The sequence below is a fragment of the Cryptomeria japonica genome, unplaced genomic scaffold (genome assembly GCF_030272615.1).
Source record: "Cryptomeria japonica unplaced genomic scaffold, Sugi_1.0 HiC_scaffold_29, whole genome shotgun sequence".
NCBI lineage: Eukaryota > Viridiplantae > Streptophyta > Pinopsida > Cupressales > Cupressaceae > Cryptomeria > Cryptomeria japonica.
In genome coordinates this window covers 150,330-222,418 of record NW_026728851.1, presented here as the reverse complement: position 1 = coordinate 222,418, position 72,089 = coordinate 150,330, and positions in this window count along the sequence as shown.

Here is a 72,089-nt window from a genome sequence, read left to right as displayed (position 1 = left end):
CATCAAAAATGCCAACAATCTCTCCCTTTGGCATTGATGGCAACACTTAGGAAAATAAAATTTTGACATCTAAGTGTTTTACAACAAAAAAATTTGCCATTAACAAAATTGCCCCCACTAAACATATACACTATCCCTTAATCAACACAGTGTATAGCAATTTTGCATATAGAGCATAATTGTCAGAGCATCTAACATATATCATAGCATATATCAAAATTTCAAAACAGATACGTCTCCCCCTGATATACTTCTCCCCCATATGACAGAAGATCAAAATTTTAAAACCAAAAACCAAAAACTAGATATACTTCTCCCCCTTTGCCAACAATGACAAAGTACCACTGAAAAACCCTGTTTCCATATATATAAAAGAGTTTATGACAATAATGAATAATACTTGTCAAAAACCACTTTATAGTCCTGCAAAAATTGTTTCATGGATAGGGACCAAGACTCAAGTAGGGAGGTTGCCACTTCCTTCTCTATCTACATCTGGGATACCTATTCCTCCATGGCATTTATTGTGCTCAGTTCCTATGTGACTGTCAAGGCATCCTGGTTCAGATAACACTTCTAAAGAATTTGCAGTCATGGAAGTAATACCAGTTGAAGCTCCTGCAAATCCCTAGACCATGTACTAATCTCTTGCTCCATCTTGGCTGACTGGACCTGGAACCAATGAACGGTTTGCCCATATGCTGCAAAGGAATCATAAGGAGTCTTGAATGTGCCCAAGTAGGACTGCAAGTCTATTTGAAGCTGTTGCTTCTTGGCTAGTGCATCATCATAGAATAGATGAGGTTAACAGATTTTGCTGAGTAGCAAGTTTCCCTCATCCAAGGCATTCCTTATGTCCTTTTGATCCTTTAGCAATTTAGTCCTAAGCTCATTTAAATTCTTCACTAGAGAAACATTAAGAGCCTTTTGGTGCTCTTTCTTTACATTGGCCTTTGCTAATTCTTCTAAACTCTGCACCTAATCATCCACTATAGTACACAGAAGTTTGAGTTGTGCTAGTGATGATTCAGTGTCAGGAAGATTAGTACCGAGGATTAAACCGGTAAGCGTGTCTACAACCACCTGAATAATATCTTGTTCTCTTTTCCTGCAAATGCCTTCAAGGTGCTCTTGGGCAACCTTGATGCTCTGCATAAGCTTAGAATCACTTGCAGATTGGAGATCAATGGGGCTCGAGATATCAGCCGGTTTGGCTTGGCTACCGGTTACCTTAGGAGTTTCCATCCGTGTGGTCTTCATTGCTTCAATTGTCTTGTCTGCTTCTTCCTTATTTTTCTTATCCTTCTCTTCCTTCTCTTTCTCTTCTCTCTTTTTCTTCTCTTCCTCTTCCATCTTCTTCTTGTCTTCTTCTTCTTTTTGCTTCTGCTCTACTTCTACCTTCTTCTTTTGTTCTTCCTCTTCCTTCTTCTTCTTCTCTTCCGCTTCCTTCTTCTTCTTCTCTTCCTCTTCCTTCTTCTTTTGTTCTTCCTCTTCCTTGTTCTTCTTCTCTTCCTCTTCCTTCTTCTTCTTTTCCTCTTCTTCCTTCTTTCTCTTTTCTTCCTTATCCTCTTCTTCTTTCTTTTTCCTGTCATCTTCTTGCTTCTTCTTTTCTTCATCTTTCCGTTTCTCCTCTTCCTCTTTCTTCTGTTTCTCATCTTCATCCTTCTTCCTTTTCTCTTCCTCTTCCTTCCGAAGACTTTTGTCTATGTTACCTCTGATTTCTTCTTTGCCGGTGACTGCTTGGTTACTCTTGGAGTTGTAGTGGTAGCCGGTGCCGATGCTGTTGGCACTGCCTTAGCTTTCTTAGCTGTCAGTTCTTTTCCTTTCTTTACCGATGGTTCTTCAACTGGTGCAATCCTCTCCAAGTAGGTTTCGGTCCTCTTAGCCTTTGGATCAAGAGGTGAGGCAATAAGGGTTGAAGCATACCCTTCCAGCATGTCAAACATGACTTCATAGCCCATAGGCTCCACTTCCTCCATTCTAGGCTCAACAGCCTCCATTAGACATTTGTCCACCTAAATAGTGAAACAAATGTCATCATCATATTTATTCACTATGTCACTTGAGATTCTTACCCTTTGACTCATCTTTCTTCTAAACTCATCAAAGTATTTGTTCAGTACCTCAGGGTAGCCGGTTCCAATGGCTTGCATGCTTTCCTTTATCTTCTTGGTTACCAGTTGGTCAGGTGACCATTGGACATCTCCTACACCTAGAAAGTAGCCTTGGAAATAAAAGAACAACCCTACCAATAGTTGTCCAAACTTAAACCTCAGTGAGTTGTCCTGCTTGATTGCCTTAAGATTTAGTAGGAGTTGCCTCTGCATGTTGGTGCATAAGTCAAAAGATGCATCCTCTTTTATCATTCAGTAAGTGGCATTTACCACTGCACCAGATACAAAATTAATCCTGTTGGCTAAGAATGTTCTGTATCCAATCACCATGCATGTGTATTTCACTAGATCATCCTTGATAGGATTGACTGTCATGCCCCGTGAATCACTTGTTGAACCAGTGAGCTTGGTCATTTCCATTTTGCTCACTTTTCTCAGGGCTGGCACTTCCCCTGTGTTGTAGAAACCAATGACTGCATGAATTTCCTGAGGCATGATATCATGCATCCTCTCCAGGTACATCTTGTCACCATGGACTCTACTCAAGATGATCCTGATGTGATCCTCTGTGAAGTCTTCTAGGAAATATACTACATTGTGAAATTTCTTCTTCTCTATGACACTAAATTCCAGTTTGATCCTTTTGTCCTTTTCGTAAAATAGACCTAACTGAGTATGAATGGCTAAAGACCCTAGGTCTTCTATTTTGCAATCAATATAATCGAAAATTTCTTCTTTGACTATGACTCTAGCTGGAACTTGTGATAAAGCATTATACTTGGACTTCCTCTAAATGAAACTTTCTAACTCAATGGATGTACTTGAACTGGTATGAGATGCGGAAGCCATTGAAGAATATTTCAAGAACACGAAAAATACCTTTCAAACGCGAATTTAGGGCTTCCTGATTCTGCATCACTTCACTCTCTGTCGGATGCCAAATCACCACTTTGTGTTGTCCACTACCACTTGCAAACTAGATTTGAATCTCTTTCAAGGTTATCCAATTTCTTGAAATCTAAGCTCAAATTGCCTTTTCTTTGCTCTGCACTTGAAAACTTTTCTTCACTCGAAAACAAATAGTGAGAAATGATTTGAAAAATGCATTTATACATGTCTCTCACCTATCGTCATTAATGCTCCTCTATTAGGGCGTAAACCCTAATTTGCCTTTTTACCATTTTTGGTCTTCTGCCAAGCAACAGGTATCGCATACCGGTTAAGGACTTTTACTGGTGTCAACCAGGGGTTCGAAAGCATTTTGCTATTTGCTCCCCCTAAGCCTTTGAGGCTTAATTTGCCGGTTCCAATATTTCCACACTAGGTGCAGAAACCAGTTCCTTTTCTGACAATATTGGTTTCTTCTTCCATATTTTCTTCATGTCTCCTTGAACTTTTTCAACATCTATTTCTCCTTCCTGAGTGACCAGTATATCATCAGATATACTTTTTTTGCTTCTGCAGAATCTTGCAATGTGACCTAGTTTGTTGCAGTGATAGCAAACAAGTCTAGGTGCTCTCCAAGGTCCATTGTACATGTTTCCATTCTTCCTTCTGCATGTTGCAGCAGTGTGACCATGACCATGATAGATCATACAACTTTCTCTCCATCCAGTTGCTGCTTGATGGCCACCGCTTCTTGACTGATGATTGAAGACATTAAACCGATTGTGGTTCTGGTTCATAAAAGGTTCAGTACTAGTTCCTTGGGTCCTCTGAGGATATCTTCCAATGTTATCCATTACAGACCTATATTCAAATTCTCTATGCCCAAACTTGTTGCATGCATAACAATGACCATTGAAATTGTTGGATCTAGGTACATTGTTGATAAAATAAGGAAAATTATTGTAGGCTTTTCTCCTACATATATTGGCAGTGTGTCCTTCTTTAAGACAGTTAAAGCAAACAGGTTTGAATTTTTGCTTACCTTTTCCTTTGAGTGCTGGTTGCTTCTTTGATGCTTCAGCATTTGTTCCTGAGGATTCTCCTTCCTCATGTCCAGAAAAACCAAGACCATTGGTATTCTTTGCCGGTCTAGATGACTCAAGATTTTGCTCTAGCTTGACAGTACTTTTGCCAAACTTAGCAAGTATTTCCTTTGACTCAAAGAGTGCTTTGGAAATAGCAGTGTTTGTCTCCATTAGACTTGCATTTTTAGAGATGGCAATGTTCAGTTCTCCTTGCATGTCTTCTTTTTCCATTCTACTCTCATGAAGGTGAGCAGTCAGTGCACTAATCTCATGTTTCAACTTGGAGATTTCATGATCTCTGTCCTTTACCAGATCTTCAGCTTTTCTTTGGTTCTCAAGCTCTTGACTAAACCAAATAATCAGTCCTTCCAACTCCTTTCTCAGATTGGAGTTTGAATCATTCAGCTTATTCACTTCAGCAATCATGGCTTCCATGTTAGCTTCATCTTCAGAACTACTTTTAGATAGTTCCATTAGCCTCTTTGCATGTTCTCTCCTTTTTGCTTGAGATGCCTTGTATTTGACCATAAGATCATCATAGGCTTGCTCAGACTTAGTGAGTCGTTGAGTAAGTTCCCTCAAGGTGTATTCCCCCATATCTCTTTCCATGTGGTTAAACTTATAGAAAGGTAGGCTCTGATACCAATTGATGAATACTAAGACGGGGGGTGAATTAGTATGCCAAAAATTACTGCACTAAAACACTTACATAGTCTAAAGATAAACCGGTAAAGTAGTCTGACAGTCAAACCGGTTACCACACATGCAATTAAAGCATTCACCCACAAAAGCAATGCAACCATAACACAAGATATTTGACATGGAAACCAAACTGGGAAAAACCACGGTGAGATGGAACTCACAAGTCACTATCTGCAGAATAGAAACCAGACCAGTTAAGGTCTTACGATGTTCTTCACCAGAATAGATCCTGTTAGGAATCTCAATCTTTGTTAGGAGATAAGTTCGATTAAAGACTACCTTGTTAGACGATTTTACAAAGGCTTTGAGGCCTACCCGGTTAAGGGCTACAGAATTGTCAAAGATGTGAGTAATCAACAAGTGTTTGATCTATCTAATAGCACAAACTACTTGGTTAGATCTAGTATTGCTCACAGCTAATGCATTCCAGCATTACTTTAGTCTTCTCTCTCTCTCTCATAGTTACAACTTGATCTTCTCAGATAAGATCATTCTGACAACAACTCAACTTCCACCTCAAACCCTAGCTCAACATTAACCCTTTCAGCAACAACTTAAAACCCTAGACATGATGTCCTTTTTAAAGGAATATGATTTCATGTCGGTCCAATAGGATTACATTATAATTTCCTAGGTTCAATGAATCTAGACATACTCAGTAACATGACACAAGAATCATTGTCAATGTGTCAGCATCATCAAACAATCGGTGTATTGGTAACTCATCACAGAGTATTACCGGTTCCTACAAAATACCTGTTGCTAGTTTGTCAAAAATGAAGACTGGTAAGAATGTGTTGTGCCTCTTTGCTCCCTTGTACCGCTTGGGATCTACAAACCGCTTGGGGTCAACATGCTGCTTTAGACTGGGAAACACATTCTGCAAAATCACTAGTCTAGAGACTAGTATACAACATATCGGTTGCAACAAATACCGGTTGAGCACAAGCTCATACATATAAAGGGGATCTCAATACAAGTGTGTGTCCATCAATGACAATCACAACATAAACATAAAAAATGCCAACATTATTTACTATAATGCATTTTTTATCTGAGATGAAGAAATTTAAGGTGAAAGCCCTTGTCCATCTCTGAGACAAAGATGTGTTTCTTTCCACCCTCTGGGAGTAGCCATTGTGGATGTCATGTTGAGAGACTCCATGACAACATCATGTTGGGAGACTTTGTGATGAACTCTTTGAGCTTGTTCTTTTTCCACTCATGGGGGTAGTATGGTTGACATCATGTTGAGTGACTTCGTGATGGGCACTTGTGTGAATTTTTCTTTCCATACATGGGTTTAGCCATGATGGACATCTTGTTGAGTGACTATGTGATAAGCTATTTTCGCAAATGGGTGTAGCCATTGTGGGTGTCATGTTGAGAGACTCCATGATATTGGATATATAGAATCACTCCTCCCTAGCTGATGATATAGCTTCAAGCATCATCCTTAATTAATGAATATTAAATTTATATGAATCAATGATGTGCTAAGTAGCTAGTATTCTATTAATTTTTTTAATTTAAATATTATCAAATAAATAATAGTTAATAATTATTGAATTTAATTGATTAACTCCAACAACTGCTGCACTGGGTATGGACTCCTTCGGGTAGACACGACCGAAGGAGAATAATGTGAGTGATAAAATAAGTCAAATCTCTTCTAAAGAGACATGATCATCAACTGATCACCCATAACACATATATCTAGCGCCGGGTCTTCTCATAGGAGGTGATATGAAGAAAAGGTGAAGTACCTTAGGGAACACCAATACGTTGGAATTAATACAAGAAGAAGTCCACGATTCTAGATAAAATCCAATAGTGAACTGATACTTAGTAAGGGACATCAAAAGTTCATACTATCATAAGGAGATCAATATTGAGCAGTAGATCGACATCACTTTATAAGGCAGATTGTGATTAAGGGAATACATCATTCATTATTTCTGTATTTTTGCTTAACTGAATTCTGATCATAAAAACAACACCATGCCCTTAGTTATGTAGGTTGATTATTTTTTGTTGGTAAGACAATTTTATTCTTGTACAACCACATGTGGATATGTAGAAGGTTGCATTCATTTTGTTCATACCCTAAGTGTAAGTTGATGTAGACAAGGGGAGAAATTTTGTAGAGATAGATAAGTGTTGTAGGTTGAGGTTGTACAGTAATGAGGAGATTCCCTTTGTCTTTTATTTCAAAGGGAGAGAGATATGTTAATGTTTTGGAGATTGCACAACTGTTGCCATCAATGAAAAGGGGGAAGATTGGTGTCAACAAAGGTCTTGAAGTATTTGACCAATTATTTTGTAGCAAAATTTTGCTTACATAATTACATTAATGCATGGATATTATTGAGGGTGAATGCAAATGATACATCTTGTTAACTCATGTCTATTTTGGAGCCTTGAAGAAGTTTTCAAGTATCCATAATTGAGTCTAGCTAAGTTTGACTATTTTGGCGAATAGTCTCCCAGACAAAGTTTACTATTGCGGTTAGCATTGTCTAGCATTGATTTATATTTTCTTGTGGTTGTAATATTGGTATATTCAAATTCATGTTACATCCAAGGTTTCATGTTCTCATTCGATTTGCAGTTTATTTGGTATTGGCCAAAGTGTTGATTGTGCAGTAATAGTGTACTTGATTGCAAGAATGTTTTGTATTCTTTTGGATTCTGATGTTTTTAGCATTTTAGTTCTCTTATATAGTTTTTTTAGTGTTAGGAGATGCTATTTTTTCTATCTGTAGGTGTTGTCGAGGTCCACATCATGTTTTGAGCATTTTTTTTTGGGTTGCTTTAACAATTCTATCTTCTGGAGCTGACTTGAGTATTTCTTGTCTATGTGGCAACGTGCTGAGTTGAAGGAAAAGATTTGGGATTAATAGGAAGGTGTACCAATATGGTGTGTTTCTTCACATGTCTTGTTTTACTTCCACATTACTTTAGAGAATGCATTTGGGGTTGACTATTTATGCTACATGTTACATCAAATTAGGTCAACCTAATTGCTACATCTTTTTGAGCAAATGATACTTCAGGAATGAGATACTTTGGAGGATTGTATGAGTTAAATGAGAAGAATGATATGTTATGTCAATTAAGTGTGAAGGTGAATAATTGTGGATGAGCAATAATGTAGTCAATCTTAGATGTTTAGAACAATGAATTGTAATCAACATTTCAAAGAATGTGTTTCTCTTTACCTTAACAATAATTATTCTTTGTAATCACACATTTGTATAATTTCCTAAAGAAGTGATCTTCAATGTTCCCCAAATCCATTGTATCTTGCCCTAAGATTGTGTGTCTTAGCCTGCGAGTTGAAATCAAGAGTAGTGAGCTTCCTTGGCATAGAGCCTAAAACCTTGTAATTAGTTGTGATATAATGAGATAGTTCTCACTATGGTTTTTCCAACATTGGGTTTTCCACATAAAATATTGGTGTCCTTGTGTGATTGATCTTTTATTTTCATTTGTTTACTTCCACACATGTGATAATTAGAATGAATGATAAAATAATGGTTAAGTTTTAATATTCTATGATTCACACCCCCTCTCAAAATCTAGAAGTGTTCAACACTTTTTTCTTTTATTGATGAAGTTAAGCTCTAGTAACTTTAAAAAATGGAATACAAAACATGTGTTTCTCTACTATTTGCTTGGATTGAGGTCTTTTTTGTAATATAGACTCTTTTTAAAATTTTCTTTGAATTTTTCTACATAACACCTGAAGGGTTGAATCAATAGAAATAGATCTCATGTTATAGAGTTTTTCAGGTTCAATTCCATAATATTATTGTCTCCCAATACATTTGTTTCTCTAGATGTCAAAAGTTACCAAAATTTCTTTACACTTGTGACATCGTAACTAGGTAAATATTTTTAATGGTTGTCGATACAAAGCATTGTCAATATGTAAAAAATTATTTTTTTTGTTTAATATATAGTGTATTTTAAGCTCTAACATCCACTTTAAAAGTTTCTCACATCATGTTTGGTGGTAGTCGACTCTTGTAAAATCAAGGATTGGAGATCTACTTTGGGATCTTTCTCTAGAAGTTGAATGAGTGTAACTTAAGAATGTTTCTAGCCCCATAATGTTTTTTGCAAAGAGGAAAAAATTGCATCATCTAATGTGGTATTGCTAGACCGACCATTACCATATGTAACCATAACCATTTTTGCACTATCACCCTCTTAGTTGAGCCATTGAACATATTCCTTAATTTTATTTTTTGTTCCAACTAATAGCTAAAGAAACATTGAAACATTTCAATATGTCAATGTGGCAGCTATAATGATCAATAACATAGTATCCCATCAATAACTAGGAAGTGATGTTTTACCAACATCATTCTTTATGGTAGGAATAAGGAGAGGAGGATCGACTATGCTTTGCATACCTTTCAAAGTAGAAGTACTTATTTGTAAATGAAGCATCTTGCACATGTAATCCATATCTCTATGAAGTCATTGATTCTATGATATATCCCTTTAAGCTTTCAACATCTTTTAATTATCCAATCAAATGGAAATAAATTGCAATTTAGTGCAAAGAAACATTGTTGACCAAAAAAAGGATAAACATAATGCCTTCCTACAAAAAATGTAACACTAAATTTATTGATTTCTTTAAAAACTAATCTTCACATTAGAAAACCAATAGATAACTGTAAATATACATTAATACTTAATAATAAATTATTCAAAGGTAAAGTAGTTATGTACCTTTTATATCCTTTTCTCTTCTTCTCAAAACAACATGAGATGTCTCATGTCACTATTAATTATTTAGATTCATTCAATTTAGCATGCAACTCCTTTCGTAAACTAGGAAACTCTTGAAGTTGGAGGATTATTTCAAACAAATTAGTATAGACTTAAAAATTATTAAACTCTCGTTGTTGTTTTCAATGGTGTCTATAACTTTTGAATACATGCCCACCACTAAGAAACCCACTACATCCTAGTGGATATTTTGGATAGTATTCAACACTTCTATGCATATTTTAGGTATTTTTAAGGCATTATTTTATTTGTACAATAATAACAAATTGAAAACAAATAAATTATCAACAATTAGAATTAGTATTTCCTCTTCAATTTCCATGTAAATCTCTAAACCTAATAATCAATGAAACAACTTTCATGAAAAATCCTTTTTAATTGGATCTTTAATAATATCAATCTATTCGATAGAATAATTACTCAAAACAAAGTTAAAGTTGAAATGAAAATTATTATTAACATTTCTTGTATTGATTATAAAATATAATTTAATAAGTTATGTTTAAGTAAAATAAAAGATTAAAAAATTATAAAAAATTAAATTTTAAATTATTTTAAAATCATATTGTATGTAAGTAATTCATCGGATCACTACATCTATATATCTTAATTTTGATGCCTTATGTTTTATGTTTTTGAGTGCATAAGTAGGTTACAAGGGCCTCAACTCTTTACAAAAATTGTTAAAATGGAAGAAAAAATAGGCTCAAACTAGCCATAAAGAACAAACAAGAAAGGTATTTTTGAAAGGGCCCCAACCCTTTTGTAAAACTATTGAGAAACAACAACTAACTGAAAGGAACTACACAATACTATAAAAATATCAAGAAGGAAACACCCCCTTGACCCAAGCATGTTAAATAGAATTTTGTTTCCTCAATTGTGATGCATTTTTTGAACAATCACCTCGTTACATCCGACACATTGTTTTTAGTGTAAAACAGGCTTTAGTGCAATTTTTCAAAATTAATAGTGATACTATGAGAATATGATGTATTATATACACTTTATATTCATTCCTTCATTGTTGTTTAACAAAGTACAAGATGGAAGAGAAATTCTACATACCAAACCAAACCCAATAGCCTAACATTCAAACCCTTTTCCATCTCAATCACATGAATATATTGTTGTATACACCTAAAAATGGTCTGAAGATAATTAATTAAATAAGCAATTATTTAATTAATCTCCCTCCCCAATTTAATTAAATTCACTAAGCAATTTGATTAAATTTCCCTTTTCATCTACTTATTAATAAATCTAAGGATTTATTTAATAGGTTCATTTCACCCCTTTAATTAATTAATTCCCCCCATCAAATTCATGAGAACTATACTTTGGTGGTTCATATACACAACATTGATCAAGAGAAAGAATTCTATTCATCACACCACAAGGGCATACAATCCCGAAAGCATATAAATTAAGCTTTCTGTGTACAAACAATATAGTAGAGTATGAAGCATTAGTTACAAGTATCAAAATGGTTGTAGAATGGAATATAAAACAACTTCAAGTCTTTGGAGACTCTCAGCTTGTCATTAATCAAATCAATAATTACTATCAAACCAAAGATGACAAAATCATGCCTTACAAAAAGATGGTGGATGATATCAAGAAGTACTTTGTAGAAATAACTTTTGAACAGATTCCAAGAAATGATAATAAAGCAGCAAACACCATGGCTACACTTGCTTCTCTATTGCAGACACAGGAAAATTAACAACATTACGAATTCCTGGTTGAAAAGTTGTTTCATTCCGCCTATAATTGTCTTGATTCCCAAACCATCTGTTAACTTATTGGACACGATTCCTCTCGCTATGACCAAACTTACACATACCTGAAAGACAATATCTTACCTCCTGACTTATCGAAAAACCAAAAGAGAAACTTTATTCACCAATCCTCACATTTTACTCTCATCACAAATACCCTGTTTAAACGAGGTCTAGATGATACTCTCTTAAGATGTCTAAAACAAGAAGAATCTGAGAAGGCCTTACATGAAGTCCATAATGACATTTGTGACAATCATTCAAGTGGTCTTACCCTTTCGAAAAAACTCATATGCTTGGGCTACTATTGGCCGACTATGGAATGAGATTCTTTTAAGATATCAAGAACATGCAAACAATGTCAAATCCATGGGAACTTGATCAATGCACCAACACAAGAACTAAATGCTTTAGCAACATCTTGGCCTTTTTGTCAATGGGGACTTGATCTGGTAGGAAAGATAAATCCTTCCTCATCTAATGGACATAAATTCATCCTGGTAGCTACAAAATATTTCATGAAATGAATTGAAGCGGTACCTCTCATAAATATCACATGAAAACAAATTGCTGCATTTATCTTGAATTACATCATCTATCGCTATGGACTACCAATGACCATTATCACTGATAATGGGCGACCATTCAAGAATCAAGATGTACAAGAGCTATGTGAGAAGTTCAAAATCCAGCACAGATTCTCCACACCATACTATCCACAGGGAAATGGGCAAGCAGAAGCATCTAACAAAACTATTCTGAAAATCCTTAAAAAGATAGTGAACGATGCTCAGAAAGATTGGCATATCCAACTAAACCTTTCTCTATGAGCCTACCACACTAGTATCTGCACATTGACAGGTGCCACACCTTTCTCTCTTGTATATGGATCAGAAGCCATATTGTCAATCGAAGTAGAGATACCCTCTCTACGTGTATCATTAAAAGGTCTCATCCCAGATGAAGAACAAAGAGTATCTAGACTACAAGAGTTAGAACTGATCCATGAATGAAGACAAAATGTCTTTGATCATCTAAAGGTATATCAGCAAAGAATGTGACAAAGCTATAATCACAAGGTTAAACCATGAATATTTCAAGTGGGAGAACTAGTGCTAAAGGAAAATCCACGCAACCAGGTAGATCGAGAAAAGGAAGGAAAATTTGAACTAGACTGGTTAGGTCCATTTGTGGTCACAATAGTATTTGGATCAAGAGCATATCAGTTATCAACACAGGATGGAGATCAACTCAAGGAACCTATCAATAGCATGCACTTGTAGAAATTCTTTGTCTGAAAAATGAAAAAAAATCAAAAACAGTGAAAAATCAGAAAAAATCAAAAACAATGAAAAAGCAAAAAAATCAAAAAAAGTGAAAAAGAATAATAAAAGAAAAAAAAATCAAATATCAGAAAAAATGCAATAAAAACAGATGGCGAAAACTTGACAAACAACCGCTGTCTGTCAGCTAGCTCTTCCATCTATTAGTTCATGCATTTTTCCACTTGCATTCATTCATCAGTGTTGACCATCCTAAGCCTTTCTACATACACAGACATCCCAGGTGGCTTCTTACGATGGTTTGGATCATTGGATATATCATAACAACTTTGTTTCTAGGCTTGGGACAAAATCCTACACCAAGTTGGGGGCAAACTCTGGATCATTTTGAGCTTAATCAAACAAGTAGAACAAATAGTTAGACAACTCTTATGAAGCGAAAACTGAGACACATCCAACATTGAACACGAGATCAAACTATCAACTATCAAGCTATCACGAAATCAATCAAAGCACATCACACACTTTTCAGTGGAATAATATCTTTTGGATAATGATTTTAACATAATTGTTCAACATTTCTATATTGATTTTCGCTATCATGATTTCTGAGTGACTCCAGGATGTCTTTGACTAGAGGAACAAGGAAGAAACATGAAATTTTTCTTATCTCTTGTCTAAAAATTAATCATTAATATGTGCAAATTTGTCTTGGGACATGATCATTGAAGTATCATTGAAGACATTCCGATTTATGTATTGAAATGATTAATACGGCCTATTTTATGCAAATAACACTCAGGTCATCTCGGTTCAATTATACCTCGATGCTTGTGCTAACTTGCTATATCAAAATCTAGGAAAGAAGTGCTTAGGTCATCATGGTTTAATTATACCATCGATGTTTGCACTCACTTCCCACATTTCAAAAGCTCAATGATGACAAAATGCAAAATAATCTAGTGACTAGTCCGGTCATAGTTTGCATTTCATTTGCATTTTAGCTTGCATTTCATTCTTGCATGGGATCCTACAAGATCCTTTTATCCAAGGTTAAATATATCACAAGAACCATCAAAGTATCATCACAAGTGTATACGCAATCAGAATGATGACTCACATCTCTCGAGATATTATCGACCCAACGAAAAATCTTATGCTATCTCCCTCAACAGAATCAACATCAGCATATCCAAATATTTCTGCAACTCGATATCAACAAACTGTCAGTTCTTTCTCTAATCAACATTATCAAATCAAATCAATTAATAAAACCTAATAGATCCTATCACGTCTTATATAGGATGAATCCTTCCTGAAAATAGACAATCTAATTCTGATTCATGTCTTATACAGGATGTATCCTTCCTAAAACCAGACATTCTGATAATGTCTTATACATGATGAATCCATCCCGAAACCAAATGCTTTGATCATCATTGTCTTATACAGGATGAATCCTTCCTGAAACCAAACTGAATTTAATCAATCAAGATTTTTCAATCTTCTCAATCTAAGCAATCAAGCTAATCAAAGAACTCACATTTTCATCAAACACAGTTGCAGAAATCAAATCAAATCTATCAGGATATCAATCTCACAAAAACTCCAAAGATCAATTATCTCAATTGATCTCTCAAGGGGGCATCATCATACCGGAATTTAGCAATCAAGAGCTAGGGCATCCTATCAAACCAATATCATCATCAAAATGAGATTATTCTTTGAATCAACATGTCATCACACCTCGCTTCAAAGAGGGGCAAAATGTATACACCTAAAAATGGTCTAAAGATAATTAATTAAATAATAAATTATTTAATTAATCTCCCTCCCCAATTTAATTAAATTCACTAAGCAATTTGATTAAATTTCCCTTTTTATCTACTTATTAATAAATCTAAGGATTTATTTAATAGGTTCATTTCACCCCTTTAATAAATTAATTCAAATTAATTAATTCCCCCCATCAAATTCATTTCTTCTAAATCCTTTAATTAATTAAAACAAATCAATCATGAGTTGTTGAGATTAATTATCCTTTTCATATTATTTGAATTTTTAAATTCAAATTCTCCTAACTTCTACCACTCCTAAACCTAACCATTCCTAAACCTAACCCATTCTACCTACCACCATGTCCCCTTTCATCCAACATCTTCTAGAACCTTGTGACACTTGTCACTAAGTGTTCCCTTTCATCCAAACTCTTCTAGAATCCTTTTGACACTTGTCACCATAGAGATGACAGATGTTCCCTTTAATCTGACCCCCTTTGCCATCCTTCTCCAATTTAACCATTGATATCTTCAGATCAAATCTTGACTGTTGATTCCTGCCACCTCACCCCTAGCCTTGGAAATCCTATAAATAGACCTCATTTTGGATCTCAAAGGGTCCCAATTTCATATGATTTTTGTATATCATTTGATCCCATCTCATTCTCATCTTATGCATTATTACTATAGGCATCTATCTTATAGCTTATCATTCTTAGCAATGTTATCATGCTCAATCTTAGCTTAATTGCATCTTAATATTAGTTCATTTTCTAGATCAATCATGAAATCATGTAGCTTAATCATGCTATTCTTGCTAGATCATGCATTTTATTCATTCAAATCCTCCATCTAAGTGTAGTCAAGTAACTGGAGTATGCATAATCAGATCTGAGAGCATTTTTCATACTCACATTTACTAGGAGGCAATAAGTTGATTAACTAAATGGTTTTACATTTCATTGTTTCAATTTACCAACCATTGCTTGTAATGATTTATTGAGTGCATTGTGTTTGCAGGTACAAGTACACTTCATAGAGCATGACAATTGCATTTACATTTGAAAACTGGATGAAATTTTTATTTGGGTCATCTTATCGAATCTAAACACACACAATTTGAAACAAATAGTGAGAGTGTGACACCGTTAATGTTACTCACCAAAACATTCATTACAAAAAAAAAAAAACCATAAAAAATATTTGAAAATAACTTGCAAATGGTTGTCCATAAGGTAGCTAAACATTTCAAATCCTATCCGCATAATGGCTGCCCATAAGATAGCAGACAAACCGCAATCATTGGAAGGAAAAATCAAATATTCCATATGTACTGAGAAACTTGGTCAAAAAGTGAAAGAAAAGTTAACATCAATGTCCCAAAGTCTGGTATTTTGTGGAAAATTGAAAGAAGAAAATTATTAACACTGGTACTTCATTAATTAATGTAATTTAGAAATAAAATAACCATTGACTTGTTGACCGACACACAGGTTAAGAGAACAAGCCGCCCATGGAAGAAGTGTTCAAAATCCCAAGCTCTCCTCCGCTTCAAAGTGGCCTTGATTGACTCCGAGGGCTATTTAAGTTTGTGGGAAATAATAGTTTGGAGGGAAGCTTACCCCATGAGTCTAGTAAGTTGAGTGAATTATATTCATTAGTTGTTCACAGTAATAATCTGAATGGATCATTCCCTCCTTCAATAAAAAATTGTTCAAAGCGACAGGTTCTTGATATTGGAAACAATTTGTTTGAAGGTGAAATACCATCATTAATTGGAAATATCTCAAAGCTAATAGTATTGATAATGAAGGAGAACAAATTTATAGACAATATTCCTTTAGAGATAGGTCAATTAAAACACCTCTAGATCTTGCTCCTTTCTCCCAATCATATCTCAGGTTCAATTGTGTATTCCTCTAAGCGATGGCAAATGAAAGTCAAAATGGTTTTGTATTATCCACTCATACTTTTGGGCCACTATATCAAGATGGATTGGATATGACTTTAAAACGTACAGATCAACACTACTGATATATTATTTCCACACTCACATCCATAGATCTCTCAAATAATGAATTAGAGGGAAAAGTTCCTTCTAATTTTAGGAATTTGAAGGGGCTAAGGCTTCTAAACCTTTCAATGAACAACTTGAATGGGACCATTCCAAAAATTCTTTGGAGAAATGCATCAATTGGATTCATTAGACCTTTCAAGAAATGATTTTTCAAGCCAAATCCATGTAGAGCTTGAATCTCTAAGCTATATAGGTTCAATGGATTTATCAAACAATAATATTTCAGGAAGCATACCACAAGGAACACATATGCTTGGCTTTGGAGAATCCTCTTATTCAGGGAATCCTAATTTATGGGGGTGTCCCCTACCCAAAAATTATTCTTGGCCACAATTTGTTCCTTCTCCTCCTCTAGTTTACATTAATAAAATAAAGAAAAACACTAAATATCCATGGTATGGCATATCATTGGGATTGTCCTATGGAATGGATTTTGGGGGGATAATATCATTGATTGTGATAATTATCAGATGGAGAATCAAATACTTCAATAAAAATGGTGCAATCTTAAATTTTTTTTTCTATGGATGAAGAATTTGACACTGTGAAGATATACATCTACAAGTCATTCAAAGGTGAGTTTTTTTTTTTCTTTGAATTATACATGACAATTCTAAATATTAAACTACATAAATTCAAAAGGAAATTAGTACATTTTTTAGATAAAAAATTTATTGGCTATTGTATAAATTTTAGATTGTTTGTAGTTCTTTTAAATTGAATAATATAATCTTTTAGCTATTACTAATATATAACTTTATGTATAGGATGATGGTTTCTTGGTGTATCTAAAGACAATGTTCTTGTTCACAAAAAGTTCATTACACATGCTTTTGGGAAAGACCTACATGCAATAGAATGCTCATATACTTCTATGGAAGATAGATTCAAAAAAATGAACAATTTATACGTTGTGTACCAATGGAAACTTTTATTTAAGATAATGGTATATGCATGGTAGTCTTTAATATTTTTTTTGTTGCAAGAATTTGGTTGTATAGTGCATTTGTATCTCCTCTATCCATGAAAAGGAGAACAATATGGGTGGATATATGTAGAGTGGTCATACTTGCAAAACTTTCTTTAAAATGATAACAACACTTTTGTGTCTTTCAATGCAGAGAATGTGTCGTAGACTTGAGGATTTTTTATATATTTTGATGGATATAGGTAGAGTGACTATGCTCACATTATATGCTTGAACTTGGTTGCATAGTATTGTAGTAACTAGAATAAAAAATGGTCAAAATTTTCATTTCCAGATGAAAATATGCAGAATGTTGATGCTTAAAAATTATTTTAATTTTTTTTCAATATTGCATCTACGGCTTCGAAACTCATTTTCTCTAGATTGGCATTATTATCTCAAGGATTGGTGTTGTAAGGTTCCCTTTTTTTGTGTGAATGCCTATAATAATCAGGTTAAATTTGGTACTTTTCTCCATCCATTTTGGAGGTGCTGATGCTACTAAGCCAAGTGTTTTCATCAGAGTATATATTTTATATGCACACTTTGACACCTTAATTTGCTTTTGTGTCATTAGAGGTTTCTGCAAACACTGGACCTACAGTAGTTGCCATACTATGCATTTTTTCACTCCCATTTGTGTAGATTGGTAATATGAAATATCAAGCCAAGAGTTAACATATTGAGCATTTTTCTTTAATCAATTCATATTTTGAAGTTTTTCTACCTTTTTTGGTGGCCAATGGAAAATAGTGTGAGCTTTTGAATTGTTCTTGATATGTTATTATATTTTTTCTTCAATTTGGCTGTGTAGTACACACTAGTACATTCAGAGCTGATTTCCGATGGCCGTTTGTCAAATTTGCGATGAATTTTCATCGAAGTGCCGACAAAATCAACCATCGAAAACTCAACATTGGATTGGTCGATGATGCCATGCCCGTCGAAAATATGAAAATCCAATGGACTCTATCGATGTTATATGTCCACCGATTACATCATCATTCGAAAGCTTGGTAGTCATTGTAATTCCGACGATGATAATTTTTATCAAAAAAAAAAATTATTATCGATGTCGGCATTTACTTTCTTCGATGGCTCTTTTATATCGATGAGACATCACTGAGTCTCATCAATTTGGTCTGCTCCTTTATTTTTCAATCGAAATACTTCTTTCATCGATATCCCTATGCCCCGTTGATGAATGAGTCAATTATCTCACCAATAAAGTTAGATCAGCAAAACTATGCCTATCGAGAACATGCCTTTTAACCTCCTCAAAACCTATATCCTCATAGATATCTTTTATCGTTATAGCTTCCTTTTGTCGGATCGATATTATTCTTTCGATGAAAATGCTCCTTTTGGTGGGTCCTTTTTATGTTGCACCAATAGTATAATTTCCTCAAGAACTTTTCCCGTCGATGAAGACCCTCTTTGCTTTCTTTGATATCTTTTGTCGATGAAGTTATTATCTTTGATGAGTCCTTTCTGGAATTCATCAGTGTTTCCTTCCTTCGATGGCTCTTTTATATCGATGAGACATCACTAGGTCTCATCGATCCCTTTTGAATTCAGATCGATATTATTCTTTTGATGAAAACGCTCCTTTCGATGGGTCCTTTTTATGTTGCACCGATAGTATTATTTCCTTGACTCATTCATTGACGGGCATAGTGATATCGATGGAAAAATAAAGGAGCACTCTGAAGCCCAAGGTTCCTTTGACATAAGACTCGATGGATATCAGATATGTGTTGATGAGGAGACAACCATACTGACCGAATATAGTATTTTGATGAAGGGAAAAAATACTTGATCGAAGTAATATTCGAAACAAAAGTATTGTTGATAGAAACAAAGAGATCAATGGACTAAATAAACAAATGATCAAAAGACATATCCTCATCAAAATGATTATTGATTGCTGCCAAAATCAGAAACAAATCCCATGGAAGGTCACATCGCCATTAAATTCAAACGTGTGCCCGAGTGACCATTGTCCAAATTGCCATTACTAACTAATTAAATATGCCATAAGTAGTGGATCAACATCAAAGGACACAACATTAAGGAATTCATAGGCAACAAACTGAAAGCAGGAATTGGGTGAATTCATAGATAAAGCTTAGTAATTCAAAGTAAGTTGTTTGCACATAGACCTCTTTTTTTAAATTCAAATGGAATCATCATCTAAAACTAATAAGACCAGAAAGGGAAAAGAACCAATCACTGTAGAAGAAAAACCTAAAAGACAGAAAAGGGAAGGGCGTTCTTTGGCCCAGGACCTGATTGACCAATGACCATCATCCAGTTTGAGGTCCAAGAAGATTAGAGTTGATGAGGAAGGCCTGGAGGACCGGTTTGAGGATCTTGGAGACATATGGACAGAATTGAGAGGGTATGAATTATTCATATATGGGTACAACAGAAGAGTTGCCCCTTAACCTATCAACAATTTATGGTGATTGAACTTAGGAAGGTTAGTTGTGGCTAATGTATTTGTGAATGTGGAGCTCATGAAGGCATTGGCACACAATTATGACCCTAAAACCAGGACCACATATAACTACATGGGTGAGCCAATTCTTGCAATCAGAAAGGAGGTTATTGACACCATGTTTGAGTTGGATTGGGGATTTGAAGAATTGATTGACCTCAAGAAGTTAACAAGTGAATATTTTAACCTAGAGCACATTTACAAAACATGGAGACTCCCTATACATAGACCTAGGAATGCATGGTCCTTAGCGCCACTAGGTCAGGATGACAAAGCTCCCTATGACGTCAACTCTTTCCATCCATATTTCAAGAATAGATATTACTATGTTGCCCAAGTGCTAGGGATAAAGGCCCATCCTTTGATGGATGTTGCAGCCATGGTCATTTGTGTCGATTTTTAGTCTAAGGACCCCCACTTCTTTGATTTTTTTGCTTATTTGGTTGAGGTTTTGAATCATGGGTTAGAAAAGTTAAAGGGGGATGTCATCAATGTTCATTTCAAGCATTATTCCTTACTTATGCATATGCTATTGTATGTGGGCCAAGATGAAGGGTTATGCCCAGAAGAGTTATGTGTCAGGACATATGACAATGTTGGGATGAGAAAACTAGTGCAACTATGGGTTTCTTCATGGGACCAGAGGTATGTGAATAATCAATATTGGCATTTTGAGGAGTTCTTTGTCCAGCCATTATATAGACTGTTGGGATGCCCATGCGATCATGCCCTTGCACGAGAGGTTCAAAGATTCCTAAGACCAAAAGATTTCACTGAAGATCCCTCAATTGAACACAATTGGGGAGATTGGTATTGTTTTTCACACTGCACACAAGTCAGGGTATACGGGTTTGAAGGGAGACCATACTTACTACCACTTACAATCCCTAATAGAGTGGCTTGTCTGGAAATTGTGAGGCAATTGTCAATAGTGAGTATAGAACATCTGACAAGCCATGGGAAACAATCAATTGTACCTAGGTTGTTAGTATTTTCAGATTTTATTGTGAAAAGTTCAAAGATTTATGGCTTGCTGCAGACAAAATTGGATTATTATGGCATGGCTATGGGGGATCCAAGGCCCAATTTTGATCCTGAAGGATACATAAGGATAGCTCGGTCATCACAAAAGCTGAAGGCTGGAGAGCATAAATCTTACCTACCGGATGACCTCATTAAGAACATTGGCAGAGAAGAGGCTAGAGTGAAGTGAACAAAGTTTGAGAAAGCAATGTAGGCTTATAAATGGAAGCTTTTTAGAAGGAAAATGGATGAGAACATGCTACAAAATATTGAAGACCCCTTGGAGTTGGCCAACAAACTTGTGGAGCATGTATTGGAAACACTTGGGGGAGTCCCACCTCATGTTTTTAGGGATTACATTGATACTATTAGGAATACAAAGACTTTGCCTCATATGTCTCTTGCTTCCACATCTGGCATTATTCCATTCACTCCTCGAGAGGATTACCCCTTGGTTATGAAGAGGATACACCGATAGACTTGGCAACAAGACAACTAAATGTTCGAGAAGTGGCAGAGTTGGATCAGGACAAAGAATTGTCACTTTGTGTTAACCATATTCTATCCAATCATTTCCAAACAGAAAGCGACATGAGGACACTAAACAATGATGTTCTAATGTATAAAGATGATAAGTACATTGAACACATAGGAATGCTGAACTTGTTTATCTTCCAGTTTGTTAACAAAAGTGCTAATTAATAGTTATGTGCTGAAAAACGATGATGCTTGGTGACAATGTATACCCTCATATAAATGAGGGAAATTTTGTAACAATAAGGATCATTAGAGAAGAAGTAGAATATAGCCTCAGGCTTACTATTGTACCATTTTGCGAACATACATAATATAATCAGTTGTCTTTCCTTTGTGTATATGTTGTGGATTACTGCATCTTTCTGTAGGCAGTTGCTTGTGATATTATCTAAAGGAGATAAGGTTACTTGTGTTCTTCTAGTAAAACTCTATGTTTCATATTGTGGATTTGAATAAAAGATTTACTTGCAAATATAGTTTTCTATATAGTGCACCTGCATGTTATCTCAACCATGGTGCGCCTGCATATGTATATAGTTTTGTTTATAGGTGGAAAGCCTGAGGTTCAATGTCGAACCTGGTTGCTCTGATACCACATGTAATATTCCACATCTGGCATACACTTGAGCCAACTAACTCACTGGTTTACTAACCAACTATCTAGCAAACTGCTTAATGTCTACTAAGAATAACGGTCATAAATGAGCATCATAAGATAATTAACATACACTTGAGTCAGTTGATTCATTGGTTACAAAACTTCTAGGTTTAGTTGATCCAATTCGTTACATAGGAGTCTCATGTCTATTGACATTAACAGTTTACAAGGACCTTCATAGGATTGTGACATAACCTAACAAGCCAACTACTACAAATCCCCTATCTCTAACAAGCTTCAATTGTCATCATGGAATTAAACCTAATACAACATTAGTTCCCTTATTTAGCTAAATTAACACATCATATTATGACTCGACAAAAAATATGGTTCTAATATATTTTTTTGTCTTTCTATATTCCCAAAATTATGCATCTAATTGATGATAAGAATCCTTCTTCAGGTCTTGCAACCATGGAGACTGGTTATAATCTGATTATAACCAATGTGCATTGATTCCAAGATGAACCATATTCGGTTGAACTATGAGTTAAGAGTGGAAAACAAATAAACATAGAAAATAAATAAACATACAATAGCTACAAATTATAGCAAGGTGTTGTGACTTAAGATAGAAACCATCCTAGGAGCCTCCAATATATCAAAAGTTGAGAAAGTAGAAAGGTTATTGTACAAGGACAGTGATCACTATAAAGTTGCAGTCAAGTTCAAAACATTGATTTGTGGGAACAAAGGGTTTCATATGGGGATAGAGAAGTCTCATGAAATATCATCACAGTCATAATCATAATCTAAAGAGTAGTCAAATCTTCAACATAGATTGGTGATAGTGCAATCATTCTGTTGAGCATCAAATCTTAATTAAGTAAAATATCTTGATTTGAGAAATTAAATCATAGAAGCCATCTCTCTTTGGAAGAAATAATCATTTTCATTGATACCGTAATAACCCATAAGTTATCGAATAAGTCTAAAAGCATTCTATCGAAGTATCTAAGATTCAAACAGTATCGATGAGACCCAATGATGTCTCATCGATATAAAAGGGGCATCGAAGAAAGCAAACACCGATCAACTTTAGAAAGGATTCATTGAAGACAATAACTCCATCGATAAAATATTTAGAGGAAAGTGGAGATGGTTCTTATCAAAAAGAAAAGGTCTTAGAGGATATAACACTATCGGTGCAAAAAGATTCATCGAAAGAGATGGTCCCGTTATCACTGTTTTAAAAAATGGATGTTCTCGGTCCATAATTGGCTAAATTTGTTGAAATTTTGAGTCTGGTATTGGCCTTGTTACCTCTATTTTGTTGTAAGCCAATGGGAAGGTTTAAGGGTTTTAAGTTTTAACCTTCAAACTGTTTGAGTAAAAACTTGGTTCTAATTCTGCATTACTTTTTACCACTTAAGTGATAGGTCCGTTTGTCATGAGAAGTGTCCCCCCATTGTTATTTACCTAGGCGGTCCCTTAAATATTTAAAATTTTATATGCCTATTACTTTGCCTTTTTTCTAATGTTTATCAGGTCCTATAAGTGTCATGCAACTCTTTGTTGATCGAACGGCTTGAATTGATTCGTAGTCGAGAGATGCTCGTGGTTTACCTATTGCAAAGCAGCGAAAAGATGGTAGGCCCAGGCGAGGTGATCAATAGAAGGAATAAAAGAAGGGCAAGTCCCTGAGATCTAATGGCCCACATTATTTCGTGGGATGAACATGATCACGAGTTACCTATCACAAAATGGCGAAAAGGAAAGTGGGTCCATGTGGTAGTAAAGCTAAAGTTAAAGACCGATCATTTCTGTTTTGATCAGACGAATCGCATGGTTTTGTGGGATGAAGATGATCGAGTTTTACCCTCCACAAAATAGTAAAAAGTGGTGGGTCCCAGAAGCAGGTAGGTTTTCCAAAGACTAAAGGGTGGTTGGTTCAGAGAATGATCAATGCCCTGCGTTGATTTGCGGCCAAAAGGTGCTCGAGATTTAGCCTTCGCGAAGTAGCGAAATGACATGGCACTCCAGTTAGCGGTCCAGGTGGTTTAGGTGGCAAATCAGAAAGTCACACATGGCCTCGAGGTTAAGTAAATCAAAGAATAAACTTGGCGACCAAGTGGTGGGCCCAACAGACAGATCCCATGGAAGTTTTTCGAAAGTGGAAAAGTCTTCGAGGATATAACACTATCGGTGCAAAAAGACTCACTGAAAGAGATGGTCCCACCAACAAAAGCTATCGAAGAAAGTAGAGGTGGCCCCCATCAATGAGAAAAGGCTTTCAAAGAAACAATATCATCGATGCAAGATAAAGAAGATTCACCGAAAGAAGCATTCTCATCGAAAAGGTGATATCGATAAAACAGAAGAAAACTACATCGATGAATGATATCAATAAGGATATGAGTTTCGATGGGAGGAAAAAAGAAGTCATAGAAGTCCAAAGTCTCTTCAACATGAAACCCGATGGACAACAAAAAGATTTCAATGAGAATATGAGTTTTGAGGAGACTAAAAAGTTTTTTGACAAGTAAGAAGTTGCCACATCGGTTTCTTAAGAGATCGAATGCCAGGGTGGATAGTGCTGAATTACATGGCCCACATCTACTAGATTAAAGTTGTTAAAGAGTGGGTATCTCGAGGAGGATCCAATGGTGGGCGCTATTTCGTAGCCCAAAGGAGCAGGACAGTTACTGTTCGCAAAACACCGAAGACTGTTAGGCTTAACCGCTTGGTGCACAGTTAGTGAGGCAAACTATCAGGTCAGGAGATGATAAAGATCAATCAAGTTCTATCTGATCAGATGGCTAGCACAGTTTCACTGGGTTAAAGTGCACAATGGTTACCATTTGTGAAATAGTGAAAGGAATTTTAGCCCGTTGTCAGATGAGGAAAAGTCAAAAGGTAAAAGCAGTGCAAGTTCTATTTGATCAGACGGTTGGCATGACTTCACTAGATGAACATGCAAGGATTTTATGCTCTACGAAATAGCAAAAGAGCGAAAAGAAAAAATACTCAGGATAGTTTTGACCTATTGGAGCCAAATTTTTGAATTCTTTCATGAATTCAATTCTGAAGGGACGACTGAAGCATGCGGTGTTAATGTCGCAGTTAAGAAGCCCAATTGCCATATATACTCTCGCATCAATTGAATGAAGGTATCATTTCAAAGAAGTTGTTGTAGAGAAAGTTGGTGTAGAGCAAAATTCTTCAAGCTGAAATCAGGTTTTCTTGTTCTTTGCTTACCCATTGCTTGAAAATTGTTGAATTGTGGTTTTGTTCTGTTAAAGAACTACTTTGATTGATAATTGGCATAGTTGCATACTTTCAAAATGGCACTCAGATGGGAATTGACAGGAAAGGTGAACTATCAGGACAAAAACATTTGTGATGATTTTCTAGAGCAGTTAACCATGTCAACTAATGTCGAGGCTAGGGCCAAAGATTTAGTACCAAAAAACCCTTGTTTGAAAATTGGGGATGGCCTGTATGACAAAGGAAATTGGTTAAGGGACCCCGAAATAGGGATATCAGGTCTAAGTCTTTTTAAAGTTGGTTTTGGTCAAAGAAATGCCCCCGCCCCTTTGAATAGCATCTGGGAACTGGATGTGGGGAAGCTTGTGGTCCCTGGTGTGTTCATGGATGTAGATTTGTTGACCCTAATCGCACAGAATTATGACCCTACTACCAGATGTATCAGAAATATAAAGGGATCAGCCCTAGTTGAAATCAAAGATGATGAGTTTAGAAATGTTTTCAAGCTTAGTGAAGCTTCAAATTATCTTGAGCCTATTGACTTTGAAGCATTAGCTCAAGTCTACAATGCACAAAGAGATCATCTTAGGAGTGGCCATTTGAGAGAATTCTTTGTTAAAATAGGAGGGTTAACAATTGTAGGCCCTAATACAATGGAACCATTTTCCCTTAATTTGTTTACTTTAAGAGCTAAGGGTATGTATTGGACACTGTCTCAAATCTTTGGAGAAGATGTCGAGAAACATATGCCAACCCATTATATGTTGATGATTGCCCAAATTCTAAACCCTTCCTTGGCAATAACATTTGATTTTTCCGCATACCTCATTGATGCTATTCATGTAGGGCTTGTAGGGATTAAAAATGGTAAGGTGGATAGGCCATTTGGATGGTACTCCCTATTAATGCACATGTTTTTGTTCAAAGGTGCTGATTATTTTGCAAAAGATATGGATTTGGTCAAGGTTAAAGATAAAGAGGAGATGCCTATGCAACTTTGGAGCATTGTTCTATCTTGGGATAGAGAGGATGCTAGTTTTCTAAAGTTTGATAGATGCTTTGCATCTAAGATTAGAGTTCTTTTATGTGCAGAAAACCCTAGGATTCCTAAGGCTCTTTTGGAATTCCTTAGGCCTAAAGAGTTTGCAGAAGATATCAAGATTGTTCACAATTGGGGAGACATGTATTTGTACCATGTTTCTACTGTTTTCAGAGTATATGGCTTCAGAGGAACCCCCTATCTACTGCCCTATCAGGTCCCATTGAAGATAGGGATTGCAGAAGTGTTGAGATAGTTTGGAGGAGTACAAGAGGCCGAGCTGACCAATAGGGGTAAAGGGACCATTTTCCCAACTGTTACCATGGTCCATCATTTTGTAATTACCAAAGGTGGCTAGAAATACTTTGAAGAATTATTTAAGCCATATATGTTGTCAACTACAGTTTCAAGGTGTGCAGACCCTAAGGATTTCTTCAATGGAATGTTCAGAAAGAGGGCTGTATGTAAAAGTAGGCCTCACAAATTTCAATTTCTTGAAGATTTAATTAGAAATGAATTCATCTTAGATGAGTAGGAATTAAGAAAGGAGAAGTGGGTTGCATACAAAAAAGGACTTGATTTTATTCATCATTTTGATTCTAGCTGTGACCCTCTTTCTAGTTTTACCCCTTTTGAAGAGAAGGTTAAATTCTTAATTCTTTATTTTGAAGACCTAATGCAAACCCTGAAAGAAAAAAGGGAGGCTATAATGCAAAATGATCCTAATAGGGCTAAATTGTGCTAGGGATCCCACAGATACTGAGAGGGGGGGGGGGGGTGAATCAGTATCTAACCGGTAATTAGTATTTCTTAATTTAAAACATGCAGAACATAATTTAACAGTGTATCGGTATGCAAGAAATAATGCAATAAATAGAATCAAGAACATCCACATGAAAAGCACACCATAACACAAGATTTTAACGAGGAAACCCAGTGTGGGAAAAACCTCTATGGGATTTGTGACCCACAATATTCACTCACTGGCCAATAAGAGAATATTACTTACAATAGGGGCCTGCACATGCAGGAAGGCCAACTACCTAGAGCTCACTGCTCAATGGGAAGTCTCACTGACCTACAATAAGGATTATACAAATCCAATATCTTGTACTGCTTTACAATAGCATCTTCAATGCCTGATTTAGTACCAGTTCCTGCTCTATTCTTTACATATACCCCTTGACCTATATTTCGCATAATAGGTCTGCCTAATATTTTCCTATATGCTTCTACTCTCTCATCACAAATGTCTATAATGATCTCTTTTATATATAAGAGCCATTTGACAATTTTCCAAGTCGGCTTACACATTTTTACAATAATAAACAAAATATAATATAACAAAATCTTGTCGGCCTCTGTGCCAGTATACTTCCATTCTTCTCTGTCGGTGTCAGTGTCCTAAGTGCTGGTGTAGAGTGTGACCTACTGATGCCAGTATAATTCCTTTGCTGGTGCCATGAGATTGCAAGGTTACCATCAATGAAAAAACCTTCAATCACATACAATGTCTCATTGGAGTGTGCATATTCCAACAAATTGGTCTTAGCTAAGCCTGCCTTTGCTAAGGCTATCCCACATGGTAATTATATGATGCATAAAAAATCTAAATATACTATGATGATGCTAGTGACAAGTGAGCCTTCCACTTCAAGAGGAAAAAGGGCCATTGAAGATGTCATTAATACTCAAGATTCCCCTAAAAGGCAAAGAGTAGGGAAGGAAGTTGAAACTGATGAGCCTCAATTCTCTCCATCTTAATCCCGTATTCACATAGGAGATGAGCAAGTAGTGGCCAAACAATTGCTACAGTTAGGAAGTCTTGGTGAAATTGCATACACCTATGATGAGACCCAATAGGGAATGCCGGAAGAGCCACCTAGTGCTGAAATGAATATAACTGATGGTGAGCTAAAGGGAAAGGAATTAGACCTCACTATCAAACAAGCTAGTGAAGAGTTTCTAGCTGACAGCAATTTTGTCACAATAGGGGCTTTCATGCAATTTGTATGGAAACAAAACATTGAACAACTCAAGGATAGATGTGAAAAGAGAATGAGTGAGCAGCCTCACAAAGATACAAATTCAGTGGAAGAAGAGGTTAAATAAGAAATGATGGCTGAATTCAAAGCTATCACTCTTGAATTTGGAAGATAGATGGTGTCAAAGGCTGGTGTTCTAATTCTCCCTAAATGGGATATAGCAGATGCATCGGTTCTTGAAGAAGTTAGAAAAGAAACCAAGCCAATGAAGGGAGTGACATTTAGCAAAGATAATGCTTCTCTGGTTATGTGGTCCCTCAAGAGGGATGAAAGTAGAAGAAGGAAAGATACCTCGGGATCTAATCTTCTAGGAGGTATGATAGTAAAAAGAGTCCAGGATACAGGGGTGGTCGAAGCTACCAGTACAGTCTTAGAAATTGTAAAGTTTAATGTGGTAGTACCAGAGAAAGAAGCGAAGGAAAAAGATGGTCTCCAAGTCAAGTTGGAGACAATTTTAAAGGCTTATAATGAAGCCAAAAAGGAGGTAGCCAACAGGGATACTATTATTGCTAGACTTCAGAGTTAGTTGGTAGGACAACACCAAGGAGGTGAGTCCTCTACCCTAATGATCTCTTCTTCTCTAGCAAGACCTCCACCTACCAGTCCTATTATAGAACTCCCCCCTTCTCCTATGCCTTCTGGTTTTCAACCAACTGAGAATTTTCAACATGAGTTGGAAAAAATGAAACAGGCTCAAGCCTTGTTTGCAAGTAAGTATGAAGAGAAGGTAAAGGCCACCATTTTGAGTTTTGCTAATACAGTAGAGGCCCCCACTGTGCACACTAATATGAAAAGAATTTTAGACACTCTGTGTGAGTTAAATGAGGACAAGGCTATTTTAGAGCCTATTTTGAATAAGTGGATGCCAAGAGAAGTGGATTTAGAACTTACATGTGCATCCTACGATGAAGCAAGATTTGATGTTACTATCAAATCCACATGTGAGTTGGCAAAAGGTTTGAACAAGTTAGCAAAAGGAAGAGCCAATGTAGAGAGGAAAGCTAACTTGTATAGGAAAGAATATACTGAGCATAAATTTGAATTATTTCCTGGGGGTTTTGTCAGCCAAAATCAGTTGAAGGACAAATAGGTATGGCTTGATGAGCTGGGAGCTAATTTGTCTTTGAGGGTAAATGAAATTGTTAACAAAGATGACACCTCACTATTTGTTAAAACAATTAAGGAGATAGAAAAGATAAAATCTCATTACGATTTTTTGGAATCAGAGGTGAGGAAAATAAGAAACTCTTGGAAAAGGTTACTTAAGTTAGAGAAAAATATTGTTGGCTACTCATGGCCTACTGATGATGTGTTCCAAAAGTGGACCAAAAGGTATGTGGTGCAAGAGGAATATGCTCCAGAACAGTTGGAAGTTTCTCTGGGATAGTTAGAAGATGTTGCAGAAGAGCTACCAACCGAAAAGGCCGTTGAGACAGAAAAAGACTTGTAACTACTTCTTGAAAGAAGCTATGGTTGTAACTAATTTTCTTTAGGGATGTCCAAAGCTTGTATGCATCCATAATGTTATAAATGGATACCAGGATAGAGGAAAAATGATCACAAGAATTTGTAAAGAAACTCTACAGAAATTTATCTGCGTTTTTTCTAGTGTTTCACAGAAAAATATCTAAGTTTTGTAAGATTTTCCAAATTGAATATAAATATACAGACCATTAACTTTGAGCCTAAAATTTGTGCTATCTTCTGGTATGCTTTCAAATATTTTACTGGTTTCATTTGGGTAATTTAGGGTTATTTCAATTGAACAACGAAGAAAGGCATTGGTCATCTATAGAATACAATTCATCAGTTCACATTTCATTTTAAAGCAATAGGAGTAGCTGAGTAGGAAATATAGAGTAGACTACAAATAGTGTATATACATAAATTTCAAGTACAGAAATCGAATAATTTCTACAACAACAATCTTGAACTCATCTGCTATATCTCCATCCGAGCAATTTATGCCATTTTGAGATGCATTAGGTTAGTCTTAGTCACTAGAACACAATTTTCAACATGCATTAGGAGTTGTCCTCCTTACAAATAGTGCAACATTAAAAAGGTATTATCAAAGATACAACCACAATTCAAAGAGGAATCTTACAAAGATAGGACAAAGCTAGGTACAATCATAAGTCAAGGCAAATTCATAGTTGAAACTCAATCCAAAATAGTGAAGAAGTGCAACAAATGACATGAGAAGTCTAAAGAAGTATTATATCAATCATGAGTCAATGAAGAGATTTTTTGCATCCATGATACAATCCTAAAAAGCATCCATGATACAATCTCAAACACACTTTTTACCGTTCTTTTGGTGATTTTGCCCAATTGTGTATGTCTAGCTTATGTATGAACATGCCATTTTGTAGCTTTCCACTGACCATGTATTTGAGATGTCTTTGATTTAGATATGGCATGAGCTTAGTCGTAGAGTGAGACTAGGGAGTTGGACCATCTCAACCATGGTGCGCTTGCATATGTATATAGTTTTATGTATTCATTAAAGATTTTCATTTAATTTTAATCAACTAAAGAGCAATATTCATGACTTACAAGTAATAGAAAAACTTACAAGGATGAGGCATATTCATTACTTACAAGTAATAAAAAAACTTACAAGGATGAGGCATATTCATAACTTTTGTAGTCCTACCTTGGATATCAACACTAGAAGCAACTCATATTGTTCGTGTACAGACAAGACAATATGGGAGTTCATTATACCTAGCAAATTGTGGTGTTGTTGTTTGTGTTGGCTCCACTTGCACCCTGCAATTAAGATTCAATATACATTATTCAATAAGATTAACTGTGCAACATAATGAAATATTGAAAAGTGTGTTACCTTGTTGAGCTTCGGTTGGTTTCGAGAATAGTTTAATATTCTCTACTTAACAGGGCCAACCATGTGAAGGTGGAAGCTCATTTGGCCCCTCTCCCCCCTTAACATCACTCTAAATTCCCCGTTAACATCTTATAACATTCTAACATTCATTCATTAATTCTTTCTACCATTAATAAAATATAGCATTCATTCATTAATATCACATAACGTTCATTAACACATAACATTGATTAACATTAATTAGCATGCAACATTCATCAATATTAATTAACATATATCATCCATAACCATTAATTAGCACATATTTACATTCACTAACACATAAAAATCAGTCATTATCAAATTAGTTAGATTAAAATCATTTCTTTATTTGGTTTTTCTTTGAAGCTATGAAAAGACTAAGTGGAACATTGGTTTCTTCATCATTTCCCCCCTCTGCAGATGTTCTGCTAACTACTCGTGATCTCAATGTATGCCTAGTCCTATACTGAGGACGAGGACACTGAAGCGAAGGGGGGTCCTTTGCAATAAAAAAGAAATGGGTTAAATTAAAAAAAAAAAATATTATTGTTACAAGTATTTCATTAATTTAGAGAACATAATTGTTGTGCTCTTTACCTGATGGGGCCACATCATTTTGTGTAGCCTCAACCTCAACATGTTGAACACCCTCTAGATCATCTGGAGTTGAAATACTAAAGGTTACATTAACGCTGAACACCAATTGCAATTATATGTATTTAAAGCAATAACAGTGGTCCTCTTTACCTGAGTGGGGAACATCACATTCTTGAGGTTGTGTACCCAAATCATGCTCCACTTTCTCACCACCGACTACATGCTCTAAAATATTAACAAAAAAGGTTACATTAATTACTACTCTAATTACAAATTAAGATATATATACTTGTATTAATAGCTAAATAAATAAATTTGAATAGAAAATGAATACCTCCACTACTGGGATGCACATCTAGACCTTCATGTGCAGGTGGTGTTTGACAATTAGCAGGCTGCATTCCAATGACATGCACATTGTTATCATTGCTTGCTTATTTAAAATAAATTTAGTCACTTTATGTTGGAACTCAACATCAATTAGATTATTGGTAAAGTATTCAATTTGACACAACTTCCATTTACCATATTTACCTATGTGACGGATGCACTCAAATGTTGTGTATGCCCACTCAATTCTCGTAGTTGATCAACCATGGCTAAATATCCTTGCTGGTAGGCAATTCTCTTGTCATCTTCTATGGGCGCTCTATTGAATTCAGAGCCCTGCATTTTTTCTTGGTACCATGAATTTTGCTTGCATTGTTTGATAAAAAAAAATGTTTGCAATTTATAAATATTTTGATACAATATTTTGTTTACATGAGCTACTTACAATTCGTGCAGCAAGTTTCATGTAACCACCAGAGTCGAGTTTGTGTTGCCTGTGCTTTTCTTGCCTTGCCTTGGTTGCCTTTGACGTGTCCTCAGTCTATAAAAAGTTTGAAATATGTTAGATTATATAAATATAAAGAGTAATTAATTAGTACATAATTACATTCTTAATAGTATCTCGTACCTTCTTCTGGCATCTAGTGGTGTATTTCCTTTTTTCCTTTCAATTCTCTCCTTGGCATCCAATATCAGGTCCTTCCACTCCCTCTCTGGAATCATGGGGGGATGCTCATACTTTAGGTTCCTCTCCAAATGGGTCCTATATTGGTCCCTCACATACTTTAGATATGTGCCAACTTTTTCAAGGAGTTTGGTTTTGTCAAAGGTGTCATTTCCAAACCACTCAACCATTTGGTTTGTCAATTCATCTTTTAACCTGTTTTCTTGGTCATTCCACCTTTTAAAGCAAAAACAAACCTGTTAGATTCAGAAATGAACTGAATCTACATTTATTACACTTCAAGAAATGGATCAAAGGAAAACTATTCTAGCAATGATATGAAATCAAAAGTGGATAAGGGTTAGTTCACATATGATGTACCACCTTTTACATATGGTGGGCCCAAATATCTGCAATGCAATGTCACTAAGATGTTTATAGAAAATATCATTGCCTGCAAAAAAATCATGGGATCATTAGTCCAAAACAAGTGATCATAAAGTAAATTACAATTAGAGTATATATAATAATAATAATTTTAAAGTACCTGAAACCTTTTATATATTTAAGGGAAGCATTTCTTCATCGCTCACCACCAATGTGGCCTGCAACGTTCCCGTACTAGCAATATGAGAAGATCTAGGAAATGATGGTATGTTATCAGCAGTAGTCACCTCTGGTACATCCTTATGTGCATCTCCTCCTGCAAAAAATGAATCCACTATGAAATGGCATTAGAATTCAAGGAGGAATGCTTGAAGGGAAATAAACACATGACAAAAGATAGAGCAAAAGAGGGATCTACCAATAGTGGGCGGGCCAATATGACGTGCACTAGAGGATGTCTACATGCTACGTGTTACCGACATTGCAATTGGAAATACAGGTGAGGGTGACATCTGATGAGGTGGTGGTGACATTTGCACAGTAACATTGACAACACCTAAAGAATAATACATTAAATATATCAAACATTAAATATATGAAAAGTGCAAGAATTGTAAGCAAGGATGAACCTTTATTTTGAAAATTGACAGTATCAAGTATGATGTGTTTTGGGTACTCAGAGTGATAAGCCAAGCAAGTGACAATACAAGAAAATCATCATCACCTGAAGATCCTGCAACACCCTAATCGTGGAAATGACTTTCATGAGAGCGGATAAATTGTTGTAAAAACAATACGTACATATTTTAGTTAATGACATAAAAGAGAATAAAATATAAACCATTATTGAACTTTTGTTATAATTAAAGCTTTCATTACTACTTACTTGCAAGTTTTTTGCTATCTTAAACAATAATTCCACCCTCTGTCATATCTCATCAGTGGTAGGATGCATGGTTGCGAAAGCAACAATCTCTTTTCTAATTTTTATAAGAGGCATTTTAAATAATTTCACAAGGTCTGTGGGATCTTCAGGTCATCATTGCTTAACCCTAATGATTCCACATCCATAGAAAGGTGCTCAGGTACTGCAACTCCCTTTCCCTTTCCCCGAACATCCGTCTGTGTCAAGAATATCATTAATTACAAAATTAGTATAAATCACTAAAAAAAGAACATAATAATGTAACAGTTTGCTTCTATCTAATTTGTACAATTACAATGAGGTTTACCTGCTCGGTACAAGTGTCGCAAGCTACATCTCTGTTTGCGATATGTGATGGATCCATGTCGGCCTATGACAAAGAAAAAGTATAAAAAACGTTAGCGAAATTACATAGTACACAACATGAACACCATGAACTTTGTAGACAAAAAAAGTATTAAATAATAAAAAGATGTTGTCATCAAAATCATTGTAAATTTTTTATTTCCTTACCTTTACTTTATGTAGACTATGTAGGATCCTCAACTAAATGGTTGACGATGTATGTAGTCAATGACCTATTCCCACCAAGGGTGACAACATCACACAAGGACTATACCTGAAATCAACACCATCAATTGAGTATCATAAGCATTACTACATTTGTAAGTTGATAAACAATAAATACATACGTATCATAAGCATCAGAAGCATCACATGATGTGTCATCATATATGTAATTGAGCATCACGATTAGCATCACATATCATGTGTCATCATAAACATGTAATCCATCACATATGTATCATAAATCACAATCCATCACATAGGTAATAAGCAATCACCAACATAATAATAATAATAATAATAATAATAATAATCATCATCATCATCATCATCATCATCGTCGTCGTCGTCGTCGTCATCGTCATCATTGTCATCGTCATCATCATCATCGCCTTTGCCATCATCATCACCATCGTCATCATCATCATCATCTTTGCCATCATCATCACCATCACCATCACCATCACCATCACCATCATCATCATCATCATCCTCTTCTTCTTCTTCTTGTTATTCTTCATCGTCATTGAGAAACTGTCGATTGTGATTATCATCCACTTCATCTTCTACTTTTTTGGTATCTTCTTCTTCAGTATCTTCTTCTTCCATCACAATATACTTTATCGGCCTTCCCCTTGGATCATGTCTAACAACAAATGACCAACCCGATTTATGTGGAACCTCCAAGTAAAATACTTGCTCACATTGGCTTGGAAGAACATAGGGCTCATCCCCAACTGGTTCAAATGACCTTGTATTTAGCATTATAAAACCATTATCATGTTCAATAACAGTTCTATCAGGATCATTTTTATTCAATCAGAGCCCATACCATTTGACGATGAATAAAACTAATTTGAAGGAATTAAAGTCACACTCAAGTATATCATCCAAAATGCCATAGTATTGATTTTGAGAATGTTGAGGATGAATGCCATTTCTCAATGAAATATTTGTCACCTCAAAGGCTGCAGTGATGCTAGAATCACAAGTTTTCTTTGTGTCATCCAACTTTTTAATGCGGAATTTATGACCATTGTAGCACACAGCATTGTGGTGTTTGACCTGCGATATGTCAAACATGTAAAATTTATTGCATTGTGAGTTGATAAACATATGGGTGATTAATAAATTTATACGTACCTATTTATCTCTTAAACCATATGCTAAATCAATTTCCCTTTGTGTAACATTGGAATCTCCATTACGATGTGCTTCTTTAACTAATGAAGCCACACCTTCCCATGTTAACGTGCGTCCAGAATGTTGACAACATTCAATCCATACTATCATCCAATCAAGATTGCTTGCAATATACAAATGTAGTGCATCCCATTCTCGACCAACTTACAGAAAATAAATAGACGTCTTACAATCGATTTATTTTGAAGATTAAGAATTAATTAAATACAATAACATCTTATAATTACCTCTCACTTTCCTCAATCTACCTTTCCCCGTCAAGTACTCCCCTTCAAATTTGTTAATGGTGTTGGGATCCCAAATGCGATCCACGTGGATCTTTGCTGCAAACTTAGGAAGATATTCAGAAATGTACACCATAGTCTGCTATACCATATATCCCTCCACCATAGAACCCTTGGGATGTGCTCTTTGTCGAACCAAAGCCTTCAAAAATTTCAAGTGCCTCTCAACCATCCACATTGACCTAGTGTGTACAGGTCCACACAATTCAATCTCCTCAACTTGGTGTATGAGATAGTGTTCTTGTGCATTGAAAAAAACTAGAGGTAGACACTTTTACATTTCACACATTAAATGAGGAATTTTTCTCTTCCAATATTTTATATCGTCTTTATGGATTTCTTTGCATGACAACCACCTACAAGGTATTCAAGACACAAAAATATATATTACATAACAAGTAAAACAAATTGTAAATATAATATCTATACAAAAAACTAAACAAATATCACTACTTACCTCATGTATTTTCCAAGATCATATATGACTTGCTTGACATTATTGTCGAAGTCGTCTAGGAGAGATAGAGGTAGAACGTACTGCAACAATTATAAAATTATCTTTTCATTTTTTTGTAACATAATGAAAAGTACACGTATGCGAGGTACTTAAATACATACTAAAAACATAAGAACATGAATTACCTTAATGAAGGTATGCCAATCATGTGTTTTCATCCCTGGCCCAAATTCACTTTTCTTTGATATGAGATTGTTTATGTTTGCAGCAAATCCTATGGGAAATCAAATTTTTTGTATGACTTCTTTTATAGCATTGCTTTGCTGTTCCGTTAATAACCAAGGAAGCTCACTTATATTAATCTGGTCTCCATGGCTATTTGATTGAATAACATTTATCATTGCATGATTGGAATCCTGAATGTCACTACATATTTAGATAATTTTTTCTTTGTCACGCCTTCCATCCAATAGTTTCCATACTGTCTCTATCATATTCTTTCCAATATGCATACTATCAAACAAATGAACAATTTGTAACTGCTCGTAGTAGGGCAACCTACTAAATTGTCAGGGATAACTTTTTATTCCCTTAGGAAGGTGGTCATTTATGCCTTCACGACCTTCATGATCGTCAATCACATCATCAGTAAACAAAACAAAATAGAAAAGATGTTTTATGACAAACCAATAGATGGAATGGCATTACCTTGATGATTAATTCTGTTATATTCCAACTTCCACAAGTGAGGTGTCATTCTTCATGGCTTTGATGTATTCTCTTCTTTCCCATTGAAAAGATGATTTTCAGTATTTCGATACTTATGATTTTTGTGGAGAAAGTGCCTATACTCATCAAACACCTGCTTTTGTAAACTTTTTGAATGATGAGATTTCATCTTTGAACCACAAACAGGACATGCAAATTTTCCCTTTGTTTGAAGACCTACAAGATAATGTATAATTGGATTAAATATGATAATTTTTTGAATTATAATGTTCATGCACAACTTAAACACTATAACATACCACAAAAATGTGTTAGCCCTGAGGCATCGTGTATTGTCCATAGAAGCATCGCATGGAATTGAAATTGTCTTTGTCCTATTGGTCTAGAGACGTCATACATAGTGACACCATTCCATAACTCCATCAACTCATTGATAATAGGCTCGATATATACATTCATATCTTTAACTTGGTACTTACCTAATCGAATGAACAAAAACATTTCATAATTATTATGACCATTTTACTGCAATATTTATAATAAAAATTTAGACGACTATATTTAAATGATAAAATACCTAGAACAATCATTGCCAACATTATGTGCTCCCTCTTTATTGACATCCATGGAGGAATGTTATTGTTTATAACAAAAACAGGCCACACTGAGTAAACAGATCTCATCTCTCCAAATGGATTGACACCATCTACTACCAATGAAAGCCTGAGATTACGAGGTTCTTCTTTAAAGTGTGGCCACTTTTCCTCTATGTCCATAAATGTTGAACCATCCGTAGGCATTCAAATAATGTCATCTCGACTTCTATTGCGTGCATGATAATTTATAAATTGTGCCAAGTTAGTGCACTTGAATAATCGTTTCATACGTGGAATAATGGGAATATACCAAAGAACCTTGCGAGGAACCTTTTTTGTTATTTGATCTATTCGATATCTACTTATATGACATTCAGGGCATTCAGTTCGAAATTCATGTTGTTTGTGATATATAATATGATCATTGGGACAAGCATCTATTGCTTGATACTCCATTCCAATATCTTTCATAACGGCAGATAATTCTCAGTAGGAGCGAGGTAGAATATTTGATGGTGGTAACAAAAACTCACCTATCAATCTACAACAAAAAAATATAATTTGTTATAATAAAGAATATTAATGGTACAACATGATTTATAGTTTATTATGACATACATAACATGCCTTAACATACGTGACATTGTTGTGTTGGATAAACCATTCATAACCTTCAAGTTGACCAACAACAATACAATGGAGAGAAGGGTTGCCTGTGAGCCTTCGTAAAGGGCCTTAGATGCCTTCTCAAGTAGAGGGACATCATGAAAAACATCAAGGTCATCTTCATCATCATGATCATTTGCACGAGTACTAAATGAGTCATGGATCAATGTATTTGTACCATCATCTTCAATTGTGTTTTTTGGCTCATGATCATCATCTTCCATGGGATCATTATCTTCAGCTTTGATATTCACACCTCCATGTTCATCCACTTCAAAAACCATATTCTCAGGGTTGTGTTGATCCATACCATGTGCTTCGGGGTGCTTGACCTATATAAAATTGATAAACCTAAATAAACCGTGATCATGATCTCATCATCACGTGATTTATTATGTATATAAATTGTCAAAATGATATAATGAAAAAATTACCAGTGGATGATAATCATGTCCACCTTCAATGTGACCATGCAGCCTACAATGTTTCTTCGTTGTTTTGATTAGAAGTCTTCTATTATTTAACCCCTTACAAATTTTGCACAGACAATAACATTTTCCATCACCTTTTCTTTTCAAGTTAGACCACAATCTAGCAATTGTCTCCTTATTTTGTTGTTTGTTGATATTGTCTGACATGGTCTTTCTTCACAGGCAAGAAAATAGAAATTATCATCATTGAACAAAGCATCTTATTGAATTTATATTTCTAGTTTGGTTATTTTGCATATAAGCTTGCCCAAATATTTTACAGTTATTTTTCATCAAGATTCCCTCAGGGGCTGGCAGATCCTGCTTCCATACTTTAATTCTGTTTTCTCAAAGGATAATCCTAAAAATCCATGCATTGCAAATAACTTTTTACACCTTTGTTGGTTGTGGTGGCATCACAGAGAGTTTACATCAATAAATGAAGAACATGCCAATGCTTTTAATGCAACAGTAGAAGTCTATCTCTTATTCAATATCTCTAGTGAAACCCCCATGATCTTTTGTTGGAGTAGAATTTGTTATATTCTAGAAAGGGTCTTGTCCTTTGTTGATGTGATATTAATCTACCTCAAGAAATAACTGTTCTTTTCTCCAACAAGAAGTGGAACTAAATGAAGATCTAGCACCATGAAATGAATCCTCAAAAGGATTACTATAGTTAGTTTTGGTAGATAATGATCTGGGTAAAATACTAATGTGGCTTTAGGAAACATTATATACTAGCTTAGCATACTCTAACAACTTTGGTGCAACATGCTACATCCAATTAAGTCTCCGTCGGTATCTCTATTGTGTTTATGGATTGGGATTCAATGTACTCTTTTTATACACAGATTTTACTTTCAACTAAGGAGGTTTGTATGTACTTACTTGTCTTTCGATTGTATTCCTATTTCAAGAATTTCTTCTATCAACAAATCATTTGTTATAAGTTGTACAAGTGGAAGCTTGAACATGCCTTCCATGCTAGCCTTGTTGATACGTTCAACACCATCTTGTGCAACAAATCTTTAGAACTCCACTATTTCATTGAGGAGTGAGTAGTAGGGACAATCTAGGACACTTACAGAGGTTTTGCAAGAGAGATAAATAGACCTAAATATTATGGCTTAATAATGATCAATAGGTAAATAGATAAGAAACTCAAAATATCAAAATGACTTTCACAATTGTCTTTACTAGAAATGGATAGATCTGCTAATAATGGCTTTATGATTGTATGTCCACTTTAGACTCAATCCAAGAAGAGCTAGAACTAATATGCGATATCTAGATTTATGATCTCTATAATATACAATCCCATAATTATGTTTCCACGCATCTATACCACAACACAAACATCATGCTAGTGTTCATCCATAGCAATTGATATCCTAATTATAGAATATGAAATATGCACATAATTATGAATAAAGATTAAGAAAAACAAAGAAAGATGCTTATTGCAAACATAAATGACTAATGGACAAGAATTGAATTCATTGTAGATAGTTTTGAATATCAAATTCACTTATTTGTGTGCATTTACTAACTCATGTACTTGTGGCCAACCATTTATCTCTTTCATAAATTAAACACTTATTAATTACATTAAATGGCTAAGTAATTATGTTTTAGTTGAAATTGAAAATAAAATATTTTATTTCAGGACAGCTCACACTATTCCCTATCATATTTTAGACTCTCAGTTTTGTTAGTAGTGTTTTGATGTCTTTGGAGCTGATCATTGCATTTCTTTAGTTACGTTTGCCAGCGTACTCCTAGCCTGTGCCAAAATGGGAGCTTTGGAACAGGATATGGACATCCATCAAAGCATAAAAGATAGAGGAATTTTGTCAGATGTAGTTGCAACTGCACAAAATGGATTTGTTTAGAAGGATTTAGAAACTTTCAAGCAAATGCAATCAGTAGGTGTAAAGCCAAATTCCATGACCATTGCTACTATCCTCCCTACTTGTGCCAAAATGGGAGATTTGGAAATAGGGTATGGACATTCATCGAAGCATAAAGGATAGAGAAATTTTGTCAGATGTTGTAGTTGTAACTGCCCTGGTAGACATGTATGCAAAATGTGGAAGCATAGACAAGGCACATGAACTGTTTGATAGAATGCCTGAAAGAAATGTTGTCTCGTGGACTAGAACGATTGTTGGAAATGCACAAAATGGATTTGTTGAAAAGGCTTTAGACACTTTCAAGCAAATGAAATCGGAAGGCATAAAGCCAAATTCCACAACCTTTGCCAACATCCTCCCTTCCTGTCTAAAAATGGGAGCTTTGGAACAGGGTATGGACATCCATCAAAGCATAATGGATAGAGGAATTTTGTGAGGTGTTGTACTTGCAAATCCCCTGCTTGACATGAATGCAAAATGTGGAAACATGGACAAGGCTCGTGAATTGTTTGATACGATGACGCAAAGAGATGTGATCTCATGTGAACAATCAACACGCACGTATACGGGAGGAAGGGATTGCTGCTACAAAATTGAATGCTCACTCCTCAATCACAGTTCTATGGTTTTACGAGATTAAACTAGGACAATTAACCACCACATGTATATTTTTTGCAACATGAAATTAAAAACTAGGGCAATTTGAATCTACCTCCTACGCGGGATTGCCTTCGACGTGGGTTTGATGTTCTTGGGGGTTGAATTCGCCACGGATGCCTATGCGAGATTGAAATTCACAAATGAATTCCCCGCCTCTTTTTTTATTTTGTAATGGCCGCTGTCGTCAGAATTATGATGAACTCGAGCACTTTTTTGAAAAAAAGAAAATTCTCATTGCTAATGCCTTCGTCGAAACCAAATGGGAAATTTCCATTGGAATTATGACGAATTCGGGCATTTTTCAAAAAAAATCAAATTTGGCCACAATATACCTTCTCCGTTGGAAACCTCAGTCGAAAATCTAGTCCAAATGTATTAGTGACACCTATTCCTCAGAGTAACATCAAAAATATGAACAATTAGTGTGGAATTTTCCATTTATGATGAGATTTTGGTTATGTAGAACATCTTTTTCTCATACTAACATGGAAAATGTGAAGAATTACTGTGAAAATTTCCATTTTACACTGAGATATATATTGCTGCAAGAATTTATCCAACTTAATTCATTCATGCCTGTAGGACAAAAAATATGAACTATATGGAAATTCTCTTCAAAACAATTTTTCTAAAGCCACAGGTCATCTTACATTTCTTTATGCTCGACTTTGGATGGATCTCTTTAAAAGCAAATTTAATGGTTTTTTCCTTTTCTTTTTGGACTGTAATTTTAAGATAAAAATGGAAAAGTTACAACATAGGCATCATGAATTTGTGCTACATCCACCTAGAAGAAAGAAAGATGTAGATTTTGGTGCATATGCAGATGAACTTGTCGTTTGGGAGATTTACCAACTTACCCTTGGTTTTCCCTACCATACTTAAAGGTGATCCAAGAAACTAGATCTGAAAGATTCTTGAATCAAACATAGACATGCCATTGATTCATTATCTTTTGGTGCAATGCTAAAAATATTGGATATTAAATCAATTAGTGTGGGTATTAAATTAACAAATGCTATCACAATCATTGGAACATGCTCAACTACTAAATATTTTCTCTTATTTTCTTAAGTTTGATATGTAAATCAGTTTATATTTTCAATATATGAATGCAAAATATTTGTAACAAAAAGCTTCTTCTCACTGTCATTTTTATTTCTGCTACCTTTTCTCTTTGTTTAATTTTGTATTCTCCTCTACCTCTGTCCATCAATAATTCCAACATAAAAATTCCAAGGGGAGACATAACCGGTAAATAATCTAGTGTGAGGCATCATGTAATTCAGGTGGGCATTCTCACCAAATATAGTTTATTGACTAATTATGAAGGTACTTTGAAAGTAGAAAATCTAAACTGTTTTATGAAACAAGGTTGAATAAAAGTGTGACTTTTTTTCAAGATCTACTATAAAATTCTCATGGTTGGGTGTGGATGTTACTACATTGTGGTTACTCTTGGTATCATAACTAATTTGGTCCTACAGATATTACAAAAATCTATTTCATTTCATTTAGCCATGTTGATGTCATGTGCTAAGATGGCATTGAAGTAACTACCCACATATTATGAATTTTGTTTTTGTTGATGACTCATTTGTATGTTGCATCATAGTTTGACTCCATGTACCCCATATCTACTTTCATAGTGACACTTTAAAGCATGTAACAACAACAAATCCATGGACCCATCATCAAATACACACTATGATAATCAAGCTTTTAATTTAATTTGAGGCATGTGAAGAGAGTTAAATTTGCATGATAAACCTATATGTGAATTAAGACTATAAATTGTATTAATACTTACATATTAGTATGAATAATTGAATCATTGACAAAATAAAACATATTATAAAAGAGTTTTACATCAATTGAGATGAACCAAAATAAATAACTTATAACAGAGTTTCAAGAGAAGTGTCAATAAAAAACAAGTGCTTGTAAAATAAATTCATTACATTGGCCACAAAGGATATGAAAGAATTAGATGGTGCAAAGCCATAAAAAGTACCCAAGTTTATTAAAAATGAAGTGGCCACAAGGACCTTTTTAGCAATACTTTAGAGAAATAGAAATTTGGTTAGACATGGTACATCACCATTCAATATGCAATTTGAACTATGGGTAAATATACGCATTTAATCAAAATATGTTTTGATAAAAATAACATCTTGTCTAGTTTGTTGATCCCATTCACAAGTTTTCCATGCTATAATAAGATTGTCAAGAATAAAACTTCCAACAATAAAACCATTTTGCTCAGTTCTAAAAATTCCTTGCATAATAGACTTAATCTGTATGGCCAAAGCCTTAGCAATGATTTTATAAGAAGTATTAAGAAGAGTAATAGGCCACCAACTAGAAATAGTATCCTCTCTTTTTCCTTTGGTGAGAAGATTGATTATGCCACCATTAATAATAGATCCTAAAGATCCTTTCTTAAAGGCCTCTAAGTATAAGCTGTAAAATGTATCCTTAATATGCTACCACATAGCCTGGTAGAATTTGATAGGAAGCCCATCGCTGCGTGGACTTTTTCTAGGGGCAATAGAGAAGAGAACATTTTCTATCTCCTCCAAAGAAAGGATTCTATCTAGATAATGGTTGTATTTAGGATCTATTTTGTTAGGAATATAATCCTTAACCATGTATTCAAGGGTTTGGTGAATGTCTTGCCATTGATAATCCTTGAAAAAAATTTCAAAAAAGAATTTGAAAAGCTGACAAATATCTGAAGGATCATGGTGAAGAACACATCAAATTCATCTCTAATAGCACCAATGTTTTTCTTCTTGTGTTTATAATTCAAATAATTAAAAAAATACTTGGTGCCCCTATTTCCTTCTTTTATCCAATGTAGCCTAGCCTTGAATTTAGCCCCTTGTCCTTTGTAACAACCAATTTTGCATAGATGATCTTCAATAATTGCAAAGGAGGTTTGAATCCTACTATTATTAGGATCTTCATTGAGGAGTTTCTTTTCATGAACAAGTTTGCCTTGAAGAGATTTTTCCTTTTGTTTATGTTGTCAAGCCATTTGTTTACCAAATGAGCATAAGAAAGAGGTTCATTGAGAAATTGCAGCACACCACCAATTAATCGATGAACCTTCTTTGTGTGGCTTAGGAAGAGAATTCCAAATCTCCTCAAGGGAAGCTAAACAAACAGGGTTTTTTAAGTGGGAAACATTGAGCTTGAAGGGGAGAGAATTTTCAATATTAAGATTTGGAGACAAGATAATGCTGCAAACAATAGGGTAATGATCAGATAGGGTAGTAGAGAAGTCCACATTAACACACAAACCCAGTTGATCATAAACCAATGACAACGTAGGAGAGATATAAAATCTATCCAATCAGCTTAGTTTTCTATCACCTCCCATTTTGCAATTAGACCAAGTATACCAATTATTGGAATGGCTAGAGAGTTTATCATGAATAGGATCAATTACTCTAAATGAATTTTGGCAAAATAGCCAACCATTAAATTCATCCTTGCTAAGATTTCAATTTTTTGACCAACTACGGTCTTGAGAATGCTCAACCATGTTAAAGTCACCCCCAAGAACCCAATCAACAATTGGTAAATTATTGAATGATGTGCCGACAGAACCAACAGAACAAAGAAATGGTTGTCCTTGATGATGTGCCGACCTCTAGCTTTGCTCCTCATTCCTCCAGACGAAGAACAAGATAGACCACCAATGAGATAGAAATGAAGACTAAAGACACCCATCAGAAGTAGGAGAACAAAGACCTAAGAGAAGCTGCTAAGGCTATGATAATGCTGGTTAAGGACATGGAAGAGTCTATAAAGTTTTTCTCTGAATGTAATTCTGGTCTTTAGTTGCCAGTCTCTCACTGACTTTTTGCTATCTTTTTCATTTGTTGTTGTTTTCTCTACTGGTCTTTTGCATCTTTTCTTTCTATGTCCTATTCTCTCTAGTTTCTTTCATGCTTATCTTCTCGTTATGTAAGCGGGTTTCGGGTCCCTTAAAACCTTATTCTCCTTAATAAAAAACAACTAGTAAATTATTGGACATCCAATTCTAAAGTTATGTTCAAGCTTTAGTACAATTGGGGGCATAAATAGAACAGAATCCAATGAGTTGTCCATTAATAAAGGTGAGGACCCAAACACAACAATGAGAATGGTCCTCACCCTCATCAATGACATATTTAGAGATCCATGGTGCAACCCCTATAACAACACCACCTTTACCATCGGTATAAGAGGTATGAAAAATGGTAGCGTCTCTCCAAACATTGCATAAAGAAACTTCAAGTCTTAGGCTACTAAGGTTAACTTCATATAGAAAGATAACATCTAGCTTCCATTTCATAACAACCTCTTTAAATTTAAATTTGCGGTGAGGGAGTGAAATCCCTTTGACATTCCAAGCCTATAGTTCATAATGAGGAGTGAAAGAAGCATCCTTTTGAGTCAACACATTGAACTTATTGTCAAGATTGAGATCACTATATTTAAGGCCAGTGGAGGAGGGACTAGACCTATGATGAGAAGAAGGAGGAGAAATGGCATCACCCATGGATCTAGGATGAGAAGGGGAAGAAGAATCATGAGGTTGAGGAGAAGAATAGTGAGAGGGGAAGATAGACTCAATGACAGGGGGATTGGGAAAGGGGGGGAAAAGGAGAGGAGGTAGAGATGAAGGTTGAGGAGAAGGACAAGGAGAAGGAGTGGAAGGTTCTTTCTGCTTCTTGATCAATCTCCACCCATCTGACATGAAGACATATTTTAAAAAGGAAGATTGAGGAGATGAATTGGGTGAAGAAGGAAGAGGAGATTGGAAAGAAGAAAGGGGAGGAGTAGCAGGCTGAAAAGTGGATGAAGAAACATTCAAAGGGGGTCAAACTGACCTATTCTTCTGATAGGGCATTCACGAATCAAATGACCTTCTTTCTTGTAGTAAAAACATGCATTGGGTTTGTTTAGATAGACAATTGTCTGATCAATTTCAAAACCTAGTCCAAATAATTTTATATTTTTTGGTAAAGCCTTAGTCAAGTCTATTTCTACATAGGCCCTTGGATGCACCTACAAACTTGCACCAAACAACACGTCCTGATTGGGCCACAATGTTTTTTAAAAATGGCCTAAAAGCTAAGTTGAGATAAGGCATCTCTACCCACATGAGATAATGAGAGCGAGAAGGCCATTCAGGGTGGAAATTAAAGTGCCAGGCTTGTAAGTAATATATTTGTCCACAAATGATACAAGTACTATATTGTTAAACTACCTGGGCATGGTCTAAATATTTAAACATACATGAAACGTATCCCTTTCCAAGACCTCATACAAATTCAATCTCCCATCCCCAATTCTCCTAATTCACCCGAGCCCATTTATAAAACTTAGATTCACCAGGAATGCCCTTTAAAAAAAATAAGATAATAGTATGACTTTGATGCTAAAAAATGACATCTACAATATCATCAGGGAACTACATTTCTAGGGTTTTACCAGTATTGAAGGGCGGCTGATCTTCTGGCATCATTTATTTGGCTCCATCACCCATTTCAACTTCATTCTTTTCAGAGTCGGTTTGAACTACATCACCATTGGCAACTTTAGCATTATTTTCTTCATCTTTTTCATCCGCCTCTAAAATGGAGGGCTCCCCAGCTTGTCTAGCCACTAATTTTAGATGCATGGTAGCGCTAGGGTTTGAGGAGAATGCTCCAGAAGGTCGATGTGCTTTGTTTGCTAGGGATCCTGTAATTGCAGAGCCTTGTCACTTTCATTGTCAGTTTAGGGATGTTATGTGTCACTTATTTACATTTATGTTTAGGTCTTTATTAAAAATATTTTTTGGAGGGAAAATGTTTTTTTTACTTGTTTTTATCACTACACATAGTATAGAAGACAATGGTGTTATATTCATGAGACCACCATATTTTGAAGCTTAAAGTTTTAAGTTGCACTCCACTACAAAATTCATGGGACTAGCAGCCTTAAAATTTTCTCAAAAAATCTCAACAAGTATAGCTCTATTTTTTAGGAAGCCCCCCTCCATGGGACCCCAACCTTAGGTTGGGTCTCATGGGGGGGGTTGAAGGATTTAATTTTAAGGAGTGGGAGGTCCCATGAAGTAAAAAAATAAAAATCGTACAATATTAATTGGAATCCTTTCTTGAAAAATAGCAGCCCCTACTTTTTAGGGCTGCAAGTTTAAGTTGGTGGAAAAGGTGGGGGCCTAGAAATTTCCCCACTAGCTTAGGCTTTTTTCTCCACTTGTCAAGTTCTACAAAATTCATGGGACCAACCACTTAAAATAATCCTAAAAAATCTCAACAGCTAATTTTTTTTAGGAAGCCCAACTCCATGAGACCCCAACCTTAACATTTACTTGAGAACTATTTTGTTTTAATAATTTCATTTTTTAGCTTCCAAGAGTTCATTAATATTTTGTTTCAACAATTGTGATGCACCTTTAACAATCACCTCATTACATCCACCACCTTGTTTCTACTGTAGATTAGTCTTTAGTTCAATTTTAAAAAACAAATAGTGGTACAATGAGAATATGACATAGGCTATTATATGCACTTTATATGCATTCCTCTCATAACTCACAAAATACAAGATGAAAGAGAAACTCTAGCACACAAAATCAAACCCAATAGTCTAACATTCAAACCATTTTCTTCCTCAAACACATGAATATGTAACATTTAGATCTGAAAGGTGGATGAAAGATTTTTTTTTTGCCATCTTATCATATCTAAATATAGATAATAATACAAGTAGGGAGGATGTGAGACCATAAATGTGACTAAGACATTCATAACAAAAAAACTTAAAAATATAAAAAACCAAACACTAAACACAATAATCAATCATAATAACATTTAGCCTTTTTTTTTTTTTTTAATATGAAAACTCAAACATTCAAATCAACCAATAATATGCATAAAGGTCAAGAAAGAAACTCAACCATCAACCCATAAATTAAGAAATCGAATATTTGAAAATAGAAGTTGCAAACCTCGGAGCATATAGTAGACAATGGGTTAGGTAGGTAAACATGAGATGGTAGACAAGCGTGTTGGATGGGTTTAAATTTGATGCAAAACAAGAAGCGTGGAGTGCAAGGAAAAGTATATATTTCTTAATCATCGGATACAGAAACGTGGTCAAAAGTGAGAGAAAAATCAATGTCTGGTATTTTGTGGAAAAGTGATAGAAGAAAAATCGCATGCTGAAAATATGACCTATTCAATGAACATCAACACATCAAAGTCTGATGTTGTGTGGAAAATCTGATAGTACCTTTGCATCATAAAGAAATATTGATTAGAAGAAAATTTGAAAATATTATTATATATTTTCTTAGTTTTTCTATATGTTAGTAATTTGTATTTTTGAAGGCCTTAAGGCCATTTTTAGGCCTAGCAAGCGACAAAAAGACCATGGCTAGGCATGCTCTTTCAAATTCTCATCTACAACTCTTGGAGACCTTTCCAACGAGTTAAACGGCTCGTGATTTTGAGTCCCGAGCTGAAAGTTATGCTTAGTTGAAGTTAGGATAAAATTTCACATAGTTTTTTAAAATTTTGTAGTTTTTAGATTTTATTATGTAATGGACAAATGTGATTGTTGGACTTTGATTCTCAAGGGGTTTTTATGACCCTTGGAATCTCATGAACTTCTATATGTTGGATTTTCGAATGGAATAAATTACTTTTTGGCTTGCTTCAATTCTGTATTATCTTGTTCATCCACAACACCGCAGGTTCTCACTTAGGTGTTGTCATCCGAATCCATAATTCAGATCAAATATGACAAAAATTCAATAGGAATTTCTTGGATATTTAATGTCTTTCTACTAGGCTGACAAGACGATCATATTCATCATGGTTGTCTATTTTTTGTTCCACAAATATTTAATTTACCGTGGAATTTCCTCTCTTTTCGATCATCATTTTTCTGCATCGGTTTTCAAAGAGTGTTTATTAGACACTCATAAAATGAATTAAATCTATGTGTTTGATATTCGCCCCAATAGTGTTGATGATATCGGTTTTGTAATGGCTTTCATTACCTATACCATCGCATGCTTTTAAAAATAATAATAACAATTATTTTAAAAATTTAGTAATATAAAATAAATATGTAACATAAATATATAATTTTGTTAATGTAGATGCAAGCCCTAGTTAATATTTTTTGCCGATAGGCAATTCCCTATGGGGTTGCACCCCTACCAGAATTGTCTCACACCGTGAAATCCTCACTTCCCATTACCGCCAAATTTTTTCCTGATAGTCTTTATGTGACAACTCCTATAACGTGTGGTTAGGGTTTATAGTCCAGCTATGGTGGACATTGATGTGGTTGCTTGCATCTGGGTTGTGTATCCATCCGGAGGTGTATTACTGGCGAAGACTGCCTAAACCCATCTTCAATCAACTCTTTACTTAGACTAGATCTACTCCATCATATGGTTCAACCGGATCAAGATAAGAATCCACTGCTTAATCTACTGATGAATGAACAGAGTCAACTGCATAACTTGGTATGTAACATTGTCTGCAATCTTATAATTTGTTCATGGTAGTTTGTTTTTAATTGTATCAATTGGGTTTTTTGGGTTTGTTGTTTAAGAATGGTTGTTTATCGAGGATCCCTATACCCTGAACCCTTAACCCTTATGGTGGCTAGTTCATATGCAATCCCTACCCTGCTTGTCCTTGAGCCTACTAGTGAACTCCCTATAGATGGTGGCAGGCCAACTATCTATCTCCAATCCAGACTTCTCATTTAGAACTTCTCATTCAGTGGTCAGATAGTTGATTGAGTGATTGATCAAGAGAACTGATCATTTGGTAGGAGCCCCTCAACCGGTTCCATGATGATCCCACCTTCGATGTTCAAGAGTCATAAGTCCAACACCCACCCAGGGGGTTCAATTTTGTTGTTATAAGTTTGAACTCTCTCTCCCAGCATTCAAGCTATATATTCTATAGAGTAGGCTTGAGGGAGAGTGTTTCTATGCCCTTACTCTGATTGCTTCGTTTCTTAGTGTCCTCCCAAAAGGGACATTACAAAACATAAGTGATTTTGATCTACAATCAAAGCAAGTTCCACCAAATTTCTTCCTTAAAAGTAGAGATCTTGAATAAGATTACAGAAATATCAGCTAGGATAAGGCAAAGATTAGCAAATTTTACCCTATTCATCGACATTCAAGCAAATTTTGCAACCTTAAATGGCATATTTTAAATATCAGCATCATATAGGCATTCATTAACAATCATACCAGGTCGGATCCTACAAATTTTGAAGCATTTTTATCAGAATCGGGTCTAATAGTGGGTAGTACAGTCCTAAATCAGGGTTGTATGAGGGTTTTAGATTATACAATTTCATTGAACGTCATTTATTTCATACTCTTGATCACTGATTTTTTAGTTTTGATTAAGTCAAAGCAGGAATTTGAAAGGTACCTGAACCTTGTACAAGTCAAGAGATCAAAAGAACAAGAAAGAAACATGCCTGATCACTTCAAATGACAAAAGATCCCTCCTGAACAAAAAAGGGATCAACATACATAACATAAAAAACCAAAAATAGACAGCAATAGGATAGCACAACAACAACAAAAAGACAAGAACAAAGACCCTTGCAGAAATAGAGACAGAGACAACTAGATACTTTTCATCATATCCTCGACATGGACAACCATTTGTTTCATGTTATCCACCGAGGTCTTTAACTCCTCTAGCTCATGACCTTTGATGTTGCCCTTGATCCTTGTATTAGCTTTGGTCCTTTTTTCATGACCCTTCTTGTCCTGTTCATCCTTGTCACCATCCTTCTCTGCATTGTTCTCAAATCTATTGATCAAGATGTTCATGTTATACACCAAAGCTTTGAGGATCTAGAAGTTTTGTTCTACAATCTTCTTAACATTGAGTTCCATTCTGTCAATTCTGCTACCTAGATTGTTCATTGTAGTTTCCATCCCTTTCATCTCCTTGTTTTCTTCCATCTCTTTGACCTATTTTTCCAATGCAATAATTTTACCCACCACACATTCAATTGCTTCCACTTTGTTAATTGCAATTGTCAGTTCCTTAACATGTTTCGCTAGGGGTTTCTCTCCAATCATTACTTTTGTGATGGCCATCATATCTCTCTTCAAGTTGTTAATATCCTTCACCATGGTTCTGATGGTAACCTTTTATATTCTCATTATCACCAATACCACTTTTATCCCCTATATCCTCCTTTTGCAGACCTTGGGTGTTCAAACCCTCAATGTTACCCATCACCAGGTTTTCCTCCCCCTCCTTATCCTAGCCCTCATCCTTCTTGTTCTCCTCAACCTCCTCCTCATAATCTATCAGAACATGGCTGATGTCTTTATTATTTCCCTTTTTAGTGTTCTTCCTCTAGATTTATTTTCTCGTGGCTTTCCCTTTCTTTTTTTAAATAATTTTTTTTTGTTCCTAATTGAAATTCTTAGCATTTTACAATCAATCTCAAGATGAATTTCAGTCAATAGGAAGGTTAGGGTTTAAATTGAGATTCCCAATGAACACTGCCATTATTCTGTTGAAGCTTTGGGAAAGAAAAGCACGCCCATCCAAAGTAGCATCCTTACGCACATACAAGCGAGAAGATAATCCTAAGCACTCTAAAATCTACAAGTCTGAATTCATTGATGATCCTGACAGCCCTCTATACAAATCTGTTGTCAAACTGTACCATGTGCTACTCTTATGGTTTCATCCCCAAGCACTCAACTTCTGTAGCAATATGACTTTCCAGGAAATGAGAGTGGAATGTTTGAAATCTCAGAAGTGTTTTTCCAACTTTTCCCTCAACACTTCCTATTCTTCCAGCACCCAGAAAAATGAATCATAGGTAATCACATGTTCTAACTCATGCAATGCACATATGCATTTAGTTATTAGCCACATTCTATCCTTCACAAAATGTTTTCATTAATACATTTTTGCTTGCCCAGACATTTCATAAACAAAACACACTTTCATTCAATCAACACTTGAAAACAAACAAATAATTCTGATAAGCTTTGGCATTATTTGAAGATTTTGAAGGTATTTGCATCAATCTTGTGTATCATTTCAATAAGTCTATAAATTTAATATAATTAAATGGGTGAAAATATAATAAATGTTTTGCCTACGGATTCTATTTGCACTATAATTGAGATGACTTTTTTAAAGTTGAATTTTATGTATGTGTCGTATAATGATATAGTTTAATTTATCTGTTAGTTTTATGTTTTGTTCAATTGTACAATACCCAACAGGCATAATTATAGAATCTAACATTAGGTTTTCACCTTGTGCTTTTGATAGGATCTTACTGTGAACCAAAAAAAAACTGATAGTGTTGAACAAATAACTTTAGTGAGTTTAATTCCCTTTCAATTTTTCCATAATATTTTTTCCTAGATACTAAATCTTACTAACAGTGCTATAATTTTGTATTGTTGTCTATTGGGTTTCAGTTTGTTGGTTTACCATAGTTTGTTGTTTGTTGTGTTTGTCATATAATCTGGGCATGCATAGGTACAATAGAAATAGAGCAGAAGTTTGGCAAATAATAGACATGGTAAAAACATACAAGAAACTCACTTTAATAAAGAATTTATTAGATTTAAGAGATGGATTGGTTGTAATTTTGTGTATCCGATGCTCTCGTATGAACTAAACCATATTATATTTTCATCAAATGTTTGCATTAAAACATGATTTTTTTGGGGATTGGTTCTCATAATTTAAAATCACAGTTTAAGCCCACGAATATTAGATCTTCAGGTCATACACACAACTTAGCACCATGCAATAGCTAAACATGATGTACATCAGAAGCCAAAGATGACATCCCTTACACTTAAGCCCATTTTGATACAACAAATCAAATACAATATGCAACAGGGTTATTTTTCAGCTTGCCCCTACACACTTTAAAGCTATAATGGGTTATCCCATTCTCTACAAACTGCAAGATAAATTCTCACTAAACAGTAAACGCAGAAGCAAACCCATGAATAGATGCCCATGTTTCACTTGTTAGATGCAGTTTTCTTCACTTTGTAACCTAGAATTCTGATTGTATCTTGCGCAAGAGGAGGCTCCACATTGTGCAAACTAAAGAGCACTGATGAACTATGACGTCAATGATCATGTTAGAACAACAATCTATATAAATTGCTACTTCCAAGTGAAACATGCGATACTTGTTCTTGGTACAATGCTTATACTGCTTCTGACTGTGTATTATGTTATATTGATGTTGTCAACTATGCTGCCCTTTCAAGCTACCACAAAACTTTAAATATGTCCTACACTCTACATCCTCTCGAGGCTGCCCTGTTATGGGCTATTGGAGCAGTAGTATAGAAACAAGCACAAGCATAAATATATCATTCTATTTATTTCACAATGAAGTCAAAGTCATAGTCATAGTCATAGTTAGAAAAACACAAACATTAATTTGTATCCCGAATGAGGTTCAAGGATCACAATTGATGACAGTGTTGCTTCTTCTACTTGGTGATATATAATTTTGTTATTAAAGGCTTGATACATACACATTGTCTATTATGTGTGTTGACATTAATGAATCCAACTTTTTGTTGAACTGTCGTATAGTGCAATGAAGTAGTTTGCTCTTGGTTTTGTAGGTAGCATCCTAATCCTCTATCTCATGGATGTACTAACTGAAAACGCAATCCAGCTTATGTAGGATGGGTCCATCCTTTTGGCTCCATGTCTCCAAATATCTGCTATATCTAACTTTGGGGATGGACCTGAGCATTGCAATCCTTATAGAGTTGATCTTTCAGACGGCGTTCACAAACAAAAGGCATCCTTGCCAAAAAAATATAACAATGACATAGATTCCAAATGACTCATGATTGGCTCCATTCTACAACTAACAAAATATATCTTCCCGAATTCGCATGGCTCTCGGTGAGTCAATAAGCCTACTATTTTTCCAACAAAGTTTATATAACCTTTACATTTTACAAAATGCATTGCTTAAAATATTTCGTTTTTGATTGTTTAATTGTGTAGGTGGATCATTATTCTAGACCTAGAGATTATATGTACAACACATGCTACAGTTGGAGAACCAACTTTCCTTTGTGTAAAATAGAAAGATGACGTAGTACAAACTACGCCTCCTCTATGTGATGCAAGTATAGAGCCAAGCACATCCACAAAATGTAAGGGTTCCGAGCGATAGAGAGCATTGTTTGGGGTTAGGATACCTCAAAACGTGGGCAACACACTTATGACAATAACTCCTCTAAAACATTTGAATCCCTACCAACCAAACTGGACCATCAAGGGTCATGTCCCAGTGAAAATGGACATCTATCACTATAATACAACAAAATAAAGTGGCCATATTTTTATCTTTGACATTGTAGACAACGAAGGTACTGAAACACGTGTTATGTGTTTCAATAAACTAGCAAAAACTCATTATGATAACATCCAAGTTGAAGTGACATACACATTATCTAGGGGAGCAATCAAGCCAGCCAATAAAATTTACAAAAAACTCAATAGTGGACTAGAAATAACCTTGGTAGATGATTCAAAGGTTACTACCTCCAATGATGACTCTTCTATACCCAAGCACATATACACCTTCACACCTCTTGATCAAGTGGCTACCATAAATAACAACTCAACCATTGACGTTATTGGAATTGTTATTAGTGTTGATCTAAGCTCAACGATACGTAAAAGAGATGGTACAGAGGTTCCTAGGCATACTAGAATGTTCACACTAGACAAGGAATTGTGCATCAGCTTGTTGTATCTACTCCCGCCCCTCAAAGAATGAGAATTAGTGAAATTTGGGCACATGCATCAAATTCAATGCAACCCTTCTATTGCATTCTAAAGGCAACGATACAACAGATTAAATCTAAGTCATTTTGCTACCAAGCATGTCCCACCCAAGTAAATGGAAAAGCATGTAAGAAACGATTAGATGAGACCGAAGAAGGAACCTGGTGTTGTTTGAAATGTAACATGACCTTGTCTAAATGTAACTATAGATACATCCTCCAAACAAACCTGCAGGATCACATAGATACAATATGGGCAATTGCATTTGATGAAGGAGCAACAGAACTCATGGGCATGTCTGCAGAAACATTATACATGCTTCAATTAGATGACAATGTTGAGCAAAGCACCACAGAGGTCATAAAAAATGTAACGTATAATCAGTTCCTCTTGAACCTAACATGCAGAAATGAAACATACAATAATGAAGAACGGCTAAAGGTTGCCATCACCAATGCAAAGAAGCTAGATTTTGCCTAAGAGAGTAGTATACTTCTAGAAAAAATAAAAGAAATGTGTACTGATACAAGCCTCTAGCATTAAAGCCAACACACAATTGTAAATACAGACAATGAGAATCAATGTACAATTGTAAACAGAGTGAAAATGTAATTTACTATGTGTGTGCGCATGTGTGTGCTGATGTGTGTCTCATGATGTGTATCCATTGTAAATTAATAAATCATGAATGCCAATTTGTGATGGGCAAACTTGGAAACTACCTTTTCTCTTGATTACCTATTTTCAAAATCTTGCTAACATTTTTACATGGACTCCAAATGATTTAGGATTGTTTGATCTTTTAAGTTATAAAGCTTAACCAATTGATGCTTTTCCATATGATGCAATGCAACTTTTATTTTTCATACGATGCAATGCAACTATTGTTAATTTGGGAACTTTATTGATAATTTAATTTCAAATGAGATGCATATGCATTGAAAGCTATTTGGAAATTAAACTGTATATGTCCATATAATTTTGAGTTCATGTTGTATATTACAAATGCATATTCTGCGATCAAGATTATTTAATTCACCACTGCAAGTAACTGTAATACATCTTATGTTGTTGACACAAGAATTGGAGACTGTCAAAGAACAACAATTGTTAGAATATAAGAAAAATACAATGGAAAGAAAACACAGTCATGACAAGCTGAATCTGATCTTTTCGCCCAGAGTGTATATTCCAAATTGTCTGCAAATATTTATTGGTAATATATATATTCTTGGTAAAATCACAAAAGGGCTTGATATTGTGTGGATTTTGTAAGGAGTTTGAGATTATATAGAAAAAATATCGGTTTAGTAGGGTATACAATACATTCAACCTTGTCTGAGAATATTTTTGTGCAATACATGTTATATGTTGAGTTCAAACTTACATTGTGGAGGAGTGTCAACTTGCATGAATGACATGCTTTGATATGTATTGTACTGCAATTATTTTGGCATACCATGCAAAGTAAATTTGTTTATTTTATTGAAACTAAAAAAGTAGAAATAAATTATGAGGGGTAAACTTATTGCCTTGTCTTGAGCCACGGGCAAAGATGCTTGCATTTTGTTCGATTTGACTACGTTCAATACATTCACTACATATTTTAGTGCAATGTTGTAAGTGTTGGATTGTCTATATTTTTTATTTATTTACATTTATTTGAATGTGTGAAAGCTTATGTGCATTCAAAAGAACTGAAAATAATCCCAAATTGAGATTCGTAACTTCTAGAACTCTTGCAAATTTCTTACTGGTTCTTAATTTGAGGAGCCCAAATATTGTCAATGATGTAGTTTGCATATACACATAAATAGTTGCTATGCGGGGAAGTCGACTTGAACGTATGCTAGCAATGGAAAGTTCTGTAGAATGTACTTTGACCTTGCAGTTACATGGCACCATAGATAGAAAGAGGCATACTATTCAAGCAAATATGAAATGAACAATATAATATTTATGGTAAATTTATCATTGGTAAATGTCTTTTTTGGTCTTTGTTTTGCGTATCAAAATAGATTGGGTAGCTTAAATGGTTGGATGGCATTTTGTTGACAGAGAGTTGCAAGGTATTTTGCCTATCTAAAATAGATTTTTTAACGATTCGTTTACAAGATTGGAAGATATATTATTATTGTCAAATTTATCAAATTTATGATGACACTAGAATAAAATTTGTAAACATAATCAGAGAAAATATTGACTATTTTCTTGAACTAAAGATAGCATATTAACCACAAAATTACAACCTCAAAAGTTAGGTTAACATTCAGCTAACTACGAAATGTATCATATCAAAAATACAAACTATCAGCCAGGCTATTGCTATCAGTTCTAAGAAGTAGTTCGTAGTTTTGACATCATAATATTACAATATCTGCTTCAGTCACTACTATGCCCGAAAATGGTCATATATAACATATATAATCATTGTGTCAACCCATGTACTAAAAGTTGGCTCTCTTCAGTGTACTGATCCAAATTACCCCATCCAATAGGGGGGTTGATATCACAAATTTCACTATTAGATCTCACAATTTCTATTCCTTTTCTCTAATTCATTGATGTGTGCCTTCATCCTTCTGTTGTTCTCTTTCTTCTTATTTGCCCCATCATTTTGACCTGTATCAGCATTATATTCTTCCATAAATTGCTTCAATGCTTGCACATAAGCTTTGTTTTCTTCCTTGGATTTATTTGCCTTGACAACAATGTTGCTGAAGAATTTCTGTTCTTAAATATTTTAAGAAAAGATAATTTCCAATTATGTACCACATATATAGTTGCATATGGTGTGCTTTTTCAATGGCCTAGACTAGAGCATTGAGATTTTAATTCTTCATCTTACCCTCTTGTAGTTTGTCTTTGAGCTCCCAATTATCCTTAGATTTTATCACTCCCATTTGTATGACACATACTCATTCTTGTCACATCCATCATGTCTGTCAACCCTTATCTACTAGATCCTATGTTACACCAATACAAGTGTTATCTGTAGATCTGTTATTGTAGGGTAGTATTTCCCAACAATATTAAATGCAATATAAATGCTATATAATCTAAGTTTTAATCATACTAATAAAAATTAAAGCTTTATGTATAATTTAATGTCTTGATCAAATTTTATGTCTCTAATCATCAATTTGTAAAGAAAAGTTGTTTCCAGTTTTGGGAATTGAAAGATTTATTTTTTGTGGTAATAATGTTTGAAAATCTATTGAAATGTCCATGCAAGTTTTATGAACAATCCTATGGTTTTATACTAGATTTATGATTCTGAATTTTAGTAGCAGCAACTCTTAGTGTGTACTTATAAATACTCATAGATATCGATTGGAAATACTTGATTCTTGCTCATCTTGCTGAATAGGGAACTTTTAATTGATGTGGTATCAGATAGTCACTTCCATTTTAGAAGTTTTGCCTGTATTTTATACAAATCTTCCACTTATTACTTTACCTGGTTCTAAGTTCTTTATTCGGCCTTATTTTCATAAGTGAATTGTGCTTTACAATTTTGCCAATGGGGATGACATCCTAAATTTTGTTATGGTCTCTTAACTATTGTAAAGGCTATCTATTATTCTTGGTACTTTTATAACAATTTTCTTGATCTGATCTATGCTACAAGTTGAAAAGCTTGACCTTTATATTATTATCATAACTCAGAGAGACTTACATATTTGTTTTATGTGCTTCTTTTACTTCCTTAGAGGCTATTTTACTAGAGTTGCTTTTTGGCAGAGAGAAGGTTCAGACCTTCAAACACTTATCAATACATTTTGGAAGGTTGTTGCACCATATTGGACATCTGATGATAAATTTCAAGCTAGATTAAGACTTGGTAGTGTATTTTCTCTCACCTTGGCCACTACAGGAATCGGTGTTGGGTTCAATTTTCTTGGACAAGATTTTTACAATGCTCTAGTCAGTGAGTAACCGATATTTCACACTCTTTTACTCCTTATTCTTTCAATTCTTTCTTCTCCTATTTTGAATTACTTATGTCTGTGTAAGCACACATGTACTATGTGCCTGCAATGAGCATATGATTCAAAAGACATGCATTTAGATGGTGGGCTTATGATACCACATTTATTTTGCATACATTGGGCTATATTCTTGTCCATGTTAAAATATCCTAATCAGATGTTGATAGAATTCATGTTTTGGTTTACATTTGTTAATGCCATATATATTCTTAAGGAACTATTCAATCCAAACTACAGCATCTGTGAACAAATTTTATACTGATTGACCATATGGTGGTGAACAAGGCATGAGATAGCTATGAACCAAAGGATTCCTCAAATAATGACAAATCTCAAGGAAACGCAACTTCATTTTTGACCCCTTATGTGTCTTCATGTAAAAACACTTTCCTTTACATTTCTAATTGTCAAATGTGTTGGCATTTTTGATAATAATGTTGTGATTGTCATTGATGGACACACACTTGCTTTGAGATCACTTTTTGTCTGTATGAGTTAAGCTCAACAAGTATTTGTTCCAACTGGTATTATGTATTTTAGTCTATTGGTGTTTTGCAGAAAGTGCTTACCGATCTCAAGTGGTATGAAGACCTCAAGTAGTTCGAGGATCTCAAGCGATACAAAGGAACAAAGTAATAGAACACATATTTCCCAGTCTTCATTTTGACAAACCGATAATCGGTAAATGTATGAACCGGTATTACTCTATGATGAGTTACCAACCGATATTTTGTGATGAGTTACCATCCACCGATTCTTTGGTGGTGCTTTTGTGCTGTGTTACCAAATGTGTCCAGATGCACTGTACCTAGGAAATTGCAATGTAATCCTATTAGATTGACATAAAATTAGATTCTTTATAAGGACATCATGTCTAGGGTTTTAGAAGTCGTTAGGGTTTAAGGTGGTTGATGAGGTTTTTGTAAGTGTGATCATAGAAGAGAAGATTGAGAAGATATTGAAGACTAAAGTAATGCTGAAATGCATTAACAATGAGCTATCAAGGATCTAACCAAGCATACTATGCTAGTATTTAGATCACTCACTTGTTGATTACTCACATCTTCGACAAGTCTGAAACCCTTAATAGGGTAGGCCTGGCAAAGCCTTTGTAAATCCTCTAACAAGGTGGTTCACAACTGTGGATCTAAAATCCTCTCACAAGGTAGTCTTTAACAGGACTTATCTCCTAACAGAGGTCTAGATTCCTAATAGGATCTGTTCTAGTGAAGAACATTGCATGACCTTAACCGATCTGACCTTAAACGGTCTGGTTTCTATTCTACAGATAGTTACTTGTGAGTTTCAACTCACCGTGGTTTTTCCCATTTGGGTTTCCACGTCAAAACCTCTTGTGTTATGGTGATTGTGCTCTTGTGGGTGAATGCCTTATTTGTTGTTTGGTTTGCATTTGTTTTAACCGGTTTGTTAGTAAATCTGTTATACTAGTTAACTGCAAAATTGTTTAAGTGTTTGAGTTCAGTATTTTTTGGTGTACTGATTCACACCCCCCTCTTAGTATTCATCAAAATGGACTTTATCCTATTATAATTCGAGTTTGTCCATAAATTTTAGTACGTTGAATTGCAATTACTTTCAGCGCTGTTTCCATGTTCTTCAATACATGTTTCCTTCCTTTTGTATTCTGAGCTTAATTTCTTTGTCTATTCCAATATGCAATGTTCCATGTATATTATATTGTAATGTTGCTATTTGGTTCAAAGCTTGCTTGTGAAGGTGTTTATGCTTTTCCCACTGAATACTACAATCAGATGGCTGACTCTGGTGCTCAAGGAAACACCAATCACCCTAAACATGTTTTTCCCATTGAATACTGCAATTAGATGGCTGACTCTAGTGCTCAAGGAAACACCAATCACGCTAAACAAATGCAAGATCAGAAAGAACTAAATTGAAAAAGAAGCTGAAATATTATGCCAGCCATAAGGAGCAAATAGCTATATTTAGGCATTTGAGAAGAAAAGAACAAAATGAAACTAACCTTGCGAACGGAAAATCTACAAATGTGACAAATCCTCAAGCCCACCAAAAACTACAAGTACAAGAGAGATATCAAATAAAGCAAACAATGGGGTTGAATGCTAATGCTAGATTCATGACAGCAATGAAAAGCTTTCGTAGGAAAATAGACATGCTTTCTAACTTGGAAGTATGTAACATATGCAAAGAGTAATACCCAGGAATGCTTTCACACTCATCATGCCAAACCCCTACCTGGAGGAGATGCATTCATGAAAACAGTGTAAACCGGTTCTCACTACACAATAACATCATGGACCAAGGGGATCAATCTATTATGCTGAAGATATTGACGCAAGTAGAAGAAATGCTCATTGCTAGAGTGAACCCGATATTATAGGTTACCCATATAATTGGAGGCTAATATAAATACAGTGGCCATACAATTAGCTTCCCACAAGACATACAAAACATTGCAAATGTGCTCCCATGTAAATTGGGAGAGATAGATGTCCTTATAGTTCACAGACCCCAGGCTCAAGGAAACTACTATGACTATTATGTAAGTAGGGGTCGTGTTATGGATGCATTGCAATACAAAGTGAAATATGACCCATACTATAGAGACGCGTCAATAGATTATAACAATCTAAACCAAATCCTCAAGGAAAGAACAAATGTATCAAGCATGCTTCACACCATTAAAGCAAATGATGATGTAATGGTAGCAAATAGTGAAGATGTTGATGAAGACCAAGTTGAGGGTACGATAACCAATTCATCATCATTTATATTCCACCTACCGAACGAACATCATGAACTACAGATAATTAAGAAAACACTAGAGCTAGAGGACACCACAGATAACATCATTGACTGGCCAGAAATAGGCTTAACCCCAATTAATGAATATAATACTAAGGGCCTACTGGATATGGCATTTCCAACACTCTTCCCAAATAGAATTGGATTATAATTACAACCAAGAACTAGGGAAATAACGATGCATGAATATGTACTACACTTGATGCGATTCCATGATCGAAGATTTGGACAACATCTAATATTCTGATACTACATCTATAACCTTATGATGTGTCATCGGAGCCATCGCTCGCAACAATTTTCATGAAAAAAAATGCAGAAGAGCACTTACCAACCACTATTGAGAATTTACGCGCATACCTGAAAGAACTCCTTGACTCACAACTAGCTACGAAATTACTGTACTTTGGCTCTACCATGAGAGAAACCAAACCATATTGGAACATGTGTCATTTAGAATTAACAAACATGATAAACCAAATAGGATCTCCTGCCCTCTTCTTCACACTAAGCGCAGCCGATACAAAATGGCCAGACCTCCAACAACTCCTCACAAATAATATGGAGCTTTCCATGCGTTCAAATAAGCACCATCTTGAAAATGTTATTAGTAACCTGCATAGAACATCATTATACCTACATCAAAGATTCACCATAATTCATGAAGAAGTTATTGAGAAACTCTTTGGTGTGACAAATTATTGGTACAGATATGAATGGCAACACCGAGGAACCACACACATTCATGGGTTCCTATGGCTCCAAGATGCGCTAGTCATGGACAAGCTAGATTGGGAAAATAATGAAGATGTTGATAAAGCAAAAAAAAATTGATAAGTACATAAGCGCTTGGAACCCTTGTGTAGCAAAAAATAGGAACAACCAGATATACCAATCTCCATGTGATGATCAATGCCTCCTAAACACAATAGACATATTAGCCACAAATCCATTGGATGATTATAAAGAGTTAGTGAACCATGTGCAAAGACACACAAAATGAAGAGGGAGCACATGCTTACGAAAGAAGGGTAGAAAACTAGAATGCCGATATAAAGCTCCATGGAAAGAACAATGTACTTCTATCTTATTATGTGATGAAATGGGCACAAAGAAATATGAACCTACAAGAAATGATGATAGACTCAACATCCACAACCCAGAAATGATTTCAATATGGAGAGCTAATATCGATTGCCAACCTATCATATCACACGAACTTGTACTAAAATACATTTCCAAATATGCATCAAAAGTAGAGAGAACATCTGAAAGTTGTACTGCTATGCTAACAAGAATATCCACAACTCAAAAAAGAGATGACCCAGCAGTACTAGCATATCAAAGATTCATGACAGAGATTGTAGTAGAACGTGACATTGGTGTGCAAGAAACTTGCCATATGCTACAAAAATTACCCCTTGTTTGTAACAAACCATTTACAACTTTAAATGTTGGATGGAAAGTGCTACACTGATTAACTAAAACACAAAATGAGACTATTGAAGAAAATAGTTACTTATGCTCTTATATGGCCTACCCTCCAGAGCTAGAGACAATCACATTACTCAAATTTGCAAGATCTTACACCTACATTCCAAGTCATAAATCATGTAAATGGAAAGAGAGAACAATACAAGCCATTGTTAACGTTTACCCAAAATTCCATAGTATACCCAATGAAGAGTCAAAACATTTTGAAACATTTTGTTGGAGTGAATTGCTCCTATATAAACACTTTCGAAATATTATGACTGATATAGGAGTTACCAAGGACACAATAATCACCAATTGACATCAAATGCATGTAAACAAATATGATGTATTTCATATCATCCGACACATCAAAGGAAATGCTAGCTCCCAAGAAGAAGTAAACAATGAAGATGAAATGAATATAACTATCACATCAGAGATGAATGAGTAGGAACTATTTTCAAGAATGAGGCATACAGTCAACAACAATTTGGACAAACTTGAATTACTAGGCCAATGTGAATTTGACACCAGCTATAATTGGGCTGAAACCAAAATACCACATGAATTACATGATATTGCATCACAATTTATAAATATAAAGAAAACAACCACCTTAGACGAACATGTACCAACAAGAAAGTATACACCCACCAATACCCTATCAGCAAAACAAAAGAAAGCACTTTTGGTAGTCTCAAATCATAACACCAGTGTGTTCAAAAAACCATTACACATGATCATACAAGGAACTGCAGGTATAGGAAAATCATACTTGATCATTTTTATAAAAAATATGTTACACAAAAATTCACCACAACAAAAAAACCCAATACTCGTACTAGCTCCTACTAGAATTGCTGCATTTAACATTCATGCAACAACTATTCATTCAACACTATGAATCCCCATCAAAGAAATGCAACCACTACATGTCCAAGCACTAACAATGTTCCAAGAAAAGTTGAAGGACATAAGATATATACTCATTGATGAGATGAGCTTTATAGGTCTAAAACTATTGTTGAAAATAGATAGCCGACTTCACAAAGCTTTCCCTCATCATAAACATTCATACTTTGGAGGCATATCTATGATTTTAATTGGAGACCTCACCCAACTACCACCTATAATGGATAAACCAATATACACATCGCACTCAAATGCCATAACACTTTGGAACCAATTTACAACAATTATCACCCTAAAAATGATGTTTCTCCAACAAGGGGAATCTCTAAAGAAATCACAATTCCGCCAAACACTACTAAACATACATAGTGCACACCTGACCCAAGAAGATTGGCAGAGCTTGATGACACGAACAAAAGACCAACTAGCACCAACTATGAATAAGCAATTTGATACTATAGTCCACCTCTTTGCTACTAATGATATGGTAACCCTTCACAATAAACGAATGCTAAAGGAATTAAATCATCCAATTGCAATAAGTAGAGCTACAACAACTACAAGCAAAACAACTATTGACACTGACAATGAACAACTTGAAAAGCAAGTCCTACCATCACCAGGCCAGTGAATCATGCTCACAAATAACTTATGGACACAAACAAGACTTGTCAATGGAGCTCTTGGTGAGATAATTGAAATAATTTATAGCTTTAATTCCAAGCCACCTGACATACCAATGTATATCATGGTCAAATTTGATAACTATAGTGGTTCCCAATGGCACCCAAACGACTCGAAACTTGTACCCATAACACTAGTATCACTAGGCAACCTTAGGCATCTACCAATAAAAATGGCATGGGCTATGACCATACATAAAGCTCAAGGTTTAAAACTACAGAAGGCAACCATCAATATCAGTGCAATAGAAAGACAAGGTCTAACATTTACTATAGTCTCCAGAGTGAAATCCTTAGAAGACCTTCGGATTGACCAAGCATTCTCCTACGAGAGGTATGCAAAAATGGAAAACAATCCATACACGGTACTAAGGAAAAAAGAAGAAGCTCTACTGCAACAACTATCTGGATAAAAAAAAAGTATGCTTTGTGAATCATTTTTAGAGAATTATGCATTGCTTTAGCTGAGCCAAATAGCAAAACTCCTGTAGTAACAAGAATATTTGGGCATGTTGCTCAAGGTTTGTTTATCTTGTAGGTGTCAGCGGTTTTGGTCAATAAAATCTTCATTCAAATATTTGTATTCATTAATGTACAACTTTTCAACAGGTTAGAATATATCTACATAGGAAATGTTGTTAGACTATTGTATGTTATTTTGTATTTTTGGACTTGTCGTACCTTATTGAAAATTGAAAGTTTGTAACACTACAGTATGCTGGTTCAACTTGAAATAAACACATGCTTATCAAAAAAGCAATGGGATTTTTGGTAAGCAATAAGTGATAAATATTTCTAAAAAACAATGCCCTAGGATGCATCTCAAGTCCCCTGTTTATGTCAGGAAATATCTCTGGTACAAAGTTAATATACATATCGATTGAAATTTTGATATTTTAGATGTTAATATACATCTTGACCAAAATCCTATGTCAATTATGTCTTGATGGAGGTTCATACCCTGTTATAAAGCTCCAATTTTTCTACAGGTTGGGACGAGGCTACACAAGGTTGTGGAATCCGGCTTTACACCTACCAGTTGCATTTTCTGAAAAGTTCATCAAATAGTTTGAATGCCTTGTACATGCTTCTGCATTTTGCATACATGTCAACCGATGCAATTCCAACTATAACATCTAAACATTCTCTTTTAAGTATGTTTTGATGGATTACTGTACCCAGTTCAAAAATTCCAAATTGAACACATGCTACCAGATTGGTGGTAAAGGTTGAGGAGTTTGGCTTTACAAGCAAATGTTGGATGCCATGGAAATCTCTTGTATGTGGGCGTTTGACATTCATGGAGGATGTTAGAGATTATCTGAGTGCTACGGAAGTGAAATCTCTATGTCTATTCTAGTGCTATTATTAACTTACTTCTTTTTGAGTAAATGTTTTATTTGAGTTTCTTATTATGTTATTAGCAATAGCTATACTATTCATATCATTGTTACATGGTTAACTCTCAATATCTTGATCAACTTACAATGAGACTTGAAATCCTTCAAACAAAAATATACCAAATTGCTTAATATATGTGTTTGAAACCAAAACCCTGCTTATAGTATAGAGTTATCAATTTTTGGGAAGAACAAATCTGAAACACAAATATTGCAAACATAAACATCTCACATTACACAAGCTATATGAAGAAATGTCAAAAAAAATTGGGAGATACTAGTGAGGGATCTTATATTTGCAGTACCAATGATTATGGATTGTTGCGTGTTGTGGTCTTCATTTTATTTTTGATCAGTTATTAACTTGAGTGATCATGTGGCCAAACTCAAGTTTGTTGATGAGTACTTCAAAATTTAGAGATTCGGGAACACTAATATGTATTGTTTTGCATCAAAATTACAAAGGTTTATGACAACAATTATCATTTGTACTTGCAGAGATGTTCATTGAGATTAAATTTGAATCATTGAATCATTCCATACTGGTTATTTTGGTGATTTACAACTGGACCATATATTCCAAGTTGTGTATTTAATCAATATTAATTTGTCTTGCTCTATGCAGTTCTCCCCAAAATTAAGTTTGAACTTGTCATTATTCTAGAAGTCTTGCTGTAGAATCAGTTTCCAATCATTTTCAAATATAGATTTTCTGATTGCACTAAAATGGTTGCTTATTTTATTTACTTAAATTTATTCTTTTTTCTAATCTATGGATGATCTTTGACATTTGCAGCCCACTCACAAGTGATTTAAGTATCTTGTTTTCAAATATAGATTTTCTGATTACACTAAAATGATCATTACTTCTAGTATTTGTAATTGTAAGTTGTGCAGTTTGCTACCAACAACCATATTAATTCAGTCTAAAAAATGATTACTTATTTTATTTACTTAAATTTATTCATTTTTCTAATCTGTGGATGATCTTTAACATTTGCAGCCCACTCGCAAGCGATCTAAGTATCTTGTCTTAAACACATGCATTTTTAGGCATGATATTCTTCATCTTTGTCTGAGTAATTGCTATCGGCAGTACAAATTGGACCTTTCTAAGGTCCAACCACTAGTATAGTATATACTAGCAATTGCATCTTAGTGTGCAATGGGTATGCAGAAAGAGGTGTTTAAGGTGAATTAGGAAAAACATTGGTCTATTTTTTTGCATATATTTGGGTAATACATGAGGTCACTTTGTAGCTCATAATGTTGTTTGTGCAACAAAGTTCTCATTAGAGAAGTGATAGCTTCAAATTAACTATGCATCCACTTACAATGATCCAATCATAATTGAAAAAAAACCTTTAAATTGAGAAGAAAATCAAGTTTCATTACCAACAAAATATGGTGAGCGAGAGAGACATTTAGATAGTGCTAGAAGGAGGGAGAGATAGATGGGGGAATAGTGAGAGAGAGATGGGTAAATAGATAAAGATAGAGATAGAGAAGAAGAAGATAGAGATATAAATAGAGTTAGAGACATAGCTGGAGAATAAGGAGAGGAATATGGAGAGGAGGAGAGAGATTTGGAGAGATAAAAGAGAGAGAGAGGAGAGGAATAGATAAATATAGAAAAGAAAAATAAAATGAGAGAAAGGGAGAGATTACAAGATAGAGATAGTAGGTGATATATAAAGAGAGGGAGAGATATAGTGGTAGAGAGAGATAAAGATAACAAGATAGAGCTAGAGGGATAGGTGAAAGAAGTGATAAGGAGAGATAAATATAGAGAGGAAAAGAGATACAGATAAATAGAGGTCTAAAAAGAGGGAGATGGATGGATAAAAGGAGGAATGTCTAGAGATATAGGGGAGAGAGGAGGATATGGGTAGAGATGAAGATAGAGTGAGAGAAGAAGAGGGAAAATAGATAGAGAGATAGAGAGAGGTAGAGGGAGATAGAGATATATGGGGGTATAGAGTTAGAGAGAGATCTATAAATAAAGAGGGAGAGATGCATATAAATTGATGGTGATATAGAGTGAGAGATATATCTAAGGACATTTAGCGAGAGGGGAAGAGGGAGAGAGATAAACAGATTGACAAACAAAGAGATCTAGGGATAGACAAATAGAGATGAAAAGAGGGTGAGATAAATAGGGGGAGATAGAGTGAGAGATGCACATATATTGGAAGAGAAATAGAGAGAGAGAGAGAGAGAGAGAGAGAGAGAGAGAGAGAGATAATGATATATAGATTTAGAAGGGGATATAGATGTATGGAGATAGCGATAGAGGGGGAAAGAGTGAAAGAGAAAGAAGGTGACAAAGACAAGTAATAGACAAAAAAGGTTTAAAACTTAGAAAGAGGGAGAGTGATAGGGAGGGGGAATATAGAGAGATAAAACTGATAGACATAGGAAGGGAGAAATAGGGAGTATATGTGTATACACATTATAAAGAGTAGAAGTAGAGAGATATAAAAATAGGGAGTGATGGGGAGAGAGAAAGCAAGGGAGAGAAAAGATATAAATATGGAGAGAGGGATGTATAGGGATAGAAAGATATGGTGATAGGGATAGAAAGAGAGAGAGAGAATATATATAACTTGTAAAATATAATGGTGGTGAGAGAGAGGAAGAGATGGAAAGGGGGAGAGGGAGACGTGGAGATAGAATATATTTCAAATATTTAATTACTTTTCAATAAACAAATTTTTAATAAGACAAAAATACAACTTAGATTGATTCTAATATCTTTTAATTATTATTTGTAATTCCATAAGAAGACAAATAATTAAAATTAAATTTTAACTTAGCTATGGTGCTAAATAAATCTAGAAGTTGATTTCTAAAATACTCGTTGTTGATCAATAAGTGATTTCAAAAAATAGTCACCACTATTTTTTTATTCATGTAAACAATTGAAAAAAAAAGAGGAGCTTTGTAGATCGGCACCCACACCTCGACGACCATCATTCACACCAGGGCATGAGCTGCAACATGGCTGGAAGGCCTCCATCCAGTAGGGAAGCATCTTCACAAAACCACCCATGACAATTGGTAAAGGGAAGAAGAGCTTCTAGGGTAGAGAAGAGGGATGATAGGGTTTCTCTGGAATGGTCAAATATGTGGGTGATCCCCATCACCTTGCGAATTCCTGGTTGTTCCACCAATGCAAATCACATACCACTGGGTTTTTGAGAAAATACTTTTGGTCTTAGACATCCCCTTAGAAAGCCGCAACATTCATCTCGCCCACATACCTATAAAGCGAAGGGTTATAGAAGACCTGCTATGGATGGAGGAAGGGAAATACCATATCATGGCCCCAAATTAGTCAATTCAAAGCCAATTTCAAAGCTAGGGAACTAACTCCACCATGAAAGAAAGAATGCGACAAGGAGCAAGGGTTCCCTAGAAATGATAAACCCCAACCCGGATTGCATCAAAATTTCAAACCCCAGGGAAGCCATGGAATCAAGTAAATATTGCAAAGGGCATGGACTCTTTGCGAAATGGGGAGAGAATAATAAACCTCTCACCAGAATATATGAATGGTGGAAAACAAAATTCCATGGCCAGGTAAGTATCACTACCCTAGCTAATAATTTTCTGTACATTGAATGCTACAAAAAATCTCTGAAAGGCAACCTATTGCATGAAGAATATGTTTTTTACAAAGGTGCAAATTTCAATTTCATTGAATGGCAACTTAAATTTGATGCTAATAGATATGAATTCAAAACAGTATCAAAATGGGTAGAAATTCATAAGGGTCCTGTTGAATTAATGCATGGTATAATTCTTATAGAAATTATGGATAAATTGGGCAAATTCATAGTCGTAGAGAAAAACTGGTCAGATAAATCTGACATAAAATTGCTAATAGAAGTAAATAAGGGCATGGAAAACCTAAAAAATATAACTCTAGAAACAATAGATGGTATTTACACCCTAAAACCGATATGGTATATTGGCTTGATAGCTGAAGATTTAGCATTCTGCAAAAGGTAGAACCCTAATCTATAGAAGACTCAGGAAAAAACAAGAGATAACCATAGAGCTCCAAAAGACACAATAAATATTCAATTTAATAATGATAGGGGCGGCTTTATTATAAACATTGGTCAGCAAGAGAATGTTGATATCCCAACCCTGCCTCCTTCCCCGATCTTGAGTAACAGTCCAGATAGAGCCAATAACAACAAAGAAACTCATGTTTATGATAATGAGGATCGAATCCAAGCAGAACTGAACAATATTATAGAAAAATTAATGGGGAAACTAGCTGAAGAATTTGTTGAGGAGGTACTCATTTATACTTCGACAAATAGGGCAAATAATGCCAATATCTCTAATACAGAACATGTTCAGACCCCCCTCAAAACCCCCTCACTAAACACCAACCTGACTGAGGTGGCTCAAAAGGGAAAATTCACAGTTTCTCCCACTTTGGAGGAATTGCCTGTTGTGGAAGAATTGAATGCTAATGAGGAAAAATAATTCATTATCAATGAACTGATAAATATGCAGGAAGGGGAAAATAACATATTATTAGATAATATCTCAATCAACCCACAAAATAGAAGTATCCTCCAGATGGGAGGTGAGAAATTAACTCTCGACTGTGGAAAATCCATGAGCAACAAAAGAGGTTAGAAGTCTTTTTTAGACAAAAGAAAGATGGGTAGGGATGCAGAGGGGCAGGCCAAAATCACAACCCTGTTGGGGCAGGGAAAATCTCCGCTTCCCCTCGTAGAGGAATAAACATACTAACATGGAATGTTAGGGGTATGGGGGCCCCTAACAAACAATGCTTAATTAACCGAAACATACTGAAATCTACTATGGACCTAGTAATGCTACAAGAAACAAAACTAGGTAAGACTGATATGGACAATTTTAGTAGAAAATTCACCCAATGGTAGATGGAAATGGTGGAGTCTATAGGAGCATTAGGTGGACTGCGTATAATGTGGAAAAATAAATCAGTTGCATTTACATGCCATACCAAGATGCAGAACTAGATGGCTAGTAAAGTAAGAGCCCTTAGCCTAAATCTAGGAGTTTATGATCATTAATGTATATGGCCCAATTCCAACAGATAAGAAGAGATCAGTTTGGCAGGAAATTGAAC